The sequence below is a fragment of the Pteropus medius genome, unplaced genomic scaffold (assembly GCF_902729225.1).
Source record: "Pteropus medius unplaced genomic scaffold, Ma_sr-lr_union100, whole genome shotgun sequence".
NCBI lineage: Eukaryota > Metazoa > Chordata > Mammalia > Chiroptera > Pteropodidae > Pteropus > Pteropus medius.
Window position 1 is genome coordinate 497 of NW_024354061.1, and position 72,089 is coordinate 72,585.

General features: G+C 40.0%; 4 protein-coding genes across 4 annotated transcripts; all 4 read right to left on the reverse strand.

Moving 5' to 3' along the window:
- Positions 1-12,670: 12,670 nt before the first annotated feature.
- On the reverse strand, positions 12,671-15,066 carry LOC120594060 (ferritin heavy chain-like). The gene has a single exon (XM_039852092.1). The coding sequence runs from the start codon at positions 13,648-13,650 to the stop codon at positions 13,069-13,071; it is 582 nt and encodes a 193-aa protein (XP_039708026.1). The 5' UTR covers positions 13,651-15,066; the 3' UTR covers positions 12,671-13,068.
- Positions 15,067-22,743: 7,677 nt separating this feature from the next.
- LOC120594056 (ferritin heavy chain-like) lies at positions 22,744-24,195 on the reverse strand. The gene has a single exon (XM_039852088.1). It carries the CDS (start codon positions 23,951-23,953, stop codon positions 23,372-23,374), a length of 582 nt encoding a protein of 193 aa, XP_039708022.1. The 5' UTR covers positions 23,954-24,195; the 3' UTR covers positions 22,744-23,371.
- An 8,754-nt stretch (positions 24,196-32,949) lies between these two features.
- On the reverse strand, positions 32,950-34,813 carry LOC120594059 (ferritin heavy chain-like). The gene has a single exon (XM_039852091.1). It carries the CDS (start codon positions 34,277-34,279, stop codon positions 33,698-33,700), a length of 582 nt encoding a protein of 193 aa, XP_039708025.1. The 5' UTR covers positions 34,280-34,813; the 3' UTR covers positions 32,950-33,697.
- Positions 34,814-59,481: 24,668 nt separating this feature from the next.
- LOC120594057 (ferritin heavy chain-like) lies at positions 59,482-60,676 on the reverse strand. Its single transcript, XM_039852089.1, has one exon. The coding sequence runs from the start codon at positions 60,031-60,033 to the stop codon at positions 59,482-59,484; it is 552 nt and encodes a 183-aa protein (XP_039708023.1). The 5' UTR covers positions 60,034-60,676.
- Between the last annotated feature and the right edge of the window lie 11,413 nt (positions 60,677-72,089).

Here is a 72,089-nt window from a genome sequence, read left to right on the forward strand (position 1 = left end):
GGGCTATGGTCTCACAACCTCAATGGCCACAATAATATTGGTTTAGCTTATGGCAAGTGCTTTGGCCTTCTCTGGGACACATATATAACTGTACTTGTTGAATACCTCTTTCTTTGTCCTCCCTGCCACTACCATACCAGGGGCCAGATAAAAAATTAGCTTCACTTATAAAATTAAATTCCTTTCCTAATATATCACACAAATCCACATGAAATGTACGCTGGTACATAGTCTGGTTTACTAATATGGGGATGCCTGTTTCTGATTTAATTAATTCCCATTTAGCCTGTTGAGGTTGATGAGGGTTCCCTTTTACATTATTGATAACAATTAACCCAATTATAATTATTCCCACGAGAGTCTTATCTTGAGTGGATCCTCTGTGGGTGTTGCCTTCCATTTCTCTGTCTCCGGGGGAGGTTGAGCTGTCTTAAGGCGGGTATGATGAATCCAATGTCTTTTTCCTGCAACTTTGACAGCCGTTGGTGTGGTCAGGATTACTGGAAATGGACCATCCCACTGGGGCTCTAGGCTAGCAGGCTGGATCTTCTTTATTCACACCCAATCGCCTGGATGATGTGGGTGAGGTTGTGATGTCCCCGGAGTCGGTCTAGCAGCTTTAATTAAGCCCTTGACTTGATTTTGGGTTTGTTGCAAGGCCTGTAGAGACTTAAGGAGACTTGTATTATTACTCATTGTAACCTTTTCAATTCCAATTTTAGGGAGTAAAGAGGGAGGTCTCCCAAACACTATTTCATAAGGGGAAATTCCCATAATATATGGAGTACACCAGGCCCGTAACAAAGCAAAAGGCAGAAGGCTCACCCAATTCTCCCCAGTTTCCAGCTTAAATTTAGTTAAAGTTTCCTTAAGTGTTCTATTCATCCTTTCTACTTGTCCTGAACTCTGAGGTCTGTAAATACAATGTAATTTCCAATTGATCCCTAATACCTTAGCTAACATTTGACTTGTTTGGGCAATGAATGCCGGGCCATTGTCGGACCCCAATGATAAGGGCAAGCCAAATCGAGGCACTATTTCTGTAATTAATTTCTTAGCTACTACTTGTGCAGTTTCCTTTTTTTGTGGGGAAGGCCTCAGTCCATCCAGAATAGGTGTCAATGAATACCAGAAGATATTTAAATCCAAAAGTGCCAGGAGCAACTTCTGTAAAGTCCACTTCCCAATGCTCTCCAGGAGCTTGTCCTCTTAATCGAGTGCCGATATTTTCCTTTGGGATGGGGCGAGAGTTGACCTGTGCACATATTGGGCATCGTGCACTTACATCCCGAGCCTTTGAGGTTAGTCCAGGAATATAATAGTCTCTTTTTAGCAGTTCAATTAACTTAGTTCCTCCAAGATGGGTAGCATTATGCATCTGGCTAATTAAGGTGTTACCGAGCGCAGCAGGGAGGACCGGCCTTCCATCTGGAATCCAAAGCCACCCATGTTTAAACTTCCCGTGCAGTTGCTTCCCCAACTCTATATCTTGGGGGCTATAGTCTAGAGCCTGTGCCAAGGGGGGCACAAGAAGGGGACCAATTATGGCGTTAGTCCCCACAGGTTTTCTGGCTATTTCCTTTGCTGTTTTATCTGCCAAGCGGTTTCCTTTTTTTGCCGCTCCTTCCCCTTTTTGATGGCCAGGGCAATGGATAATAGCCACTTTCTTAGGTAGCCAGATAGCCTCCAAAAGAGCAAAAATCTGCTCCTTGTTCTTAATTTTCTTTCCCCCTGATGTCAATAGTCCTCTTTCCTTGTACAGGGCTCCATGTACATGTGCCGTTGCAAAGGCATATCTACTGTCAGTATAGATGTTTACAGTTTTATCCTTTCCCCACCGTAAAGCTTGTGTTAGAGCTATAAGTTCAGCCCTCTGTGCCGATGTCCCATGGCTTAGGGTCTGTGCCCATATCACATCCCTGACTGTTACTACGGCTGCCCCGGCATACCTTACTCCGTCGGATACAAAACTGCTTCCATTGGTAAATAATACCGCATCCGGATTAGGCCACAGCTCATCCTTCAAGTCTGGCCGTAGTCCAGTTACCTGTTCAAGGTGCTGAACACAGTGATGCAATGGAGCCTGCGGGTCATCATCCGGGAGCAGTGTGGCAGGGTTCAGGGCTGCAGTTTTCAAAAACTGGGTCTGTGGGTGGTTAAGCAACAGTACCTGGTACTGAGTAATCCGGGCATTGGAAATCCATCTTTCAGGAGGGCTGCGCAGCATGGCTTCAACTGCATGTGGAGCCACAATTTCAATATTTTGGCCCAAGGTCAATTTAAAGCATCTTTGGTCAATATAGCAGTAGCAGCTAGTGCTCTCAGGCAACTAGGCCTTCCTCCAGCCACCGGATCTAGTCTCTTTGAGAGATATGCCACTGGTCACTTAAATAGTGGCTTTTAATTTCTGGAGCCAATCTCTTCCAAGCAAAGGAAAAGGACATTCAGGCATAACTAAAAACGAATGCGTGATGGTTCCCTTTCCCAAGTCAGTAATTTTTGCCTGTGTCCATGGGTATGCCTTCCCTTTCCCAGTGGCTCCTTGAATTGCAGTCTTTTCTTTGGATAACAGACCAGCAGTTTCTGTTAAAACTGAGTAAGTTGCACCAGTATCAGCTAAAAAGTTCACAGGTTTGCCCCCTACTTGTAAAGTTACCTTGGGCTCTCGGGGGCTCATTAGATAAGAGCCCTGACGCCCCTATTCATCTTCCAAAAGAATGAGGGGCCTTTTTTCTTCTCACCTCTTGGTTGTTCCTTTTCAGGGCACTCATTCTTCCAATGTCCTTTTTTTTTGCAAATAGCACATTGGTCTCTTCCTAGCCTAGGTTTTCTATTTTGGCCTTCTTCGTCGTTAGGTCCCCCTCTATGGTTAGGGTTTTTTTTTTTCCAAGGAGGTCGGTTTCCTTGTTGTCCCACAAACATGACTTTTTGCACACCGTCCCTATTGTTAAAGACCTTCTGAGCTATTTCTAATAATTTGGATAAATTTTTTCCCTCAAAACCTTCCAATCTCTGTAACTTCTTTCTAATGTCAGGGGCCGACTGGCTAATAAAGGCCAAATTAATGGCTCTTCTATTGTTGGGGTCCTCCGGGTCAATAGGTGTATATAGGCGGTAAGACTCTAATAGTCTTTCCAAGAATGCTGCAGGTGACTCGTCCTTAGTCTGAATTACTTCACTTACCTTGGACAGATTTATTGGTCTACGTGCAGCAGCCCGGAGTCCCTGTAGCAGAAACTGGCGATACCTTAGGAGAGCCTCCTTACCTTGATCTGTATTTGGATCCCACTGGGGACGTTGAGTCGGAAACACAGCCTGTAACCTGGTTAAGTCTGCTGTGGGCTGCCTATTTGGGTCTGTTACTCCTCTAGCCGCCTCCCACAAAATTTTTTCCTTTTCTCCGGTAGTGAATAAGACCTGTAAGAGCTGTTGGCAATCATCCCAAGTGGGCTGATGGGTAAAGAAATAGACTCTAAAAGGGAGGTTAGTCCTTATGGTTTCTCTGAAAAGGATGGCGTTTGCAATTTCCAATTATATAAATCACTAGTACTGAATGGCGAGTAGATGACAGTAGGCTCACCGCCACCTCCTGGAATCACCTTCAATGGGGCTTGAACAGATACTGGTTCTTTTCAGGGAGGTTGAATCAGGGGAAGGTGGCCTATGACCCCTAGACCGGGTTACAGGAGGTCCCGGTCCCTCCGGAGGAGGACGGCTACCCCCATTTCCATTATAGGGTGGCGGATACCAGTCATCCTCTGAGGGAGGTCCCTGCAACACCGGTGGGGGCTTCTTAAAACCCTGGGGTATGGCTGCCATTACAGTAACGGGTGCACGACTGCAATTCTGTAAGTATTTAGGGGCATCAGAAATTACATCAATCCAAACATCAATATAAGGAATTTGGTCAGGATGCCCAGGGTTTCTATAAATCACACCTCGAACCCGGAATGCAGTCTGCATGTTAAATGATCCCTCGGAGGGCCATCCTACTCCAAAGGTCGGCCAATCTAATTGACAAAAGCGCTGCAAATCAAAAGGGGTTACTGAAGCACCATAGGCCCTTGCCCTACGACGAAAATCTTTAAAGTTGTTAAGCATGCACTGTAACAGAGTTAGTTTGCCCTGTGATTGTCCCATAGTTCCACAATAAAGCACACGAAGCAAAACAAAACAAGACAGACACAGACTAACAAACCAGAACAGGACTGAGAAAACTGTCGTCAAAGTCTCAGTCGACCGCCGACTTACTTGTCGCGTCCGACGTCCGCACGGTCCCTGGGCCCCCTACCAGAAACTGCCTCAGCACTCCCAGGATCGTGCTCCGCAAAGCGAGAAACCACAGGCGGCGGGCTAGGGCAAGTGCCCTAGAGGCCTCCCCAACCGCAAATGGTCCAACGCCCCGGTGCACTGATCAATTTTCCCACAACGAGAAGATCTCGCTGGGGCCTCCAAATGTTGTGTCCAGAATAACCAGACCCAACTTGAGTGCTCTTAACCAGGAGACAGTTTATTAGCCGGCGGCTGTCCTTGCAAAGGAGCAGGCACGAAATGCTAAGATACAAGGTTTTTAAGCCCCAAATCCCATTCCTCATTCTGTCTTAAACACAAAGGTCCATCTTTCTCCTATTCACTACCTGTCAACCCACTGGCCAGGTGTGCAAGCGGGAAGTACAGAAGCAGAAAGCTTGTGTCAGAATGTTATGTTCCTATGGGTGACCGCCTATGTTCCCATGGGCGATGGCCAAATAGTAATTTTCAGCTTATATACAATTGATTATTTTTCATGCCACGCAAGCAAGCAGGGTTACACAGGCTAAAATTGGCAGTTAGCATATGAGCTCATTGTTACAAGTTTTATGATTAACAGAGTGTGGTTAGGGGTTCCAGAAACTAGGCCTAAGTTATGGACTTCCTTTGTCCAGTTTCAGGTTTTAATTATTCTTTAACCCTTTCACATTTCAGCAGGCCATTACAATACCATGAAAGGTACGTTCTCCGATGACAGTGAAATTGGATGAGAAATCATTAACATAAAGATATCGGTAGAAACACCCAAATATTTGGAAGCTAATGATACATTTTCAAACAACGGAAGGCTCGAAGAAGATATCAAAGGGAAAGTAGAAATTATTTAGAATTGAATGAAAGCGAAAACACAGCTTAACATTTGTGAGTTGTAAAGTAGTACTTGCGTGTTGATTCATAACTTTAAATTCCTGTATGAGAACAGAAGAAATGTCTCGCATCCATTATCTAAGCTTTTACCTCTTAAAAGTAGAAAAAGAAGACTAAAATACACCCAATTCAAGCAGAAGGAAGGAAATTATAAAGATATGAGCAGAAAACAGTGAAATAGAAAGCAAAGAAAACAATAGATTAAGTCAATGACATCAAAGTAGGTACTTTGAGAAAATCAAACAAACAAAAAGGTAAATCTTTAGGTAGGCCAATCACTGTGGGTGTGTGGGGGGGAGGCGGGGTGTGGGGCGGGTGGTGAGGAGGGAGAGAGAGAGAGAAGACACAATTACCAGTTTCAGGAATGAGAGAGAAAACATCACTACGGATCCCACATTCAAAGGATGATAAGGGAATATAACTGTGATATGGGCTTATAAAGAAATATCCATTTTAGTTTTCATGCCCAGCTCCCGGCCAGAGGTCCTAAAACCCTTGTGATGTTCTAAGTGATAAGAGTAACAGAAGCATGTTTGGTTGTAATACTTGGTTTTTGTCCCCAGTTCCTGAAAGCTCTGGAGCGGTAAAGGTGAAAGGAGCATCTTTTGTTATTTGTAACAAACTCCTTTCAGCCACCCCTGAGTGTATGATAATGATCCGACATTTGGGAAGCCCCTAAAGATGGAGGGCTGGTTGCCAGGGGAACCAATCATGAGATTAGAGAGTTGGAGCTTTCAGTCCTTCATCCTGACTTTTGGAAGGGAGGGGAGCTGGAGGCTGAGTTAATCACAGATGGCCAGTGATTTTATTAATCACGCCGATTGTAATGTGGCCTCCATTAAAACCCTAATCAAAAGGGTTCAGAAAGCTTCTGGGTTGGTGAACATGGGGAGGTGCTGGGAGGGTGGATGCAACCAGGGAGGGCATGGATCCTCAATGCCCCTTGTCCCTAGACCTTGCCCTGAGCAACTCTTCCATGCGGCTGATCCTGAGTTGTATCCTGTTACAATAAACTAGTAAACTAGTAAGTAAACTGTTTTCCTGAGTTCTGTGAGCCTTTCTAGAAATTTATCATACCTGAGGAGGTTAGAGGAACTTCCAGTCTATAGCCTCTCGGTCAGAAGATAGACAGGTGAGAACCTAGACCTGCAATCGGTGCCTGAATTGGGGGGTCGGGGGCAACTGTATGGGACTGAGTCCTTCACCTGTGGGATCTGTGCAAAGTCTAGGCAGGTGGTGCCGTAGCTGAAGTTTCGGACTCCCCGTTGGTATCTAGAAAGATGGAGAATCAGTCGGTGTGAGCAGAAAAAAAAATACACATTTGTTGTCAGAAGTGTTTTCTTCGGTGATAAACAACTGTATGCCAATAAACGCAACAACATAGGTGAAGTTAAACTGCGGGTTAAGCTAACATATGAACTTAGATAACAAAAAAATTCTAACTAAAAGTGGTACTAAAAGAAATCGACATTGCTAAGTTGCGTACACACAGGTACCAAGAAGAAAAATATACCGTGAATGGCCCTGTATCTATCGCGTACCCTGCATTTTTACTTACTCGCCCCACAAAGAAACCTCCGGGCCCACATGGCTTTACCGAGGAACTCTGCTAAACATTTAAGTAATAAATAAGCAAAGTATACAAACTCTTTTAGAAAACTGAAGAGGAAGGAATATTTCCCAGCATATCCTATGAGGTCAGCATTACTCTCATACCAAAACCGGGCAAAACGTACAAGAAAACTGCAAACCGGTATTCTTCATAAACATAGGTACAGGTAATCTTAACAATGTTTTAGGAAATTGAGTCCAATAATGTACGCGAGAATAATATAGTATGATGAAGTGGGGTTCATCCCAGGAAAGCAAGGCTGGTTCAACATTCGAAAGTCAGTGAGCGTAATTCATCATATTAACGGGCTAAAGAAAAACGTAATGTAAGCATCTCTATACATTCATAAAAAAAAAAATAGACAAATTCAATTACCCATGCCTGGTTTTTAAAAACATCTTAGCAAACTAAGAATAGGAGAGAACATTCCCAACCTCATATAGGGCTTCTGTTGAAAACCTACACCCAGCATCATGCTTACTTGTAGAAGGTTGAATGATTTCCACCCTGTGATCAGCAACAAGGCAAGGATATCCACTCTTGCCACTCCTAATCAACATTGAACTGGAGGTCTTAGTGTGTGAAATTAGGCAAGACAAAGGAATAAGAGGCACGCAGATTGGAAATGAAGAAATAAAACGGTCTCTAGTGCAGGCAACATCATTGTCTACATAGAAAATCTTGAAGTGTGTATAAGGAAGCTGCCGGAAAAAACAAATGAGTTTAATAAGATCTTAGTATATAAAGCCTACACACACACGCACACACACACACACACACACACACACACACATCCTATATATATTATATATATACATATATATATATATATATATATATTTAAACCCCTCTTATTTCTGTATATTAGCAATATCTAAGTGAAAAAGGAAAATACATAGCATTTAGAAGGGCACCCAGAAAAGCCCACATGAAATACTTAGCTGTAAATCTTATGAAGTGTGTGAAGTTACGTACATTGAAAAGTACAAAGTACTGATGAAAAACACTAAAGACCACCTCAACCAAAGGAGAGGTGTACTGTGTTCATGGATTAGAGTGCTCAACATTGTTATGTCAATTTCCACCCAAACTGATCCACATCTTCCGCACAATTCCAATGAAAATCCTAGCAGGACATTTTGTAGAAACAGGTAAGCTGACTATTAAATTAATGTGGAGTGGCGATAAAAGTAGAACTGCTAAAACAAATTTTGAAAAGAACAAAGTTGGTAGACTCACGCGGTCTGCTTTCAAGCCTTATTATACAACTACCATAATCAGACCAGCGTGGTACCGACAAAAATGTATATAGAGGTGAATGGAACAGGCATGAACCCACATCCGAACGGTCAATTAATTTCTGACAAAGGTGAAAAGGCGATTCAGTAAAGAAAGACATTCTTTTCAGCAAATGGTGTTGAACCAAGTCGACATCCCTATGCAAAATATAAACAAGCCAAATTCATCTCATCCAACACATAAAAATTAACTCGGGGTGGGCCATGCACCTAAATGTAAAACATGAAACCGTAAAACTTCTTGAGAAAGCGTAGGAGGCAATCTCTGAGATCTTGGGTGAGACAAATATGTATTAGACACTGCGCCAAAGCATGACCCATAAAAGAAGAAAATGATAAATTGGACTTCCTCAAAATTAAGAACTTATGATCTCAGAAAGGCACCATTAAGAGAATGAAAGGACGATGCACGGACCAGGAGAAAATATGTGTAAATCACATCTCTGATAAGGAACTTTTATCCAGAATATGTAAAGAATTCTCGATAATAAGGAAAAAAAATGGGGGAAAACACGGGAGTGCAAGACGTGAACGCACATTTCGCAAAATATATGGACGACAGCTAAGCGTATGGAACGATGCTCAGAATCGTTAGTCACTAGAGAATTTCAAACCAAACCGCAATGAGATATCACTACACAATTATTAGCATGTCTAAACTTGAAACACTTAAAATAAGGATGCAGAACACCTGGAACTTCCGTATGTTGCTGGCGAGATTTAAAAACTGGGACAGCCACATTGGAATATGGTTTGGCAGTTTCTTATACAGTTCAACATACATTTACCATAGTACTCGTCGATCCTAGTCCCAGGTATTTATTTAACTGAAACGAAAACCTACATGCACACCAAAACCTCTATGTGGGTGTTTACGCCTGCTTTTTTGTAATTGCCACAGCCTGTATAAAGCAAATATCCTTCAACTGATGAATAGGATAAACCAACCATGTTATATCCATATAATGGAATTCCACTCCACAATCAAAAGGAATGAATTACTAACCCATGCAACGGCATAGATGAATCGCTACCGGATTAGGTCAAGTGAAAGAAGGCAGACTCAAAAGGATACACGCTGTGCGTTTTCATGTATACGACATTCTGGAAAAGGCAAAAGTATAGACACAGAAAGCAGATAAGTTTTCCGGATGTGGGAGGAGAGATTCACTGTCCGGGCACACAAGATGGGGGGCTTCTGGGAGTGACGGATCTGTTCTATATCTTGATCGTTGTGGTCGTTACACAACTGTGTGCTTTTGTCAAAACTCTCAGAACTGGACATTGAAAAATGTGAATGCCATCGAATGTAAATTTTACCTTGATTGGAAAACCAACTAAATCATAGCGACAAAAGAGAAGAAACTAGGCTTTTAGCCAGGGAAACACATACACACGCGCACACTCACATGTATAACCTAAGAGCACGTAGAGGACATATTCAAATAAGTATACCTTCATGTACGATAATATGAATGGCATCCATAGACGCCCTAGGAAGACATTAAACCCATGATAAACATTTGTAATGAAAATCGTGCCTGTGCTGAAAACTTTCGGTAGTCTGGGTTAATTGTTCCTCATTTTCTAGATAAAAGTGTCATGTGATACAGACCGAAAAGCGCCTAACATATTCCATCCACATCGAAATATGGATAAAGAATACTTTCACGGTGGACTTGTACCTTTTAAAATAATGTTGACCGCTTGAAATTTAGTGACATATAAAAAGCATTAATTTCGGTTTTAGACAAATGAAACAGTGACTGATGCACGTTTTGCAGTTTGATGACTTTTGTGTAGTCTTTTTGGCCTCATCTTCATCGTAAGTGGGGATTAATAGGCGGATTTGACGATCGTGTTTTGTTTTGATTTTGTTTGTTTGTTTTTTCTTTTCTGTTTATGTTTTGCCCTGCTTTTGTAGAGAAAATTAATCAATATTTCTTCTGGATAGGGGAAAAATCTGGAGCAGAAACTCAAACCTGCAGATAATTAAATCAGTGGCGCCTGTAGCATTTTGTAAAATTCGGGGTTAGCATATGGGCTAAACACGAATTAACTTAAAGGAAATCCTCGATCGTGCAAATTATTTTCATTTGCATGTGACTCCCGAATATAGAGTACTCTTCATAGAAGATCGTTTTCATGGGGGAACTGCAGAGCATTTTAGACAATAGCCTTGTGCAAAGAACACCAGATCGGAGACAAGGAGCTACACAAGATTAATAGAGAAATCAAGCCCCAAGGAGACATAAGATTTGAAAAGTCCATTTGATAACTCTATACAGACTAAGGATGAGAAGAGCTAATGAGGACCTATCTACCGTTTGGCAGGCACTGAGCTGTGAACAAACTCTGTCTCTCTTGAACTTCAGAATAGCAAATCTATAAAAGGGGACCGTTTATATAAGTAAAATTGACAAGCATTATTGGTCCCATTTTACACATTGGGAAACCAAGATCCAACGGGGTAACTAAATCGCCTAAAGCCGTATAGCTAGTGGCAGAGCTAGAAGTAACTTCCAGTCTCCCTAATGCAAAATGACATTGGCCCTTAAAGATACAATTTTTTTTTTAAATCTCCATGACTATTTTATAACTACCAATGTGTACTTCTTAATCCCGCCCCCTTTTGGCCCGAGCCCCCAAACCCTCTCCCATCTGGTAACTCTCAAAATGTTCTCTGTATCTATGAGTTTGTTTCTGTTTTCTTTATTTTGTTTTTTAGATTCCAGACGTAAGTGAAGTCACGTGGCATTTGTCTTTGTCTGACTGACTCCACTCAGCACGATACCCTCCGTGTCTACGCATGTTGTCGCGGATGTAACGATTTCATTCTTTTCTTTATTATTTATTTATTTTAGATGGCTGAACAATATTCCATTGTGTATATGTAGCACCTCTTCTTTATCCATGCGCCTACTGATGGACACCCAGGTCGCCTCCATATATTGGCTATTGTAAATATTTACATGTGTTGTAAACAATGCTGCAATAAACGTATGGATTCACATGTCCCTTCAGAGTAGTTTTCTGGGTTTCCTTGGATAAATAACCGGAAGTGGGATGACTGGGTCCTTCTTTGTCTAGCGTCATAGCTTTTGTTTTAAAGTCTATTTGGTCTGGTATAAGTATTGCTACCCCGGCTTTCTTGTTGTCGTTGTCTCCATTTTCACGAGATATCTTTTTCCATCCCTTTACTTGACAGCCTGGGCGTGTCTTTCGATACGAAGCGAAAGAAAAAGAAAGAACAACCTAGAGAAGCAGGTCTATCATTTCCTTGGGAAATCTTTTTACTGAGAAATAATTTCTTTCTACCCATAGCCACGAAGACAAGGTAATGAGCTACCTCTTCTCCACATCGTGCAAGGAGAAACCGGAGGGCACGCTGAGGTTAGGGACAGGCTGGTCTTGAGGTAAACTCTGAGCAGACACAGGTGGTCACATTGTGGAATGAGGCCACGGCCCAGGTGGGGCCAGCAGCTCCCTGCTGTTCCAACACCTCGACCCATCCTCTAACATTAGCTGCCCTGGGCTCGGGGCTGGCTGGGCCATGCTCTCTCTACGCTCTCATTCTGGTGAGCTCATCCGGTCCCATGACCTCAACGCCCTCTATAGTTGATGTCTCCCCTACGAGTATGGATTTCCAGACCCGAGATCCCACCTGAGCGCCAGATTCATTCTTCTGGCTACCTGCATGACGTTTGCACTTGGACGTCTAACGGGCATCTCAGATTTTACAGGACGTGCCTTACCCACCCATCTACCCAGCCGTACCCTCTGCAAACATCCCCAGATTGATAAATAGCACTACCACCAACCCGGTGTTGGAGACCGAACACTAGATCCTAGATCGATTTCCCCGTTTCCCAATCCTCACCTCTGGTCCATAAGGAAATCTTGTCAACTCGTCCAATCCATCTGGAATTGGTCTACAGCTCTCGATTTCCTCAGTCCGGCCACCATCGCCTCTCACCTGGACCAGCTATACTATCTCCTAACTGGTTTCCCACCTTCAACTCTCCCCCACCCTCTACATTGTGCAAAGCCGTGAGTCACTGTCTTAACGCTGGGCTTGGTGGTGGTGGTGGTGGAGGAGTTATTCTACTTAATATTCAATATCAGAAATTTGAACTTCAGACTTGACCTTATCTTTTTTCAACCCTTCTAATGAGGTATTTTGTGTGCTTGTGCTACCGTGTTACCATGGTGGGAAAGAAAAAAACAGAGAGAGAGAGAGAGTACAATTGAAGGGAAAACAAAAAGAAAAACAAAAACAAAAACCCGTATTTGGATGTTTTGTCAGGGCGATGAGCATGTCCGGCATGGCGACCTAGGAAGTCACTCCCATGTCTACGGGAAAGTCCACCTGACGCTCATTGCCCATTATTGCTGTTGCCCAGGACGGGCTTATCAAAGAGGCCCTCTACTATTCAGACTTCCAAAGCCTTCATGTCGCTACCCAGCAGCGACAAACTAACATTTGCATCATTACGTGAGCTAAAATATTTCAGGCAAAGTCGGAAGACACCTTTTATTTTAATCCTGTCCAATCCCACTCTTCACTTCTTCCTTAGGGGCAACCGGTATCATGAATTCGATACCGCGTTCTTACACTTTAACTATGCACGAGCGCCCACATTCCCCAGGGCCTCAGACCACCTACCTCACCGCACCCCGATCTACCACATTGTTTGTAGGGGGACGATTGATTTTGTGTTTTCCAGGGTCCCACGGAATACCTTCTCCCTCCGTCCATGGAGATCCCGAGTCGGAGCAGAGACTCCTGGATACCAGCTTAAACCTTCGAAGGTGAGGGTTCCGCACACACCAATCAAGCAGAGACCTTTATTTATTTAGGAAGCAGTAACTTTATTGGAAGAAAACAACTTGTGAACATTTCGCAAGGGCAATACCGCAAGATGAATGCTCGGCTTGGTCACCACCGGAAGTCGTGGCTGTGGGAAAGGCAGTCCAGGCTCAGTTCTTCTTGCCGCTGTCGCCCAGGGTGAGCTTGTCAAAGAGGTAGTCCGCCAGGCCAGCTTCCGGGGACCCCATCTTGCGCAGGTTGGTGATATGGTCCCCCAACTCTTTGATGAACTTCACCTTCTCGTGCAGGTAGTGACGCGTCAGGAAGTCGCACAGGTGGGCGTCGTTCTTGTCGGTGGCCAGCCGGTGCAGATCAAGCAGGCTCTGGTTCACGCGCTTCTCCAGGCTCAAGGCGCACTCCATGGCCCCCAGGCCGTTCTCCCATTCCTGTGGCTCAGGTTTCCTGATGTTGCGCAGGCGGATGCGGCCTCCACGCTGGTTCTGCAGCCACAGCAGCTTCTCCGCGGACTCCCTCTCCTTGCTCGACTGCTGCAGGAAGAACTGGCCGAAGTGCTTCAGGGCCACGTCCTCGCGGTCGAAGTGGAAGGCCATGGACTCGTACACGTAGGAGGCGTAGAGCTCCAGGTTGACCTGGTTGTTGATGGCGGCCTCACAGTCGGGGTGGTAGTTCTGGCGCACACACGGCGACGGCGATGGCGACGGCGGTGGCGGCGGCGGCGGCGGGGTCGTCATGGTTGGCGGCGCTGGCGCGGGGGGCACGAAGGCCGAGGCAGCCGGGAAGCAGGAGCTGCCGGGTGGGCGGCAGCGGAGGCGGGGCCTCTGGGCGTCCCAGGGGTGGGCGACCAGGGCGGCCAGAGAAGACCTGCTGAGGTATTAGGCCGCGCTGGCCGTTAGCTCTGAAACGGGCCGGAAGAGGAAAACCGTTACTCCAGCGTCGCGGGGGCAGGGGGAGGAGGGGGCTCTGAGCGGGCCGCGTGTCATCGACGTGTTCCGGGTTCCATCGGAGCCTGGGTGGGGCAGGGAGAGTCTGCCCTGAGCGCCTGACATCTAATGAGTTTTCAGTTTTTCGATAATATTTCTGTTTCGCTAGAACTTTATCTGTCCTCTAATTGTCTCTGTCTATAGAAAACGTTTAATATTTTATAAATCCATTTTCTTCCCTTAAAATCGTGAGAATGTGAATTTCGATTTTTGACAAACTTCCCTCCCGTTTCCTGTATCGTGTCTGGGTTTCCCACACACTTCGCCCCCGAAATCGTTCTGGATTGTTTTTTCATTATTATTAATCTTTTCTTTTCTTTTCTTTCTTTTCTCTTTTTTCTTTTTTTTTCTTTTTCCATCGTCACCTTAGATTTTACTTTCCCCATATATCGGGCAAAACTTTGTTCATTTATATTTGTGGATAAAGGACTCGCTCGATCAGCCTAGGTAATTAGTACGATCTGACCTAGAGCTGTGACGTCGCTTTCACTAGTAGGCATCTGCTTAAAGCGGGAGGGCAGAAAGTGTCCGTTATTTAGGGGCATTCTCCTTTGGGGGTACGCGGCATGGAGCCTACAGGTAAGACAGGGACGCTTCCTGTCGCCAAAATAAATATGATATTTCTGACATTGGGAGACTAGTGTTTTTCCCTTCTACGTAGATGTGTCCTATTGCTTCCCTTCTGTGCAGGTCTGCAGTCGTCTTAAAGTCATCCGCTGTCTTTGGGGTGTACTTTGGGGAGATTAAAGGGGTCAAATGCCACAAGCGCTTAGGGGTGGGGGAGGGTCAGAGCAGGGTAGGGTAAAACAGATCTGCTGTTCACAGAGTAGCTCTTTAATCTCACAGTCGAGCAAGGACCCTCCACAGTGTCGCAATTTTCATTTACTCTGTTCTTAGAGTTTCTCTGAACGTGATCAGGTTTTCCATGGCAGATGTTTCAAATTCTCTGAATTAACCAGTTTGCTAGCCTCCTCTTTTCCTACCTTTCAACAACTCCTCTCCATTTCCGGTCTCGCGATGGCACTCTTTCGTGTGTGCGCGCGCATGCACAGATAGTTTTTGTGTTCGGTTTACCAACATGATTCAATTGTTTTTTTTAAAATAAAAATGAAAACGCCCACTTTCTGAATAGGCAATACATTTACACAGTTCGAAATCCACGGTGGTCTCCGCCGTCAACCATTGGATATTGTTTCTTATAACCAGGAGGAGAAACAGGATGAAAAAGAGGAAATCATATGTTAAGAAAAAAGCTAGAGTCAGAATGAAGAAACTTTAGAGACATATTCTTTAGTTGCACGTTTTTTTCCTAGTGCACATAGAGCATTTACCAAGATAGACCATATTCTAGGCCACAACACAAGGTTCCGTAAATAGTAGTACATTATTCATACCATGAAAGGTACGTTCTCCGATGACAGTGAAATTGGATGAGAAATCATTAACATAAAGATATCGGTAGAAACACCCAAATATTTGGAAGCTAATGATACATTTTCAAACAACGGAAGGCTCGAAGAAGATATCAAAGGGAAAGTAGAAAGTATTTAGAATTGAATGAAAGCGAAAACACAGCTTAACATTTGTGAGTTGTAAAGTAGTACTTGCGTGTTGATTCATAACATTAAATTCCTGTATGAGAACAGAAGAAATGTCTCGCATCCATTATCTAAGCTTTTACCTCTTAAAAGTAGAAAAAGAAGACTAAAATACACCCAATTCAAGCAGAAGGAAGGAAATTATAAAGATATGAGCAGAAAACAGTGAAATAGAAAGCAAAGAAAACAATAGATTAAGTCAATGACATCAAAGTAGGTACTTTGAGAAAATCAAACAAACAAAAAGGTAAATCTTTAGGTAGGCCAATCACTGTGGGTGTGGGGGGGGAGGCGGGGTGTGGGGCGGGTGGTGAGGAGGGAGAGAGAGAGAGAAGACACAATTACCAGTTTCAGGAATGAGAGAGAAAACATCACTACGGATCCCACATTCAAAGGATGATAAGGGAATATAACTGTGATATGGGCTTATAAAGAAATATCCATTTTAGTTTTCATGCCCAGCTCCCGGCCAGAGGTCCTAAAACCCTTGTGATGTTCTAAGTGATAAGAGTAACAGAAGCATGTTTGGTTGTAATACTTGGTTTTTGTCCCCAGTTCCTGAAAGCTCTGGAGCGGTAAAGGTGAAAGGAGCATCTTTTGTTATTTGTAACAAACTCCTTTCAGCCACCCCTGAGTGCATGATAATGAGGCGACTTTTGGGAAGCCCCTAAAGATGGAGGGCTGGTTGCCAGGGGAACCAATCATGAGATTAGAGAGTTGGAGCTTTCAGTCCTTCATCCTGACTTTTGGAAGGGAGGGGAGCTGGAGGCTGAGTTAATCACAGATGGCCAGTGATTTTATTAATCACGCCGATTGTAATGTGGCCTCCATTAAAACCCTAATCAAAAGGGTTCAGAAAGCTTCTGGGTTGGTGAACATGGGGAGGTGCTGGGAGGGTGGATGCAACCAGGGAGGGCATGGATCCTCAATGCCCCTTGTCCCTAGACCTTGCCCTGAGCAACTCTTCCATGCGGCTGATCCTGAGTTGTATCCTGTTACAATAAACTAGTAAACTAGTAAGTAAACTGTTTTCCTGAGTTCTGTGAGCCTTTCTAGAAATTTATCATACCTGAGGAGGTTAGAGGAACTTCCAGTCTATAGCCTCTCGGTCAGAAGATAGACAGGTGAGAACCTAGACCTGCAATCGGTGCCTGAATTGGGGGGTCGGGGGCAACTGTATGGGACTGAGTCCTTCACCTGTGGGATCTGTGCAAAGTCTAGGCAGGTGGTGCCGTAGCTGAAGTTTCGGACTCCCCGTTGGTATCTAGAAAGATGGAGAATCAGTCGGTGTGAGCAGAAAAAAAAATACACATTTGTTGTCAGAAGTGTTTTCTTCGGTGATAAACAACTGTATGCCAATAAACGCAACAACATAGGTGAAGTTAAACTGCGGGTTAAGCTAACATATGAACTTAGATAACAAAAAAATTCTAACTAAAAGTGGTACTAAAAGAAATCGACATTGCTAAGTTGCGTACACACAGGTACCAAGAAGAAAAATATACCGTGAATGGCCCTGTATCTATCGCGTACCCTGCATTTTTACTTACTCGCCCCACAAAGAAACCTCCGGGCCCACATGGCTTTACCGAGGAACTCTGCTAAACATTTAAGCAATAAATAAGCAAAGTATACAAACTCTTTTAGAAAACTGAAGAGGAAGGAATATTTCCCAGCATATCCTATGAGGTCAGCATTACTCTCATACCAAAACCGGGCAAAACGTACAAGACAACTGCAAACCGGTATTCTTCATAAACATAGGTACAGGTAATCTTAACAATGTTTTAGGAAATTGAGTCCAATAATGTACGCGAGAATAATATAGTATGATGAAGTGGGGTTCATCCCAGGAAAGCAAGGCTGGTTCAACATTCGAAAGTCAGTCAGCGTAATTCATCATATTAACGGGCTAAAGAAAAACGTAATGTAAGCATCTCGATACATTCATAAAAAAAAAAATAGACAAATTCAATTACCCATGCCTGGTTTTTAAAAACATCTTAGCAAACTAAGAATAGGAGAGAACATTCCCAACCTCATATAGGGCTTCTGTTGAAAACCTACACCCAGCATCATGCTTACTTGTAGAAGGTTGAATGATTTCCACCCTGTGATCAGCAACAAGGCAAGGATATCCACTCTTGCCACTCCTAATCAACATTGAACTGGAGGTCTTAGTGTGTGAAATTAGGCAAGACAAAGGAATAAGAGGCACGCAGATTGGAAATGAAGAAATAAAACGGTCTCTAGTGCAGGCAACATCATTGTCTACATAGAAAATCTTGAAGTGTGTATAAGGAAGCTGCCGGAAAAAACAAATGAGTTTAATAAGATCTTAGTATATAAAGCCTACACACACACGCACACACACACACACACACACACATCTATATATATTATATATATACATATATATATATATATATATATATTTAAACCCCTCTTATTTCTGTATATTAGCAATATCTAAGTGAAAAAGGAAAATACATAGCATTTAGAAGGGCACCCAGAAAAGCCCACATGAAATACTTAGCTGTAAATCTTATGAAGTGTGTGAAGTTACGTACATTGAAAAGTACAAAGTACTGATGAAAAACACTAAAGACCACCTCAACCAAAGGAGAGGTGTACTGTGTTCATGGATTAGAGTGCTCAACATTGTTATGTCAATTTCCACCCAAACTGATCCACATCTTCCGCACAATTCCAATGAAAATCCTAGCAGGACATTTTGTAGAAACAGGTAAGCTGACTATTAAATTAATGTGGAGTGGCGATAAAAGTAGAACTGCTAAAACAAATTTTGAAAAGAACAAAGTTGGTAGACTCACGCGGTCTGCTTTCAAGCCTTATTATACAACTACCATAATCAGACCAGCGTGGTACCGACAAAAATGTATATAGAGGTGAATGGAACAGGCATGAACCCACATCCGAACGGTCAATTAATTTCTGACAAAGGTGAAAAGGCGATTCAGTAAAGAAAGACATTCTTTTCAGCAAATGGTGTTGAACCAAGTCGACATCCCTATGCAAAATATAAACAAGCCAAATTCATCTCATCCAACACATAAAAATTAACTCGGGGTGGGCCATGCACCTAAATGTAAAACATGAAACCGTAAAACTTCTTGAGAAAGCGTAGGAGGCAATCTCTGAGATCTTGGGTGAGACAAATATGTATTAGACACTGCGCCAAAGCATGACCCATAAAAGAAGAAAATGATAAATTGGACTTCCTCAAAATTAAGAACTTATGATCTCAGAAAGGCACCATTAAGAGAATGAAAGGACGATGCACGGACCAGGAGAAAATATGTGTAAATCACATCTCTGATAAGGAACTTTTATCCAGAATATGTAAAGAATTCTCGATAATAAGGAAAAAAAAATGGGGGAAAACACGGGAGTGCAAGACGTGAACGCACATTTCGCAAAATATATGGACGACAACTAAGCGTATGGAACGATGCTCAGAATCGTTAGTCACTAGAGAATTTCAAACCAAACCGCAATGAGATATCACTACACAATTATTAGCATGTCTAAACTTGAAACACTTAAAATAAGGATGCAGAACACCTGGAACTTCCGTATGTTGCTGGCGAGATTTAAAAACTGGGACAGCCACATTGGAATATGGTTTGGCAGTTTCTTATACAGTTCAACATACATTTACCATAGTACTCGTCGATCCTAGTCCCAGGTATTTATTTAACTGAAACGAAAACCTACATGCACACCAAAACCTCTATGTGGGTGTTTACGCCTGCTTTTTTGTAATTGCCACAGCCTGTATAAAGCAAATATCCTTCAACTGATGAATAGGATAAACCAACCATGTTATATCCATATAATGGAATTCCACTCCACAATCAAAAGGAATGAATTACTAACCCATGCAACGGCATAGATGAATCGCTACCGGATTAGGTCAAGTGAAAGAAGGCAGACTCAAAAGGATACACGCTGTGCGTTTTCATGTATACGACATTCTGGAAAAGGCAAAAGTATAGACACAGAAAGCAGATAAGTTTTCCGGATGTGGGAGGAGAGATTCACTGTCCGGGCACACAAGATGGGGGGCTTCTGGGAGTGACGGATCTGTTCTATATCTTGATCGTTGTGGTCGTTACACAACTGTGTGCTTTTGTCAAAACTCTCAGAACTGGACATTGAAAAATGTGAATGCCATCGAATGTAAATTTTACCTTGATTGGAAAACCAACTAAATCATAGCGACAAAAGAGAAGAAACTAGGCTTTTAGCCAGGGAAACACATACACACGCGCACACTCACATGTATAACCTAAGAGCACGTAGAGGACATATTCAAATAAGTATACCTTCATGTACGATAATATGAATGGCATCCATAGACGCCCTAGGAAGACATTAAACCCATGATAAACATTTGTAATGAAAATCGTGCCTGTGCTGAAAACTTTCGGTAGTCTGGGTTAATTGTTCCTCATTTTCTAGATAAAAGTGTCATGTGATACAGACCGAAAAGCGCCTAACATATTCCATCCACATCGAAATATGGATAAAGAATACTTTCACGGTGGACTTGTACCTTTTAAAATAATGTTGACCGCTTGAAATTTAGTGACATATAAAAAGCATTAATTTCGGTTTTAGACAAATGAAACAGTGACTGATGCACGTTTTGCAGTTTGATGACTTTTGTGTAGTCTTTTTGGCCTCATCTTCATCGTAAGTGGGGATTAATAGGCGGATTTGACGATCGTGTTTTGTTTTGATTTTGTTTGTTTGTTTTTTCTTTTCTGTTTATGTTTTGCCCTGCTTTTGTAGAGAAAATTAATCAATATTTCTTCTGGATAGGGGAAAAATCTGGAGCAGAAACTCAAACCTGCAGATAATTAAATCAGTGGCGCCTGTAGCATTTTGTAAAATTCGGGGTTAGCATATGGGCTAAACACGAATTAACTTAAAGGAAATCCTCGATCGTGCAAATTATTTTCATTTGCATGTGACTCCCGAATATAGAGTACTCTTCATAGAAGATCGTTTTCATGGGGGAACTGCAGAGCATTTTAGACAATAGCCTTGTGCAAAGAACACCAGATCGGAGACAAGGAGCTACACAAGATTAATAGAGAAATCAAGCCCCAAGGAGACATAAGATTTGAAAAGTCCATTTGATAACTCTATACAGACTAAGGATGAGAAGAGCTAATGAGGACCTATCTACCGTTTGGCAGGCACTGAGCTGTGAACAAACTCTGTCTCTCTTGAACTTCAGAATAGCAAATCTATAAAAGGGGACCGTTTATATAAGTAAAATTGACAAGCATTATTGGTCCCATTTTACACATTGGGAAACCAAGATCCAACGGGGTAACTAAATCGCCTAAAGCCGTATAGCTAGTGGCAGAGCTAGAAGTAACTTCCAGTCTCCCTAATGCAAAATGACATTGGCCCTTAAAGATACAATTTTTTTTTTAAATCTCCATGACTATTTTATAACTACCAATGTGTACTTCTTAATCCCGCCCCCTTTTGGCCCGAGCCCCCAAACCCTCTCCCATCTGGTAACTCTCAAAATGTTCTCTGTATCTATGAGTTTGTTTCTGTTTTCTTTATTTTGTTTTTTAGATTCCAGACGTAAGTGAAGTCACGTGGCATTTGTCTTTGTCTGACTGACTCCACTCAGCACGATACCCTCCGTGTCTACGCATGTTGTCGCGGATGTAACGATTTCATTCTTTTCTTTATTATTTATTTATTTTAGATGGCTGAACAATATTCCATTGTGTATATGTAGCACCTCTTCTTTATCCATGCGCCTACTGATGGACACCCAGGTCGCCTCCATATATTGGCTATTGTAAATATTTACATGTGTTGTAAACAATGCTGCAATAAACGTATGGATTCACATGTCCCTTCAGAGTAGTTTTCTGGGTTTCCTTGGATAAATAACCGGAAGTGGGATGACTGGGTCCTTCTTTGTCTAGCGTCATAGCTTTTGTTTTAAAGTCTATTTGGTCTGGTATAAGTATTGCTACCCCGGCTTTCTTGTTGTCGTTGTCTCCATTTTCACGAGATATCTTTTTCCATCCCTTTACTTGACAGCCTGGGCGTGTCTTTCGATACGAAGCGAAAGAAAAAGAAAGAACAACCTAGAGAAGCAGGTCTATCATTTCCTTGGGAAATCTTTTTACTGAGAAATAATTTCTTTCTACCCATAGCCACGAAGACAAGGTAATGAGCTACCTCTTCTCCACATCGTGCAAGGAGAAACCGGAGGGCACGCTGAGGTTAGGGACAGGCTGGTCTTGAGGTAAACTCTGAGCAGACACAGGTGGTCACATTGTGGAATGAGGCCACGGCCCAGGTGGGGCCAGCAGCTCCCTGCTGTTCCAACACCTCGACCCATCCTCTAACATTAGCTGCCCTGGGCTCGGGGCTGGCTGGGCCATGCTCTCTCTACGCTCTCATTCTGGTGAGCTCATCCGGTCCCATGACCTCAACGCCCTCTATAGTTGATGTCTCCCCTACGAGTATGGATTTCCAGACCCGAGATCCCACCTGAGCGCCAGATTCATTCTTCTGGCTACCTGCATGACGTTTGCACTTGGACGTCTAACGGGCATCTCAGATTTTACAGGACGTGCCTTACCCACCCATCTACCCAGCCGTACCCTCTGCAAACATCCCCAGATTGATAAATAGCACTACCACCAACCCGGTGTTGGAGACCGAACACTAGATCCTAGATCGATTTCCCCGTTTCCCAATCCTCACCTCTGGTCCATAAGGAAATCTTGTCAACTCGTCCAATCCATCTGGAATTGGTCTACAGCTCTCGATTTCCTCAGTCCGGCCACCATCGCCTCTCACCTGGACCAGCTATACTATCTCCTAACTGGTTTCCCACCTTCAACTCTCCCCCACCCTCTACATTGTGCAAAGCCGTGAGTCACTGTCTTAACGCTGGGCTTGGTGGTGGTGGTGGTGGAGGAGTTATTCTACTTAATATTCAATATCAGAAATTTGAACTTCAGACTTGACCTTATCTTTTTTCAACCCTTCTAATGAGGTATTTTGTGTGCTTGTGCTACCGTGTTACCATGGTGGGAAAGAAAAAAACAGAGAGAGAGAGAGAGTACAATTGAAGGGAAAACAAAAAGAAAAACAAAAACAAAAACCCGTATTTGGATGTTTTGTCAGGGCGATGAGCATGTCCGGCATGGCGTCCTAGGAAGTCACTCCCATGTCTACGGGAAAGTCCACCTGACGCTCATTGCCCATTATTGCTGTTGCCCAGGACGGGCTTATCAAAGAGGCCCTCTACTATTCAGACTTCCAAAGCCTTCATGTCGCTACCCAGCAGCGACAAACTAACATTTGCATCATTACGTGAGCTAAAATATTTCAGGCAAAGTCGGAAGACACCTTTTATTTTAATCCTGTCCAATCCCATTCTTCACTTCTTCCTTAGGGGCAACCGGTATCATGAATTCGATACCGCGTTCTTACACTTTAACTATGCACGAGCGCCCACATTCCCCAGGGCCTCAGACCACCTACCTCACCGCACCCCGATCTACCACATTGTTTGTAGGGGGACGATTGATTTTGTGTTTTCCAGGGTCCCACGGAATACCTTCTCCCTCCGTCCATGGAGATCCCGAGTCGGAGCAGAGACTCCTGGATACCAGCTTAAACCTTCGAAGGTGAGGGTTCCGCACACACCAATCAAGCAGAGACCTTTATTTATTTAGGAAGCAGTAACTTTATTGGAAGAAAACAACTTGTGAACATTTCGCAAGGGCAATACCGCAAGATGAATGCTCGGCTTGGTCACCACCGGAAGTCGTGGCTGTGGGAAAGGCAGTCCAGGCTCAGTTCTTCTTGCCGCTGTCGCCCAGGGTGAGCTTGTCAAAGAGGTAGTCCGCCAGGCCAGCTTCCGGGGACCCCATCTTGCGCAGGTTGGTGATATGGTCCCCCAACTCTTTGATGAACTTCACCTTCTCGTGCAGGTAGTGACGCGTCAGGAAGTCGCACAGGTGGGCGTCGTTCTTGTCGGTGGCCAGCCGGTGCAGATCAAGCAGGCTCTGGTTCACGCGCTTCTCCAGGCTCAAGGCGCACTCCATGGCCCCCAGGCCGTTCTCCCATTCCTGTGGCTCAGGTTTCCTGATGTTGCGCAGGCGGATGCGGCCTCCACGCTGGTTCTGCAGCCACAGCAGCTTCTCCGCGGACTCCCTCTCCTTGCTCGACTGCTGCAGGAAGAACTGGCCGAAGTGCTTCAGGGCCACGTCCTCGCGGTCGAAGTGGAAGGCCATGGACTCGTACACGTAGGAGGCGTAGAGCTCCAGGTTGACCTGGTTGTTGATGGCGGCCTCACAGTCGGGGTGGTAGTTCTGGCGCACACACGGCGACGGCGATGGCGACGGCGGTGGCGGCGGCGGCGGCGGGGTCGTCATGGTTGGCGGCGCTGGCGCGGGGGGCACGAAGGCCGAGGCAGCCGGGAAGCAGGAGCTGCCGGGTGGGCGGCAGCGGAGGCGGGGCCTCTGGGCGTCCCAGGGGTGGGCGACCAGGGCGGCCAGAGAAGACCTGCTGAGGTATTAGGCCGCGCTGGCCGTTAGCTCTGAAACGGGCCGGAAGAGGAAAACCGTTACTCCAGCGTCGCGGGGGCAGGGGGAGGAGGGGGCTCTGAGCGGGCCGCGTGTCATCGACGTGTTCCGGGTTCCATGGGAGCCTGGGTGGGGCAGGGAGAGTCTGCCCTGAGCGCCTGACATCTAATGAGTTTTCAGTTTTTCGATAATATTTCTGTTTCGCTAGAACTTTATCTGTCCTCTAATTGTCTCTGTCTATAGAAAACGTTTAATATTTTATAAATCCATTTTCTTCCCTTAAAATCGTGAGAATGTGAATTTCGATTTTTGACAAACTTCCCTCCCGTTTCCTGTATCGTGTCTGGGTTTCCCACACACTTCGCCCCCGAAATCGTTCTGGATTGTTTTTTCATTATTATTAATCTTTTCTTTTCTTTTCTTTCTTTTCTCTTTTTTCTTTTTTTTTCTTTTTCCATCGTCACCTTAGATTTTACTTTCCCCATATATCGGGCAAAACTTTGTTCATTTATATTTGTGGATAAAGGACTCGCTCGATCAGCCTAGGTAATTAGTACGGTCTGACCTAGAGCTGTGACGTCGCTTTCACTAGTAGGCATCTGCTTAAAGCGGGAGGGCAGAAAGTGTCCGTTATTTAGGGGCATTCTCCTTTGGGGGTACGCGGCATGGAGCCTACAGGTAAGACAGGGACGCTTCCTGTCGCCAAAATAAATATGATATTTCTGACATTGGGAGACTAGTGTTTTTCCCTTCTACGTAGATGTGTCCTATTGCTTCCCTTCTGTGCAGGTCTGCAGTCGTCTTAAAGTCATCCGCTGTCTTTGGGGTGTACTTTGGGGAGATTAAAGGGGTCAAATGCCACAAGCGCTTAGGGGTGGGGGAGGGTCAGAGCAGGGTAGGGTAAAACAGATCTGCTGTTCACAGAGTAGCTCTTTAATCTCACAGTCGAGCAAGGACCCTCCACAGTGTCGCAATTTTCATTTACTCTGTTCTTAGAGTTTCTCTGAACGTGATCAGGTTTTCCATGGCAGATGTTTCAAATTCTCTGAATTAACCAGTTTGCTAGCCTCCTCTTTTCCTACCTTTCAACAACTCCTCTCCATTTCCGGTCTCGCGATGGCACTCTTTCGTGTGTGCGCGCGCATGCACAGATAGTTTTTGTGTTCGGTTTACCAACATGATTCAATTGTTTTTTTTAAAATAAAAATGAAAACGCCCACTTTCTGAATAGGCAATACATTTACACAGTTCGAAATCCACGGTGGTCTCCGCCGTCAACCATTGGATATTGTTTCTTATAACCAGGAGGAGAAACAGGATGAAAAAGAGGAAATCATGCTCATGTTAAGAAAAAAGCATAGAGTCAGAATGAAGAAACTTTAGAGACATATTCTTTAGTTGCACGTTCTTTTTCCTAGTGCACATAGAGCATTTACCAAGATAGACCATATTCTAGGCCACAACACAAGGTTCCGTAAATAGTAGTACATTATTCATACCATGAAAGGTACGTTCTCCGATGACAGTGAAATTGGATGAGAAATCATTAACATAAAGATATCGGTAGAAACACCCAAATATTTGGAAGCTAATGATACATTTTCAAACAACGGAAGGCTCGAAGAAGATATCAAAGGGAAAGTAGAAATTATTTAGAATTGAATGAAAGCGAAAACACAGCTTAACATTTGTGAGTTGTAAAGTAGTACTTGCGTGTTGATTCATAACATTAAATTCCTGTATGAGAACAGAAGAAATGTCTCGCATCCATTATCTAAGCTTTTACCTCTTAAAAGTAGAAAAAGAAGACTAAAATACACCCAATTCAAGCAGAAGGAAGGAAATTATAAAGATATGAGCAGAAAACAGTGAAATAGAAAGCAAAGAAAACAATAGATTAAGTCAATGACATCAAAGTAGGTACTTTGAGAAAATCAAACAAACAAAAAGGTAAATCTTTAGGTAGGCCAATCACTGTGGGTGTGGGGGGGGAGGCGGGGTGTGGGGCGGGTGGTGAGGAGGGAGAGAGAGAGAGAAGACACAATTACCAGTTTCAGGAATGAGAGAGAAAACATCACTACGGATCCCACATTCAAAGGATGATAAGGGAATATAACTGTGATATGGGCTTATAAAGAAATATCCATTTTAGTTTTCATGCCCAGCTCCCGGCCAGAGGTCCTAAAACCCTTGTGATGTTCTAAGTGATAAGAGTAACAGAAGCATGTTTGGTTGTAATACTTGGTTTTTGTCCCCAGTTCCTGAAAGCTCTGGAGCGGTAAAGGTGAAAGGAGCATCTTTTGTTATTTGTAACAAACTCCTTTCAGCCACCCCTGAGTGTATGATAATGATCCGACATTTGGGAAGCCCCTAAAGATGGAGGGCTGGTTGCCAGGGGAACCAATCATGAGATTAGAGAGTTGGAGCTTTCAGTCCTTCATCCTGACTTTTGGAAGGGAGGGGAGCTGGAGGCTGAGTTAATCACAGATGGCCAGTGATTTTATTAATCACGCCGATTGTAATGTGGCCTCCATTAAAACCCTAATCAAAAGGGTTCAGAAAGCTTCTGGGTTGGTGAACATGGGGAGGTGCTGGGAGGGTGGATGCAACCAGGGAGGGCATGGATCCTCAATGCCCCTTGTCCCTAGACCTTGCCCTGAGCAACTCTTCCATGCGGCTGATCCTGAGTTGTATCCTGTTACAATAAACTAGTAAACTAGTAAGTAAACTGTTTTCCTGAGTTCTGTGAGCCTTTCTAGAAATTTATCATACCTGAGGAGGTTAGAGGAACTTCCAGTCTATAGCCTCTCGGTCAGAAGATAGACAGGTGAGAACCTAGACCTGCAATCGGTGCCTGAATTGGGGGGTCGGGGGCAACTGTATGGGACTGAGTCCTTCACCTGTGGGATCTGTGCAAAGTCTAGGTAGGTGGTGCCGTAGCTGAAGTTTCGGACTCCCCGTTGGTATCTAGAAAGATGGGGAATCAGTCGGTGTGAGGAGAAAAAAAAATACACATTTGTTGTCAGATGTGTTTTCTTCGGTGATAAACAACTGTATGCCAATAAACGCAACAACATAGGTGAAGTTAAACTGCGGGTTAAGCTAACATATGAACTTAGATAACAAAAAAATTCTAACTAAAAGTGGTACTAAAAGAAATCGACATTGCTAAGTTGCGTACACACAGGTACCAAGAAGAAAAATATACCGTGAATGGCCCTGTATCTATCGCGTACCCTGCATTTTTACTTACTCGCCCCACAAAGAAAACTCCGGGCCCACATGGCTTTACCGAGGAACTCTGCTAAACATTTAAGCAATAAATAAGCAAAGTATACAAACTCTTTTAGAAAACTGAAGAGGAAGGAATATTTCCCAGCATATCCTATGAGGTCAGCATTACTCTCATACCAAAACCGGGCAAAACGTACAAGAAAACTGCAAACCGGTATTCTTCATAAACATAGGTACAGGTAATCTTAACAATGTTTTAGGAAATTGAGTCCAATAATGTACGCGAGAATAATATAGTATGATGAAGTGGGGTTCATCCCAGGAAAGCAAGGCTGGTTCAACATTCGAAAGTCAGTGAGCGTAATTCATCATATTAACGGGCTAAAGAAAAACGTAATGTAAGCATCTCTATACATTCATAAAAAAAAAAATAGACAAATTCAATTACCCATGCCTGGTTTTTAAAAACATCTTAGCAAACTAAGAATAGGAGAGAACATTCCCAACCTCATATAGGGCTTCTGTTGAAAACCTACACCCAGCATCATGCTTACTTGTAGAAGGTTGAATGATTTCCACCCTGTGATCAGCAACAAGGCAAGGATATCCACTCTTGCCACTCCTAATCAACATTGAACTGGAGGTCTTAGTGTGTGAAATTAGGCAAGACAAAGGAATAAGAGGCACGCAGATTGGAAATGAAGAAATAAAATGGTCTCTAGTGCAGGCAACATCATTGTCTACATAGAAAATCTTGAAGTGTGTATAAGGAAGCTGCCGGAAAAAACAAATGAGTTTAATAAGATCTTAGTATATAAAGCCTACACACACACGCACACACACACACACACACACACACACACACACACACACACACATCTATATTATATATATATATATATATATATATATATATATATTTAAACCCCTCTTATTTCTGTATATTAGCAATATCTAAGTGAAAAAGGAAAATACATAGCATTTAGAAGGGCACCCAGAAAAGCCCACATGAAATACTTAGCTGTAAATCTTATGAAGTGTGTGAAGTTACGTACATTGAAAAGTACAAAGTACTGATGAAAAACACTAAAGACCACCTCAACCAAAGGAGAGGTGTACTGTGTTCATGGATTAGAGTGCTCAACATTGTTATGTCAATTTCCACCCAAACTGATCCACATCTTCCGCACAATTCCAATGAAAATCCTAGCAGGACATTTTGTAGAAACAGGTAAGCTGACTATTAAATTAATGTGGAGTGGCGATAAAAGTAGAACTGCTAAAACAAATTTTGAAAAGAACAAAGTTGGTAGACTCACGCGGTCTGCTTTCAAGCCTTATTATACAACTACCATAATCAGACCAGCGTGGTACCGACAAAAATGTATATAGAGGTGAATGGAACAGGCATGAACCCACATCCGAACGGTCAATTAATTTCTGACAAAGGTGAAAAGGCGATTCAGTAAAGAAAGACATTCTTTTCAGCAAATGGTGTTGAACCAAGTCGACATCCCTATGCAAAATATAAACAAGCCAAATTCATCTCATCCAACACATAAAAATTAACTCGGGGTGGGCCATGCACCTAAATGTAAAACATGAAACCGTAAAACTTCTTGAGAAAGCGTAGGAGGCAATCTCTGAGATCTTGGGTGAGACAAATATGTATTAGACACTGCGCCAAAGCATGACCCATAAAAGAAGAAAATGATAAATTGGACTTCCTCAAAATTAAGAACTTATGATCTCAGAAAGGCACCATTAAGAGAATGAAAGGACGATGCACGGACCAGGAGAAAATATGTGTAAATCACATCTCTGATAAGGAACTTTTATCCAGAATATGTAAAGAATTCTCGATAATAAGGAAAAAAAAAATGGGGGAAAACACGGGAGTGCAAGACGTGAACGCACATTTCGCAAAATATATGGACGACAACTAAGCGTATGGAACGATGCTCAGAATCGTTAGTCACTAGAGAATTTCAAACCAAACCGCAATGAGATATCACTACACAATTATTAGCATGTCTAAACTTGAAACACTTAAAATAAGGATGCAGAACACCTGGAACTTCCGTATGTTGCTGGCGAGATTTAAAAACTGGGACAGCCACATTGGAATATGGTTTGGCAGTTTCTTATACAGTTCAACATACATTTACCATAGTACTCGTCGCTCCTAGTCCCAGGTATTTATTTAACTGAAACGAAAACCTACATGCACACCAAAACCTCTATGTGGGTGTTTACGCCTGCTTTTTTGTAATTGCCACAGCCTGTATAAAGCAAATATCCTTCAACTGATGAATAGGATAAACCAACCATGTTATATCCATATAATGGAATTCCACTCCACAATCAAAAGGAATGAATTACTAACCCATGCAACGGCATAGATGAATCGCTACCGGATTAGGTCAAGTGAAAGAAGGCAGACTCAAAAGGATACACGCTGTGCGTTTTCATGTATACGACATTCTGGAAAAGGCAAAAGTATAGACACAGAAAGCAGATAAGTTTTCCGGATGTGGGAGGAGAGATTCACTGTCCGGGCACACAAGATGGGGGGCTTCTGGGAGTGACGGATCTGTTCTATATCTTGATCGTTGTGGTCGTTACACAACTGTGTGCTTTTGTCAAAACTCTCAGAACTGGACATTGAAAAATGTGAATGCCATCGAATGTAAATTTTACCTTGATTGGAAAACCAACTAAATCATAGCGACAAAAGAGAAGAAACTAGGCTTTTAGCCAGGGAAACACATACACACGCGCACACTCACATGTATAACCTAAGAGCACGTAGAGGACATATTCAAATAAGTATACCTTCATGTACGATAATATGAATGGCATCCATAGACGCCCTAGGAAGACATTAAACCCATGATAAACATTTGTAATGAAAATCGTACCTGTGCTGAAAACTTTCGGTAGTCTGGGTTAATTGTTCCTCATTTTCTAGATAAAAGTGTCATGTGATACAGACCGAAAAGCGCCTAACATATTCCATCCACATCGAAATATGGATAAAGAATACTTTCACGGTGGACTTGTACCTTTTAAAATAATGTTGACCGCTTGAAATTTAGTGACATATAAAAAGCATTAATTTCGGTTTTAGACAAATGAAACAGTGACTGATGCACGTTTTGCAGTTTGATGACTTTTGTGTAGTCTTTTTGGCCTCATCTTCATCGTAAGTGGGGATTAATAGGCGGATTTGACGATCGTGTTTTGTTTTGATTTTGTTTGTTTGTTTTTTCTTTTCTGTTTATGTTTTGCCCTGCTTTTCTAGAGAAAATTAATCAATATTTCTTCTGGATAGGGGAAAAATCTGGAGCAGAAACTCAAACCTGCAGATAATTAAATCAGTGGCGCCTGTAGCATTTTGTAAAATTCGGGGTTAGCATATGGGCTAAACACGAATTAACTTAAAGGAAATCCTCGATCGTGCAAATTATTTTCATTTGCATGTGACTCCCGAATATAGAGTACTCTTCATAGAAGATCGTTTTCATGGGGGAACTGCAGAGCATTTTAGACAATAGCCTTGTGCAAAGAACACCAGATCGGAGACAAGGAGCTACACAAGATTAATAGAGAAATCAAGCCCCAAGGAGACATAAGATTTGAAAAGTCCATTTGATAACTCTATACAGACTAAGGATGAGAAGAGCTAATGAGGACCTATCTACCGTTTGGCAGGCACTGAGCTGTGAACAAACTCTGTCTCTCTTGAACTTCAGAATAGCAAATCTATAAAAGGGGACCGTTTATATAAGTAAAATTGACAAGCATTATTGGTCCCATTTTACACATTGGGAAACCAAGATCCAACGGGGTAACTAAATCGCCTAAAGCCGTATAGCTAGTGGCAGAGCTAGAAGTAACTTCCAGTCTCCCTAATGCAAAATGACATTGGCCCTTAAAGATACAATTTTTTTTTTAAATCTCCATGACTATTTTATAACTACCAATGTGTACTTCTTAATCCCGCCCCCTTTTGGCCCGAGCCCCCAAACCCTCTCCCATCTGGTAACTCTCAAAATGTTCTCTGTATCTATGAGTTTGTTTCTGTTTTCTTTATTTTGTTTTTTAGATTCCAGACGTAAGTGAAGTCACGTGGCATTTGTCTTTGTCTGACTGACTCCACTCAGCACGATACCCTCCGTGTCTACGCATGTTGTCGCGGATGTAACGATTGCATTCTTTTCTTTATTATTTATTTATTTTAGATGGCTGAACAATATTCCATTGTGTATATGTAGCACCTCTTCTTTATCCATGCGCCTACTGATGGACACCCAGGTCGCCTCCATATATTGGCTATTGTAAATATTTACATGTGTTGTAAACAATGCTGCAATAAACGTATGGATTCACATGTCCCTTCAGAGTAGTTTTCTGGGTTTCCTTGGATAAATAACCGGAAGTGGGATGACTGGGTCCTTCTTTGTCTAGCGTCATAGCTTTTGTTTTAAAGTCTATTTGGTCTGGTATAAGTATTGCTACCCCGGCTTTCTTGTTGTCGTTGTCTCCATTTTCACGAGATATCTTTTTCCATCCCTTTACTTGACAGCCTGGGCGTGTCTTTCGATACGAAGCGAAAGAAAAAGAAAGAACAACCTAGAGAAGCAGGTCTATCATTTCCTTGGGAAATCTTTTTACTGAGAAATAATTTCTTTCTACCCATAGCCACGAAGACAAGGTAATGAGCTACCTCTTCTCCACATCGTGCAAGGAGAAACCGGAGGGCACGCTGAGGTTAGGGACAGGCTGGTCTTGAGGTAAACTCTGAGCAGACACAGGTGGTCACATTGTGGAATGAGGCCACGGCCCAGGTGGGGCCAGCAGCTCCCTGCTGTTCCAACACCTCGACCCATCCTCTAACATTAGCTGCCCTGGGCTCGGGGCTGGCTGGGCCATGCTCTCTCTACGCTCTCATTCTGGTGAGCTCATCCGGTCCCATGACCTCAACGCCCTCTATAGTTGATGTCTCCCCTACGAGTATGGATTTCCAGACCCGAGATCCCACCTGAGCGCCAGATTCATTCTTCTGGCTACCTGCATGACGTTTGCACTTGGACGTCTAACGGGCATCTCAGATTTTACAGGACGTGCCTTACCCACCCATCTACCCAGCCGTACCCTCTGCAAACATCCCCAGATTGATAAATAGCACTACCACCAACCCGGTGTTGGAGACCGAACACTAGATCCGAGATCGATTTCCCCGTTTCCCAATCCTCACCTCTGGTCCATAAGGAAATCTTGTCAACTCGTCCAATCCATCTGGAATTGGTCTACAGCTCTCGATTTCCTCAGTCCGGCCACCATCGCCTCTCACCTGGACCAGCTATACTATCTCCTAACTGGTTTCCCACCTTCAACTCTCCCCCACCCTCTACATTGTGCAAAGCCGTGAGTCACTGTCTTAACGCTGGGCTTGGTGGTGGTGGTGGTGGAGGAGTTATTCTACTTAATATTCAATATCAGAAATTTGAACTTCAGACTTGACCTTATCTTTTTTCAACCCTTCTAATGAGGTATTTTGTGTGCTTGTGCTACCGTGTTACCATGGTGGGAAAGAAAAAAACAGAGAGAGAGAGAGAGTACAATTGAAGGGAAAACAAAAAGAAAAACAAAAACAAAAACCCGTATTTGGATGTTTTGTCAGGGCGATGAGCATGTCCGGCATGGCGACCTAGGAAGTCACTCCCATGTCTACGGGAAAGTCCACCTGACGCTCATTGCCCATTATTGCTGTTGCCCAGGACGGGCTTATCAAAGAGGCCCTCTACTATTCAGACTTCCAAAGCCTTCATGTCGCTACCCAGCAGCGACAAACTAACATTTGCATCATTACGTGAGCTAAAATATTTCAGGCAAAGTCGGAAGACACCTTTTATTTTAATCCTGTCCAATCCCATTCTTCACTTCTTCCTTAGGGGCAACCGGTATCATGAATTCGATACCGCGTTCTTACACTTTAACTATGCACGAGCGCCCACATTCCCCAGGGCCTCAGACCACCTACCTCACCGCACCCCGATCTACCACATTGTTTGTAGGGGGACGATTGATTTTGTGTTTTCCAGGGTCCCACGGAATACCTTCTCCCTCCGTCCATGGAGATCCCGAGTCGGAGCAGAGACTCCTGGATACCAGCTTAAACCTTCGAAGGTGAGGGTTCCGCACACACCAATCAAGCAGAGACCTTTATTTATTTAGGAAGCAGTAACTTTATTGGAAGAAAACAACTTGTGAACATTTCGCAAGGGCAATACCGCAAGATGAATGCTCGGCTTGGTCACCACCGGAAGTCGTGGCTGTGGGAAAGGCAGTCCAGGCTCAGTTCTTCTTGCCGCTGTCGCCCAGGGTGAGCTTGTCAAAGAGGTAGTCCGCCAGGCCAGCTTCCGGGGACCCCATCTTGCGCAGGTTGGTGATATGGTCCCCCAACTCTTTGATGAACTTCACCTTCTCGTGCAGGTAGTGACGCGTCAGGAAGTCGCACAGGTGGGCGTCGTTCTTGTCGGTGGCCAGCCGGTGCAGATCAAGCAGGCTCTGGTTCACGCGCTTCTCCAGGCTCAAGGCGCACTCCATGGCCCCCAGGCCGTTCTCCCATTCCTGTGGCTCAGGTTTCCTGATGTTGCGCAGGCGGATGCGGCCTCCACGCTGGTTCTGCAGCCACAGCAGCTTCTCCGCGGACTCCCTCTCCTTGCTCGACTGCTGCAGGAAGAACTGGCCGAAGTGCTTCAGGGCCACGTCCTCGCGGTCGAAGTGGAAGGCCATGGACTCGTACACGTAGGAGGCGTAGAGCTCCAGGTTGACCTGGTTGTTGATGGCGGCCTCACAGTCGGGGTGGTAGTTCTGGCGCACACACGGCGACGGCGATGGCGACGGCGGTGGCGGCGGCGGCGGCGGGGTCGTCATGGTTGGCGGCGCTGGCGCGGGGGGCACGAAGGCCGAGGCAGCCGGGAAGCAGGAGCTGCCGGGTGGGCGGCAGCGGAGGCGGGGCCTCTGGGCGTCCCAGGGGTGGGCGACCAGGGCGGCCAGAGAAGACCTGCTGAGGTATTAGGCCGCGCTGGCCGTTAGCTCTGAAACGGGCCGGAAGAGGAAAACCGTTACTCCAGCGTCGCGGGGGCAGGGGGAGGAGGGGGCTCTGAGCGGGCCGCGTGTCATCGACGTGTTCCGGGTTCCATCGGAGCCTGGGTGGGGCAGGGAGAGTCTGCCCTGAGCGCCTGACATCTAATGAGTTTTCAGTTTTTCGATAATATTTCTGTTTCGCTAGAACTTTATCTGTCCTCTAATTGTCTCTGTCTATAGAAAACGTTTAATATTTTATAAATCCATTTTCTTCCCTTAAAATCGTGAGAATGTGAATTTCGATTTTTGACAAACTTCCCTCCCGTTTCCTGTATCGTGTCTGGGTTTCCCACACACTTCGCCCCCGAAATCGTTCTGGATTGTTTTTTTCCCTTTTTTTTCTTTTTTTTTCGATCGTCACCTTAGATTTTACTTTCCCTATTTATCGGGCAAATCTTTGTTCATTTATATTTGTGAATAAAGTACTTGCTTGCTCATCCTAGGTAGTTAGTACGATCTCATCTAGCGGTGTTATATCCATATCAGATTTAGGACGTGCCTTACCCTTCTATCTACCCATTTTTATACTTTTAAACATTCTCAGATTTTCTTGACTATGTTTTTTTCCAGAAGTTTTGTAGCAGTTGGTCTTACATTTAATTTTTTAATGTATTTAGAGTTTATTTTCATATAAGCTATAAGAATTTGGTTTCCTTCGATTTTTTTTTTTTAGCATGGATTTGTTCTGTTAATAACACCATTTATTGAAGCGACTCTCTTTACCCCATTGTATATTCTTTCATCCTTTTTCATCGTTTAAATGACTATAAGAGTGGATTTATCCGGGCTCTGTGTTCTTTTCCATTCATGTACATTTCTGTTTTTATGCCGGTAACATGCTCTTTTGATTGCTATGACATTGTAGTATATTTTGATATCAGATAGCGTTTTGCCTCCAACTTTGTTTTTCTTTTTCATGATTCTCCTGGCTATTCAGGGTCTTTCATGGTTCCATATAAATTTTAGGATTATTTGTTCCAATTCTGTGAAAAATTCCATTTTTATTTTAATAGGGATTACTTTCAATCTATAGATTGCTTCGGGTTTATGGGCATTTTAATTATGTTGATTCTTCCTACCCATTAGTATGGTGTACTTCCTTTTTTTTTTTGTATCTTGTTCGATTTCTTTTTTTCAGTGACTAATAATTTCGAAGTAAGGTCTTTTACTTCCTTGGTTAAGTTTATTCCTAGGTATTTCATTGCGTTTGATGAATTGTAAATGGGTTTGTTTTCTTAATTTCTCTTTCTGATATTTCATCATCGGTGTATAGAAGTATAACCAATTTCTGATATTAATTTTGCATTTGCTACTTTACTGAATTCATTTATCAGTTCTAACAGTTTTTAGGTGGAACAGTTTTTAGGTTCTCTTTATGTAGTATCATGTTATTTGCAAATAATGACAATTTTACTTCCTCCTTTCCAATTTGGATGCCTTTTATTTCTTCTTCATATCTGATTGTGTGGCTAGGACTTCCAGTACTACATTGAATAAAAGTCGTAAAAGTGGACATCCTTTTCTTGTCCTGGTCTTAAGGAAAATGTGGGGAGTCACTTATGGACGTGTGAAATCGTATAACAAGGAACAAGGATATTTGTGCATTTGGCAACAATGTAAGAAGTTGAGATTGTAAAGCGCTGGGAAAAACCGGGAGGTAACTGTTCACATAGCAATCACTGCAAATTCCTTGCTACAGTTTAGCAGAGAGTTCTGAGTTGTGAGAATCTCATTGTTCTACTAGATAAGTAATCTGGCTAACCTTGGTTCTTGACTACTGTCTTTCTTATTGTAATGTTATAAATAGTGTGTTCTAAATAAACTTGGGGACACAGCTTGAATCTGTGCTCCCTCCTGCAATTCTGTCTGTCTTCTTTCTTTTCCTCAGTCCATGCTCCCCCTTTCAGGTACCCTCAATTACTTCGTCTGCTGGCTCCAACAGGAAAACAGTTTAACTTTCCCCACTGAATATGATGTTAGCTGTAGGTTTGTCATATATGGCCTTTATTATGTTAACGTATGTTCCCTTCCTCTATTCCCACTTTGCTGAGAGTTTTAATCATAAATGGATGCTGGATTTTGTTAAATGCTTTTTCTGCATCTTTTGATATGATCATATGATTTTTATCTTTCAATTTGTTAAAGTGCTGTATCACATTAATTTATTTGCAGATATCAAACCAACATTGCATCCAGGAGTAAATCCAGCTTGGTCATGGTATATGATCTTTTAAATATATTGCTGAATTCGGTTCGCTAATATTTTGTTGAGAATGTTTGTATAATTGTTCATCAGGGATATTGGCCTATAATTTTCTTTTATTGTAATGCTTTTGTCTGGTTTTGTAATCAGGGTAATGGAGGCCTCATAAAATGAACTTAGGAGCCTTCTCTCTTGAATTTTTTGGAATAGTTTGAGAAGAATAGATGTTATTATTATTTTTTTTTTTTTTTTTTTTGCTAAATTTTGGTAAAATTCACCTGTGAAGCCATCCAGTCCAGGACTTTTGTTTTTTGGGTTTTTTGATTACTGATTCAATTTTGTTAGTAGTAATCATTCAGTTCAGATTTTCTGTTTTTTCTTGACTCAGTCTTGGAAGATTGTATGTTTTTAGTAATGTATCCATTTCTTCCAGATTGTCTAAATTGTTAGCATATAATTGCTCATATTATTTTCATATATATATATATATATATATACACACACACACACACACACACACATATGTATATATACACACACACATATATATATACACACACATATATATATACACACACACACACACATAAATATATATATATATATACACAAATATATATGTATTTGTATTTCTATGGAGTCAGTTGTCACTTCTCTTTCATTTCTGATTTTGTTTATTTGGGTCCTTTCTCTTTTTATCTTGATGCCTCTGGTTAAAGGTTTATCAATTTTGTTTATCCTTTAGAATAACCAGCTCCTGGTTTCATTGATCTTTTGAATTGTTTTTCTAGACTCGATTTCACTTATTTCTGCTCTGATCTTTTATTAATTCCTTCCTTCTACTCACTTTGGGTTTTGTTTGCTGTTCTTTTTCTAGTTTTTAAAAGTACATCTAGATTGTTTATTTGAGCTTTTCCTTATTTCTTGAGATGGGCCTGTGTTGCTATGAATTTCCCTCTTAGGACAGCTGTTTCTATGTCCCGTAGATTTTGAGTCGTGTTTTCATTTTCGTTTGTTTCTAGGTATCTTTTGATTTCTTCCTTGATCTCATTGTTAACCCATTCATCGTTTAATAACATGTTGTTTAGCCTCCATGTGTTCGTATATTTTCCAGTTTTTTTTTCTTGTAATTGATTTCTAGTTTCATACATTCGTGATCAAAGAAGACACTTGATGTGATTTCGGTCTTCTTAAATTTACTGAGACTTGTTTTGTAGCCTAATATGTGGTCTCTCTTGGAAAATGTTCCATGTGCACTTAGAAGAATGTATATTCTACTGCTATGGGGTGAAATGTTCTAAAAATAATGATTAAAACTATCTGGTCTAGTGTGTCATTTAGGGCCTCTGTTTCCCTGTTGATTTTCCATCTGAAAGATCTGTCCATTGGTGTCAATGGGGTGTTAAAATCCCCTACTATGACTGTATTGCTGCTGATCTTTCCCATTATGGCAGTCAGTGTTTGCTTTGTATATTTAGGTGCTCTGATGTTAGGTGCATAAGCGTTTATTAGGGTTCTATCCTCTTGTTGGATTGATCCCTTTACATTTATGTAATGACCTTCTTTGTCTCTTATTACAGCTTTTGTTTTAAAGTCTATTTTGTCTGATATAAGTATTGCTACCCCAGCCTTTTTTTCATTTCCATTTGCATGAAATATCTTTCACCATTCCTTTATTTTCATTCCGTGCATGTCTTTCAAGGTAAAATGGGTCTCTTTTAGACAGCATATGCATGAGTCTTGTTTTCTTATCCATTCGGCTATGCTACCTCTTTTGGTTGGAACATTTAATCCATTTACATTTAAAATGATTATTGATAGGTGCATAGTTATTGTTATTTTGTTATTCATGTTTATATTCTTTTATTTTCTTCCTTTTTCTCTTAAAGAGGCCCCTTCAACATTTCTTGTAACACGGGCATGGTGGTGGTGAATTCCTATATCTTTTTCCTGACTGGAATGCTCTTTATCCCACCTTCAATTTTAATTGGTAGCCTTTCTATGTAGAGTAGTCTTGATTGTGGGTTCTTATTTTTCAACACTTCGAATATTTCATGCCAATCCCTTCTGACCTACAAAGTTTCTGTTGGAAATCAGTTGACAGTCTTATGAGAGTATCCTTGTAAGTAACTAGCTGCTTTTCTCTTGCTGATTTTTGGATTCTCTCTTTGTTTTTAACCTTTGGCATTTTAATTATGGTGTATCTTGGTGTGGATCTGTTTGAGTTCCTCTTGTTTGGGACTCTTTGCCCTTCCTGGGCTTGCATATCTATTTCCTTCTCCAGGTTAAGGTTGTTTTTAGTTATTATTTCTTCAAATAGAGTCTCAATCATTTGCTATCTCTTCTCCTTCTGGTACCCCTATGATGTGAATGTTGGTACACTTGATGTGGTCCCAGAGGTCTTTTAAAGTATCCTCCTTGTTTTGATTTTTTTTTTTTTTTTTTTTTTTTTTTTTGCTGTTCTGATTAGGTGTTTTCTGCTACTTTGTCTTCCAAATGACTGATTCAATCCTCTGCTTCATCTAATCTATTGTTGATTCCTTCTGGTGTATTCTATATTTCAGTTATTATAGTCTTCATTTCTGACTGGTTCTTTTTATGCTTTCTATATCTTTTTTTTAGTGCTTACTATCTCTTTGTTGACGTCTCAGTGAGATCATCAGTTCTTCCCCTAAGTTCATTGAGCATCCTTATAACCAGTGTTTTTCAAACTCTGTAGGTTGCTTGCCTTCATTTCATGTAGTTTTTTTTTTTCTGGAGTTTTCTTCTGTTCTTTTATTTTAGACATGTTTCATTGTTTTCTCATTTTGGCTGCCTCTCTGTGTTCGTTTCTATGTATTAGGTAAATATTCTATGTTTCCCAGTCTTAGCCAGGTGGACTTATGTAGTAGGCATCCTGTGTGGCCCAGTGGTGCAGTTTCCCTGATCACCTGCACTGGGTCCTCCTGGAGTGACCCTTTTGTGGGTTGTGTGTGCCCTCCTGTTGTAGTTGAGCCTTGATTGCTGTTGCACATCAGTGGGTAAGATTGACCCTCAGTTTGACCAGCTATGAAGATTGCCCACACCCACAGCATAAAGCTATCTGTGTTTGGTCACTGCCTGAGCTGGACCCGGAAGCATGTTGCAGAGGCCACACAGTGAACCGAGGCTAGATGCCACCAGTACGGGGCCTGGACAGCTCAGCAAATGGCCAAGGTCACCCCCAGGCCTGAGGCTTCCCATAAGGCTCAGCAGCTGAATGATCCTCAGTAGTATCAGAGTTGGGTGAGGTAAGGTCTCAGAGAGTCACCAGGGTGGGGCAATTGGTGTTCCCCAGATTAGTGCAGATTCAGATTTGTTGCCATTGCTGTGCCTCTAGCCACTTGCAAAAGTCTCAGCTCACACTGAGGCCAGCTGCTGCCTACCTCTGGCCCATAGACCTTTAAGATTTCTTCAAGAAATACTGCAGTTAGGACTGGGGCTGGTTGCCTGCCACTGAAAGTGTCTCCTAAGGTCTGGAGGCTGAGGCCAGTTGATTGCTGCCAAAGGAACCTGTGTGGGGTGTGGCTGGTTTTTCAGTAATGAAATTTCCTGGGGAAATTTGCTAGTTGGTTGGAGAGGGGTCTCAGAGAGTCACTGGAGTGGAGAGAGGAGATCTCACTAGGCCAGTGCTGATTCAGTTTTGGCCGTGTGGAGGGAGATCTCAACACGGGCAAGATGGGGCCCACCTGTAGTCTGCACAGGAAGAGGGATCAACAAAGGAACAATGGTGCCTATCCTTGTAGCCCTTGCCCTGAAGCTACACAACTTAGTCTTTTCCTGTTTGTCTCTGGCACCTTCCAAGCTGCTGTCTCTCTGCCAGAGCCCAGGATGAGTGCCTGCAAGTGACTGAGTCTGCGTGCAGGCCCTTTAAGGGGACATCTGGTTCCTTCCATCTTTCCTGGACAGCTGGACTCTGCACTGGTTTTCACAGCCAAGTTTTGTGGGGACTCCTCCTCCCAGCACTGAAATCCTGGGCTAGAGAGCCTGGATGTGGGGCTGAGGCCCCTAGCTCTTCTGGAGAATCTCTGCATTTGAGATATTCCTTCTGAAGCTCAATCACCACATGGGTGTGGGAGCAGGCTGTTTCACATCTCTGCCCATCCTACCAGTCTCGATGTGGTCTCTTCTTTATATACCATTGTAGGAGTTCTGTTCAGCTAGCCTTCAGATTGTTCTCCAGGTTGACTGTTTCATAATTTAGTTGCAATTTTAATTTGGTCATGGGAGGAGGCATGCACAGAGTTTACCTACCCTGCCATCTGGACTGGAACTCAGTAAGTCAATTTTCAAATGAGAAAAGAATTTGAACAGACATTTGTACAAAGATATACAAATGGCCAATAACTACATAAAAGAATGCTCAGCATCATTAGTCATTAGAGAAATGAAAATCAGAATTACAATGACATACAACTTTACACACACTAAGATGATTATAATAGAAAAGGCAGACAATAAAATGTGTGAGTGAAAATGGAGAATAATTGGAACTCTTGTACATTGCTGGTGGGAATATAAAAGAGTGTAGCCACTTTGGAAAACATTTTGACAGTTTCTCAAAATGTTAAACATACAGTTTATATATTAATCAGCAATTCCGCTCCTAAGTATCTACCCAAGAGAAATGAAAACATATGTCCGCACAAAAATCATAGACGAATGTTTATAGCAGCATTGCTCATAATAAAAAAATTTGAAAGAAACCAAGCGCACATCAACTGGTGAATACATGATCAGAATATGGCTTATCCATACAATAGAAAACTATTTGACAATAAAAAGGAATGGATTACCAATACAACATGAAACATGAATGAATCTTGAAAAATTATGCAAAGGTAAGGGAAGCCAATCTAAAGTAACCATATTGTATAGATTGCAATAGAATAAAATTTCTACAGTAGGGAAATTTACAGAGACAGAATGTAAATTAGTAGTTGCCTACTGCTGGGGTCAGGGAGAATGGGGAGTGATTGCTAATGAGCACAGGGTTATTTTTTTGGATTGATGAAAATATTTTAAAGTTAGATTTTGGTGATGGTTTCATAATTCTGCGAATGTACTAAAAATCACTGATTTTTTTTTCACTTTAGATGGGTACATATCTCAATAAGGATTTTAAAAAATAAAAAGATATGTAATTCCTCTCTAATGTTATTGAAAAATAAATTCCTAATGCGACACTTTGGCTACTGCTAGTCTTTTGGTATGTTTGGAGGTATGATTTTTATTAGGTGAATTGAAGCTGCTGTGCATTCTTTGCTGACCATCTCTAGCTAAAAGAAGCCTTTGAAATACATATTTTTTCAGTCTTTTAACCTACAAAAGCCTGTTACTCATTACATATATATTTTACATACGGATATTATTGTATCGGGCTCATTCTACTAATGGGTAGATGATAAATGCCCCTTTGGGTAAATTACACCTACTGTGTGTAAAAGAATTAACATAACAGGACTGAAACTTCTATTTTTAGAAAGGCCTTATTGTGAGGTTGGACCTTGGGCCTGGTATCTGGGAACTTCGATTTTTAGGAATGTTCTCACCCTCCCCTAACTGATAAAAATGTCTTATTGTGCCTGGAGTGTGCAAACAATATAGTTTATGTTGAATACGTTTCCTTTCTGTGCATATGGAGTCTTGGTACTTGCTAATTAGAGGGTGTCTACATACTCAGCCCCCAATATAAACTGTGAGCACTGAGCCTATAAAGAGCTTATCTGGGAAAGGACATTTCACTTGTGTTGTTTCAACTCGTTGCTGAAGGAATTAAGAATGATCTGTAGGAATCCACTGGGAGAAGACTTTTGTAAGCTTCTACCCAGTTTCCTCTTAGCTTTGTCCCATGTATCTTTTCCTCTTGCTGATTTTGCTTTGTAGCCTTTTCCTGTAGTAAATAATAGCCTTAAGTACAACTATGTACTATGTTCTGTGAGTTCTCCTTGTGAGTCATCAATCCTGGATATGGTCCTGGAGACCCCTCAACACAGTGGTAGCAGCAATAATATTTGCTGGAATGACCTGACTCATTGAAATATGGAGAAAGCATAGTTTGGGAGATGGAAGATGAAGGGTTTGGAGATGATGACCCTTTGGTGCCTGGGTGGCTATGGACTTATCCATGGTATAAAACAACAGCTGGACTGCTCTCTGTTGTAGGTGGCAAAAGTTAACTGTAGAATTTGAAAATGCTATATTCGAAATCAGGAGAGTCGGCTTGCTGAATCCCGCGATTGCTTTGACCAGTCTAACAGGAAAAATGTATAAATAACCTTTGTTTTTTATATTTCCTCCAGGCTGCAGGAGAAAGGGCCCCCAAATTTCCAGAGGTAAGCCTGGAGGCAGGCCAAAAATGTTAAAAGTTAGCATCATTCTTTCCTCCAAGTGGGAGGAAAATGGTTAAATTTAGTTCCCAGGACTGGAGCAAAGCTTTAGATAAACCAAAGGGTAGAAAAAGGGGGGAGAGGAACACTAGCCATTTCTTTGATTCAGCAGCCAATGCAACAGTACTTCCCCTCCTCCCATTGCCCCTCCCCCTCACACACAACCTCATTCCAGTCTGTATCTCAGCAATTTGTAATGTTAAACCTGTAAATCTGAATTTCTTGTTTGAATGAATTTGTGATAAGAAAGATAATTTAAAAAAACAAGTTTGTAACTTGTGGCTATTGCATCTGGGTGCATGATAAAATTGATGTAAAAAATTATATGCTTGTAATTATATAAATGCTACAGGGATCATCCCAATCAAGGAAAGCTGGCAGGGGGGATCGTTAGTGAAACAACTTTCTCGCTTTTTTCCACTGTTGGTCTGATGGAATTTGAAGTCTTTGAATATTAAAAGTAATAAATCTTCATAAGTGATGATTTTTGCCTATCAGGGTCTCTGGAAAAAGAGACAAATGAAAGTGAAGCAATCTCTAGATGGAGATACACTTTTATGGTTTTAAAAAGCAGTTTTTAGTCATTAGTGAGCTTTTATGAAATCAGATGTCTGACCGTTATAAGCTGACTATTTTCCAGCCTGATCTGCATATTTTTTAGTGGGTCAATTTTAACTCTAAGACTGACAAGGCAAAATGGACTTAGGAAAGCCTTACTTGTCACTTGGGTTTGCAACAAGGCTAACAGTCTGGTCCTGCAACATCTAAGCCTTTTTTAGAATCCTGAATTCACAGATCCTAATTGCCTGGACCTGAATCTAAGCTGAAACCAAATACTGTCTACGATAAGCTATTTCAGCCTCCACACTAGCTGTGTGGAACTAAAATCTGACAAATTTATTCCACTCAGTGAACAGAAGCCAGAATCTGGGACTTTATTGCAGATTTAGGACACTCCTCTGTGGGGCCCTAAACTAGAAAAACCTCATGGATGCTGCTGGACTGTCCGGGTGACATACAAATGCGTACAGAAGGCTTGTTCTCTGATGGTACCATTTGAAATCGAGGTGCTGACCAGCTCTGTATTCCTGATACAGAGACTATTGCATTCCTGATTTGTGATTCCTACTGAAAGCTACAAGTTGAAAGAAGACATATATTAGGTTCTGTGACCTCTCTGCTCATTTTTGACAGAATTAACACTTGACCTTGCTCAGGGATGTCTCACAGTTATTGACTTTTTTTGTGTTTGGTGTTCCTGATTAGTTACAGTTTGCAACAATGAATGAACAATCTGAGTCTATGTCCCTCACCTTTTTCCTGGTACACACACCTTGGAAAAGCAATTTGATTATTAAATGCAATAAGTGTCTTCAGAAAAAGATTACTCTTCTCTAGGCTACTCACAGGATAAATTATCTGGACAAAAGAGTTAGAAGGTTACTTAAGCTCATTCTGAATTTTTAAAAAAAAAAGATCAGAATTTCATCCTGACGAATTCCTGAACACAATGTGCCTTTCTGGTTAAATTGTATAAAAACTTTTTAATGGAAATGCTTTTCTCTCCTTTGCACACAACCATTCTAGTCAGAAAGTCTGGGTAAAATTAGAGGGTAGCTTTAAAAAATGTAAAGTTATAATTGTTGAACTAGACACATTGAATTTGTAATAATGGAGAAAAACAAAACCCTGACACCTGAGGTCTAGGATTAATGATCTCTGTTTTTCTAACTATTCTTGGAAGCTTCTCTTTTGGAAGGAAATCTCCCCATGCCACCTTTCTAACTTCTGCAAGATCTTTGAATTCAAACTGACAGTCAAGCTTAAATCACAGCTGACAGCATTGACCATGAAACAGCTCCTGCATTTTTCCATATAGAACATCTCCAGATGTTGTCCATAATCATAAAGAAGATAAAAAGATGTTATGGATAAGCAAAACTATTTGGAAGTATATTAGTTTGTTAGAACTGCCGTGACAAAATATCACAGGCTGGATAGCTTAAAAAACAGAAATTTGTTTTCTCACAGTTCTGTGTTTTCTCACAGTTCTGGAGGCTGGAAGGTCTTGGCAGGGATGGTTTCTTTTGAGGCTTCTCTCCTTGGATGGCTGACTTCTTGCTGTGTCCCCACATGGTGCTTCCTCTATGCACACCTATCCCTGGTGTCTCTGTGTGTCCAAATTTCCTCTTCTTATAAGGAGACCAATCAGAATGGATTATGGCCCGCTATAACATCCTCATTTTAACTTAATCACCTCTTGAATTGAAATGACTTGTATATGTTGAACTGTCCTTCCATTTCAGGGGAAAATCCCACTTGGTCCTGGTATATGATCCTTTTAATGTATTGTTGAATTCAGTTTAATAATATTTTGTTCATGATTTTTATATCTTTATTCATCAGAGATATTGATCTGTAGTTTCTTTTCTTCTGGTGTATTTTCTGGATTTGATATCAGGGTAGTGCTGGCCTCATGAAGTGAGTTTGGAAGTGTTCTGTCATCTCCGATTCACTGGAAGCAATTAATAAGAATTGGTTTTATATCTTCATGGAATGTTTGGTAGAATTCACCAGCAATACCCTCTCCTGGGCTTTTCTTTCTTTGATTACTGTTTCATTCTCTCTACCAGTTATGGGTCTGTTCAGATTTTCTATTTCCAAAACTGTAAAACTCCTAGAAGAAAAGATAAGATAAAGCTTCATAACATTGCTCATGGCAATGAATTCATGGATGTGATAACAAAAGCATAGGCAACAAAAGCAAAAATAAACAAATGAGACTATATCAAACTAAAAAACTTCTGCACAGCAAAGAAAAAATTCAACAGAATGAATAGACTATCTGCAGAACAGGAGAAAACATTTACAAACCATATATCAGATAAGGGATTAATTTCTAAAATATGGACAGAACTCATAATTCATAGCAAAAATAAACAAAAAAAAACAACTAACAACCAGATTTTAAAATGGGCAAAAGGTTTGAATAAACATTTCTCCAAAGAATATAAACAAATAGCCACTAGGCACATGAAAAGATGCTCAAGGGAGGAGGGCTCAACACAGGGACAATGGTGGCCTTTCCTCATTCCTCGCTCTGCAGCCATACAACTCAGTCTCTTCCTGTATGTGTCTGGTGCCTCCCTATTCATAGTCCCTCTGCTGGACCCTAGGCCTATGAAGTTGAAACAGGGAAAGTGTACCAGGTATACTCAAAAGAGCACATCCTGCCTTTCATAGAAAACATGGGCCAATTTATTATACAAGCTAAAATTGAACAAGAGGCAGAGGAAAACTGTCAGAGACTCGTAAATGCTTTTTGGAGACTATAGCCTATTTCTTCATGAAACCAAAAATTAAAGAGAAGGAGGTGCCTAAATTTTTTTCAGTATCTGGCATGAATTCAGCTCTGACTTTAAAGACTTTTGGAAGAAAGAGAACAAACTTATTCTACAAGAGATAGTAAAAGAAGCTGAAGAGGTATGTAGACAAAAAAAGGAAAATCACTTTATAAAATAAAACTAAGACATGACTTTGGAATTAAAGCAAAGATAAGCATGAAAATCTGAACAAAGGAAAGTAGAATGAAAATGAGTCACTCTAACCACTTCCACAACATTCAGTTGACCTGAAGGCAGGAAGGAAACTACATCATTTTGATTATTTTTCTTCCTGACCTCTTGCATAATCTTTTGTTTTCTAGACAGTTCACTGACAGCTGAATTTTACTATACATTCATATAAAAATACAAAAGCAGTAGACCAGTAGAGAATTTGACACTTTTTTTTGTAAACGTTTATGACATTATAGCGATAGACTGAAACAGCATATATGAGGCAGTATCTGTATTAATTCTTAACATTCTGAACATTAATCTAAAACTTACTTTTGTGAGAATATTCCTTATCACAGCAAAACACTTTTCTTTCTACTGATATCCAGAACTACACATCACTGCATTTAGATTTATTATTAAAAATTATTTCTAGTAAATTATTGTATCAGGTTCACATCTACATTTTCTATTCTAAAATTTAAATACCATTTATATATTATAATTAAGGCTTTCCCAACTGTGAAAGAATATAATAATTTTTTCACTTGTTAAGTAATGAATAGAAAAAAATATAGCAAAAGGAAATCCCTTTCTTATAAATCATTTAATATAGGCAGGAATCAGAGTTTAATGAGGGCTTTTATTAGACTATGTCATTTGACCCTACATAAAGTTAAACTGCAGCAGAAGTAAATAAAACTAAAGGTGTGCCTCTTTATAACTTTTGCCATTGCCTTTTACAAAGAAAATATGACTCGATATTTTGAAGGACTTTAAATAAATGATGCTCATAAAATTGGCAAACATGAGTAATTGTTGGCCAAAAAATGTAAGTTTTTGGATGAATTGGCATTTACCTAGAACCTGTTAATTAAACATACCTACCTGAGTATTTTGACATGATTGGGTTGTCTTTATCTGTTATAACAGGTGGTTAAAAGCTGTAAAATGAGTATATAATGATTTATTATCTCAAGGAGCCTAGGAAAAGATTTTATTTTATGTTGAGGGGAAAAAAGTAAATTTACTTTTCTGAAAGTACTTTAAAGTCAGCTCATCATGCATTGTGATGATTTTATCTAACATTAATAGATGTGGTTTTAAAAAATTATTTCAGTGGCATTTGTTGGAGGTTATGGTTGTGTATAAAATGGAGAATTTATTGCTATTACAAACCAATTATGGAAAGCAACTTAAAAAGAAAAAATTCTGAATCATAACTATGTTTGTATTTATGCAAAGTATAGTCTCTTACCTTCTAGTTTGTACTTTAAATGCAAAGAAACAGAAGTGTTTTTTTGGTTGTAGTTTTGTAGTCTTCCTGTCCCTTTCACTCCCTCAAATGTGTATATTAACATTCTTCAATGAATAATAAGGCATTTAACAAAGATTGCTATGTGAAATACTGTATTTAGTGTTTCTATTTCAATTTTTTAGGATGTTAATGTGTATGAAAATAAGGTAAATAATAAAAGTAAAGATACAGAATGTCCCTAATCATCAGAGAAATGTAAATCAAAACCACAATGAGATATCACCTCACATCCATTGGGTGACTATAATTTTTTTTTTAAAAAGACAAGTGTTTTGACAAGGATGTAGACAAACTGCAGCCCTTGTATACTGTTGATGGGAATAGAAAATGGTACAGCCACTAAGGAAAACAATATGAAGGTTCCTCAAAACATTAAAAGTAGAATTGCCATATGATCCAGCAATCCTAATTCTGGGTACTTATTCAAAATAATTGAAATCAAGATCTGGAGGATATATTAACACTCCTATGTTCATTGCAGCACTATTCTCAATAGTAAAAATGTGGAAACAACATAGCTTTCCATGCACAGATAAATTTATTTTTAAATGTGTTATATACATACAATGAAATACTATTCAGCCTTAGAAAGAAGGAAATCCAGCAATATGGGAAAGGTGGGTAAACCTTGAGGATATTATGCTAAGTGAAAAAATCTAGACACAGAAAGACAAGTGCTGTATTATTTCATTCATATAAGGTATCTAAAGTAGTCAAACTTATAGAATCAAAGAGTAGAATGGCGGTTCCCAAGAGCTAGGAGGAGGGGCAAATGGGGAGTTTCTAATTAACGAGTATAAAATTTCAGTTTTGCAAGATGAATACTTTCTAGAGATCTGTACAACTTTGTGTTTATAGATGATGATACCGTGTTGTACACTTAAAAATCTGTTAAGAGGGTAGGTCTCATGTTAAGTATTTATATGACAATAAAATAAAATAAGGAAGTTTCTTTTATGCAAGTTATGTTCGAGATGTCTGTTAACAGGTGGGAAGGCAGAATATATGGGTCAAATGCTGGTAGGTGGGTAGATGAGGAGGTGAAATCTGTGAAAACCTCTTCTGATTGCAACGACCGTCTCGGTCCAGTAGGAAGCAGGTCACTAGCTGAGAGTGAGGGTCGGGGAGGAAGTATTAGAAGTTGAAGAGAGATAATAGGGTGTAAAAAGGTCATGTAGGACCTTGCTACTCAAGAGTCGCCAGTGACATATTTTGCCTGGGAGCTTGTTAGAAACACAGGCTCTCATACTACCTGGCAAAGAAAGTGTACAAACATGCCCAGGTAATATATAGCACACTGCAGTTTGAGATACAATTTAGGAAGAGTGACTAGATTACGGAAGAATGGTCTGATGGCCCAGCTACATTAAAAGCCCACATGAAGATTACAGCATGAATTTGAAGAGAGAACCATCTGCACATTTGCGGGTTTTACTCCTGCCACATACAATAGCCAGGCACAGCTGCAGAGTAGTCAGAGAGCTAATGTAACTAGGCTATTAGTTGTTTCAAGAAAGTAAGTTTGAATGAGAATGAGTCCAGAGAGTCAAGGATATATGTAAATAAATGCATGGAGGAGACACAACTAATTTTTTGTACTGCTAAAACTCAATAAATTTTTTGCATCATACAAAAAGTTTAGAAAACCCTGACTTACATAGTATTAACTAAAGCATTACTTCCTCCACGCATATATTTTTTTTTAGTAGGGCTCTTGTCAATATATTTTCAAGATGCAGGAAAGTGAATGTTTAATACTATAATGTGAGGAGTTCTGGTCTGATGGGACTAAGGAACTTCCTGGTGTTCACTGAAATCACATCTAAAAATTAATAGGTTTACATACTGAGGTAGTGCATTGATGTTTGTCACATAAACCTTAACGATTAATGTTAGAGATGGAAATTTCAAGCATGAATGTTGCCAAAGAAAAGGTTGCATCTCCCAATTTAGGGACTGCTTACAGAGGAAGTGTTATAAAATAAGCCCCCAGTGCTTGCGAGCATTCCCATAGTTCCTGCTATAATGTTCAGAAAAACATTCAGAGACAAAGATCACTCTTGCTTTTACTTTGGCTTTCCATTCAGCAGTGTCTAAGCCATAGGCACAATGGAAAATGTCTAAATTAATGGAACCACGGGGTCAAGAATTTTAGAGTACAAAGAGACTCTATAGATCTTCGGGTTCAATGTCTCATCCAGTCTAGAGATACATGTTCATCCAGCTGTGTGAATACTTCCATTGATGGGGAACACATTCCTGTCCAAGTCAGCTAACTCCGCCCTTGGCCTGTTCTAACTCCTTTCTTCATTGCATCTGCATCCGCCTCCCTAAAGGTGCCACCACTGCTCTCTATTCTGCCAAATGGAACAAAGGAGAATAACCATGACTCATCTCAAAATGTTCAAAACCTCATTTCAAAAATAAGACTGCTCGCCTATCAGCATCACTCTAACGACTCACACTACCCACTGCACTTATCTTATTTATTCATATCTGTATTAGAACCAGGACCTTAGAAAGGCATACATTTTCCAGATGATGTTTGATCATTTGAGAACCCTATGGGAGTTCTGTGTCCATTGATCTGGACATGACACTCCATTAATTTAGAGTAAGATTCCATCAGTTTATCCAATGGCCGAGTTAACACTGTTAATTCATATTGAGCAGCATCTCCCTCCACCCACCCCCGGGGTGTTTCTCTCATTAATTGCTGTCAAGCTGGGTCTCCTCTGTCCAGTGCTAGTAATTGATCTTCTGGACTTCAATTCCAGGCTCTTGTTTTTCCTTAATAGGCTTTACCTTGTTGGCTTCACCTCATCATTCTGTCCCATCAGGTTCTTTAATACCGCTGATTGCATCATCTGAGGCCTTAGCCAACTGTCCTCTGCAGAAAAGGGTTAACATTACGGGCCCGAGACTGGTATTCTTAGAAAGACCTGCTTCCAAACTTCGCCCTTGGCTGGTGTCTGGGAGCTTGGAGTTCCTTTTTCTTCTTTTTTTCTTTTTTAGGTAATGAGATTATAGTAATTAAGACAGTGTGGTACTGGTGTTGGGATCGAATGCTCTGGTGGGAAAAGGAATGACTTTTAGGATAATAAATGATGCTGGGATAATCGGTTATTCAAATGCAAATAAAGGGATTGCCTCTCTACATTGCTCCATACATAAACAAAGATTCTGTGTAGATTAAAGACTGAACTGTGAAAGGTAAACCATTTAAACTTTTGGAAGACAATATAGGCCGCTATCTTTACTAATGTGGAGTAGGAAAAAAAGGACTTATAAAACAAGGCCCATGAAGCACAAACCATAAAGAAAAAATCGATAAATTCAACTATATTAAAAATAATGGCTGTTTATCAAAAGATGCCTTAAAAAAATAATGACCAGATAAGCCACGAATGAGGAGAAAACGTTTTGCAAACACATCGTCTAGGAAGGATTGGTTTACAGAATAGATAAAGAATCTCAAAACACAATATGATAGAGTTACAAACACCCTGACAGAAAATTTGGCACAAGATAGGACATGTAAGTATTTCTTAAGGAGGTGCTTTGACCCTTGAGTCCCTGTAAGCTGATTTCTGTCGGAAGCCAGCCGACAAAGTAATTGAGGGTACCTGAAAAGGGGAGCATGGACTGAGGAAAAGAAGGAAGACAGACAGAATTGCAGGAGGGAGCACAGATTCAAGCTGTGTCCCCGAGTTATTTAGAACACACTATTTATAACATTACAATAAGAAAGACAGTAATCAAGAACCAAGGTTAGCCAGATTACTTATCTAGTAGAACAATGAGATTCTCACAACTCAGAACTCTCTGCTAAACTGTAGCAAGGAATTTGCAGTGATTGCTATGTGAACAGTTACCTCCCGGTTTTTCCCAGCGCTTTACAATCTCAACTTCTTACATTGTTGCCAAGTACACAAATATCCTTGTTCCTTGTTATACGATTTCACATGTCCATAAGTGACTCCCCACAGATTTCTCTGTCCTTTTGCTATATATTCATCGTTCTTTGACTACATCTTTATCAATGTTATCGTGAGATGTTCCAAGGTCATTTGCACTCTCTTTCTCAGCCCTAGAATCAGTCATTTCTCCAAGGAATTCTGATTCCTTTTAAAGAGAAACAGTATTTAGAAAGCAAGATACATGTGCTAGGTGCAATTATTACTACTGAGGTGTCACTGCTCCCATCCGATTTCTGTGGACAGAGGTAGGGAATGTTTGTACATATACACACACGTATGTATGCATACACGTTTACAATTATGTTTATTTCCATGTATATTTGCAATCCTGAAAACCATTACATTCACAACAACACCTCCAATTGTAATCTGTTACCACGAAGTTCAGTCTCATTTTCTCCCTGGATCCCATGATCTTTAATACATTCACTCATTTGATCAATTCCCTTACATACACCAATCTCCCTTTGTCACCACCATTACCGCCCTCACAACAATGATTTCCTTATCCCACTTAGACTACAAGACTGCTGTAGCTGGAAGCCACCACATAGACTTTCTCTTCATCCTACCCAGTCTCTGACACCCTGCGCCAGGCTACCTGCATTCATAGGCACCCTGTTCACCCTGTTCAGGATCCAACACCCTTGCTAGCCCTTCCTCCTATGCAGATGCTCATCCTACCTCACTCTGAGCCACCAAAGGTTTCCCTGTCCTGGTGCAAGTGCCTATCCTGCTTATCTCTATACTGTTCTTCTTATGTGACAATATGGCTTTATGACTGAGTCGTTCTGGAAAAAAAGGGCAGTGGAAGAGGAAAAGAGGAGCTACCTCCAGATCTTTATGGTTTCATTTTTTATGATTATCTCTTTAATCCATGGGAATATGGTATAATTTAAAGATAACTTTGACTTGTATAAAACCATGATTTACTAAACAATTTTTAGATTCCCATATAAATATCTTTCTGATTGGTACATTATACGATATTGAAAGAAATGACACATTTTATTTTTCAAGAAAGGGGTAGAAAGACAACCCCGGGAGCAAAAAAGCTAAGTTGTTTGAGATTTCATCTACATCTGACAGAAGAAAAATAAAGTTGAATTTTAATAAGGCTGAAATTTCCTTTTAAGAAGACAGTATGTAAAGTTTGGAAAGTTTTAAAATTAAATAATTCTGATATCTTTCATCCCATAAAAATGAAAAATGAAAAAAAAATGGCCCCAAGGTCAAGTATTTTGGGGAATTCTCCATGAAACAGACTCCACTTAGACATTCACAGCACCCCATAGCATGGTCCGTAACTGACACACTCCCCGAGTAAAAGACATGTAGCTTCTCTTTTCTTTCTATGCATTATTTCAGATGTACAAAAGAAATGTAGAGAATAATACAAAACTCACCCACCTATCCCCTACCCAGATGCATTCAAGGCTAACCTTTTGTCACACTTGCTTCAGTTCATTGTCTTTGTTAAAGGAATTAGACATTTTGGGGTTAGAGGCTACTTTTGTATGCTGCCTCAATGGCATTCTCCCAAGCCCCTTCCTCCCAAGAGGTAACCAACCATTACCTTGGACTGTAGCTTATGTTTCCTGTCCATATTTCCACACTTTTTCCATCCGTGGAGCTGGTGTTGTTTTGGGTGTGCTTAATATTTATAAAAGTGGCCGTGGTCTTATATTTTATGCAGCTTGCTTTTTGGGGGTACAAAATTTGCCCACGTAGACGTATATAGCCCTTATTTAAATATCTTGACTCATTTATGCTGAGTAATTTTATGCCTGCTTCACCATCTATTTCTTTATGGATTTCTAACATTTCGTTTGTTGTTGTTCTCATTATATTTTGCAATTACACAAAATATTTGCCATGTATGTCCTTGTAGGAAGTTCCTTGTGTCCTTGTGCATTTGAGAGTTTCTCTGAGACAGATACCTACCAGTTTGAATTGCTATGTTGTGGAGTGTGCACGTCTTCTGACATATAATGACAAATTAATCCCCAAACTCTTATAAAACATTATATTCCCAGGAGCAGTGTCCCTGGCCGCTTTGATCCAAATCTTTGCCAATATTTGTTATTATCAAATTTGTTTTGCATTTATTACTTCTATTTTTGTTGCTGTTGTTGATTCTTGAGGATTCTTTTTATGTAACATTGTGTCATCAGTGAATAGAGATAGTTTTGCTTTGCTCCTTTCATTCCAATTAGGATGTCTTTTATTTCTTTTCGTTACTAAATGCTGTGGCTAGAACGTCCAGTAAAATGTAGAATGGAAATGGCAAAATTAGGCATCCTTTTCTTTTTCCCGACCTAAGGGGGAAAGCTTTTAGTGTTTCACCATTGAGTGTGATGTTAGCTTTGGGTTTTTCATAAATTCCCTTTATCGTGTTGAACAAGTTCCCTTCTATTTGTAGTCTTTTGAGTGTTTTAATAACGAAAGGCATTGGATTTTGTCAAATGCTTCTTCTGTGTCAACTAAGATGACTGTGTGATTTTTTTTCCCCCCAAAATCATTGTGTTAATATAATTCATTGATTTTTATATGTTGAGACAACCTGGCATTCTTAGGAAGAATTCTACTTGATCATGGTGTATAATCCTTTTGATATGCTGCTGGACTCAGTTTGCTTGTATTTTGTTAAGGGTTTTACATCTATATTCATAAGAGATATTCTACCATAATTTTCTTGTTATGTCATCGTCTGGTTTTGGTATCAGGTAACACTAGCCTCGTGTAATGAGTTAAGAAGTGTTCCGTCTTCTATTTTTTTTGGAAGAGTTTAGCAATGATTGGTGTTAATTCTTCTTTAAATGTTTGGTAGAATTCATCTGGCCTTGGATTTTCTTTGTGAGAAGTTATTTATTATTGATTCAATCTCTTTACTTATAGGTCGATTCAGGTTCTATTTCTTCTTAATTATTTTGGTAGTTTGTTTCTAGGAATTTGTTTTATCTAGGTTATCAAATTTGTTGACATAATTGTTCACTGCATACTTTTAAAACACTTTATATTTCTGTAAAGTCAGTAGTAATGTCTCCATATTCTTTCTTTCCAGATTTTAGTTATTTCTTCCTTTTTTTTTTTTCTTAGTCAAGACTAATGGCTGTTACTTTTGTCGATCTTTTAAAGAAAGAACTTTTGGGTTCACTGTGGGATCAAAGTGGCCAGGGACACCGCTCCCGGGAATATAATATTTTATAAAACAGAGATTTTTCGCTTTGTTTTTCTATTCTCTGTTCTCTAGTTTATGTATCTACCCACTAATATTTATTATTTCCTTCCTTGTGCTAGCTATGTTCCCTCCCCTGGGGGGTGGGTAATTTTCTTCTCCTAGGTTGTTAAGGTGTAAAGTAAGATTTGAGATCTTTCTTTTTTCTTTTTTTAATTGAGGCACTTAACAGCTGTAAATTTCCCTCTAAGTCTGCTTTATCTGCATCCCATACATTTAAAGTGATTATTGATAAAGGAAGATTTAGTTCTGCTATTTTTCAATTTGTTTTCTGTTCCTCGATTCCTCCATTAAGTTTTTATGTTATTTGTTTTTTGTATTTTACATATAAAATATATTTAGATATGTATTTTGTTCCTCGATTTCTCCGTTGCTAACTTATTTTATGTTTAGTTGATTTTTTGTAGTGAATAATTCTGATAAACTCTCATTTATTTTCCTGCATATATTTTTATTTATTTTCATAATGATTATCCTGCAGATTACAGTTAATACCGTCAACTTCGAACAATCTCTTTTGAATTAATAGCTACTTAGCTTTAATAGTATACAAAATCTGCAACTATACAGCTCCATATTCTCCCCTTCGTGTTATTATTGTCAGAAATTACATATTATATATATTGTGTGCCTGTTAATATACTCTTATAATTATTTTTATGCATTTTTAAATCCTATAGTATAAGAGGAGTTATAGACTAAACATGCAATAATACTATCTTTTATATTTACTTATGTAGTTACTTTTACCACCGCTATTAATTTCTTCATATGATTTCTAGTTACTGTCTATAAACAAACACATGAAAATATCCTCAACTCCATTAATGATTAGGGAAATTCAAATCAAAATCACAATGAGATACCACTTCCCATCCACTAGGATGGCTATCGTTAAAAATAAAAAGGCAATTTCATGTTTTGCCAAAGATGTAGAGAAATTGGACTCTCACACATTGCTGACGGAAATGTAAAATGATGCAGACACTTTGGAAAACGTGTTAGCAGTTACTTATAGAGTTAAATGTATGCTTACTACATGCCACAGCATGATCACTCCTAAAGTATCTATCCAGGATAAATAAAAAGTCTTTTAAATTTGTCTGTGAATGTTCATACCGGCAATGTTCACAACAGCCTAAAAGCAGAAACAACTCAAATATCTGTCAACTGGTGAATAGATAACAAAAGCGATATATCGGTACAGTAGAATATCATTCAGCAATAAAAAATACGAAGTACGAATATATGTTGCAACATGGATGAAGCTCAAAAACATCATGCCTAGTGAAAAAAACGAGACACCAAAGAATACACATCGTATGCTTCCGTTTATATTAAATGTCTAGAAATGGCAAAGGTACAAACAAAAGGTAGATCGATGTTTGCCAGGAGCTGGGGATGGTATTGCAGAGTGACTATAATTGAGCAGGCGGTATTATTTTGGGGGGAAGGGTGATGAAAATATTCTATATTAGGTTGTGATGATGGTCGCACAACTCTGTAAATATATTAAAATCATTGAATTGCGGGATGTTGGAGCCACTCGCAGAGTAGGGAACTCCAAGGGCCCATTTCTACGTAGGAACACCCATTGGGTGGAGGCCATTCAAGAGCCTGGGGCCAATGATAGAATGAATGATTCACTGTAAATCTTTTTATACGTTTTGATTTCTGAATCTCGTGGATGTAGTACGGCTTCTGAGACTTAATACAAAGAAATTCATTCTTTCAAGGAAGTAAAAAAGTACAGGCGACTCTTCAAGAAGTCTATGACCTAAAAGTAGAGAGAGCAGCCAGTTTGAGACACAGATGAGGATTAGGGATCTGTATGGTTAGTGACCACCGAGCACGAAATAGGTCATTCAGGGCTGGGTGCAAGAGAGAGCATGGACTCTGGGTCTGAACCCCTGGAAGGGACATGCAAACGCTACCCGCAAACCTAATTGCCATTTTAAAAATAAAACAGAGATAAAGAGACTTATCTCACAGGACTGTCGCCTAAACGAAATCACCTATGTAATGTGGATGACATAGTGCAAGGAATTGAGATGACAGCAGAACAGAAAATATGCAAAGAGTTTATCCCCTTCTGAAGCCAGATGATTCTAGCGCTATCACTTACCAGCTATGCTGCCTCAGGAAATGACACTACTCTGAACCATTTTCTCATATGTAAAATAGGGAAGATCCATACGTCACAAGATTGATATGACAACAACACAATATCTGGAAAGCACTTGAAATGGTACCTCACATGCACTTATTGGGTATTGAACAAAGGAGGAAAGACAAAGATGGATTTAACTCTGAGTGGGATTAAAAACTGCCTTCTCCTTGTAGTTCTCTTATATATGTTAGATCAGCCACGAGTAACAGAATATTAGCGTGTGTACGGGCAAGCGCGTGTGCGCGTACACATGCACGCACACACACACATGCACACACACACACACACACACACACACACCCCTATGCCTGTAAGGTCTGAGACAAATCAGAAAGAGGGGATGTCCTCAAAGCAGGCAGAGCAACCAATACAGTGAAAAGACTAAATTTAACTAAGATGAGTAAAGGATCAACAGCATTTTCTGGAAACTGACCTCAGAACCATAATCCTCATTCTAAGAAAGTGTTGAAGCACAGTATGGAGAAATGTGGAATGTAATTACTGCTTACCTAAAATAGTTTAAATTTCACTAAATGCTTCAAAGCCATCTGCTGGCTTTTAAAATTTATCCATGTGTCTTTGAACACAAGATCCAAAGTCTACAGTTTTTAACTTTTATCTTTGTAACCCACACATGACAGAAGAAACACAATGTTATTGAGTATTTTTCTCAAACATACATAGCACTAGAGATTATATGGGTGAAGATTTCGTCTAGTTAGAGAATGAACTGAGAAAAAGGCAGAGTTTTAAAAAGGGAACGTAAAAAAGAAAAACATACAAATATATGTCTATCATTTCCTTTGGAAATCTGCTTTTTTACTGGGAAATAATTTCTTTCTATACTTAGCCATGAGGATAAGAAAAAGGGCTAAATCATCACATCCTAAAAGAAGAAACCAGAGGCCACAATGAAGTCAGGAACAGGCTGATTTGGGGATACACTGAAAGCCTACATAAAGTGGCCACAGTCTGGAATGAGGTCACCGTCCAGGTGGGGACAGCAGCTCTCTGGGTGTTCCAACACCTCAACCCATCCTCTAATGGGGATGGCCGTGCCATACTCTCTCTCTCTCTAATCTCTCTCTGGTAAGCCTACCAGTCACAATGCCTTCCTATGTGTATTTCTAAATCTGACATCCCACTTGAGCTTCAGATTCATTTTTTTTACAGCTCTCTGCATGATAGTTCCACTTGGCCATCTAATAGGCACCTCAGATTTTACCTGTCATGCCATTCCCACCCTTCTACCTCAGATATGCCCCTGGCCAAAAATCCCCAAATAAATAAATAGCACTACCATCAACCAAGGCGTTTAAGTCCAAACACCAGAACCTAGATTATTTTTCCTCATTTCTCATTCTTCACCTCTGGTCCATAAGCAAATCTCGTCAGCTCGTCCAATCCATCTGGAATTTGCCTATGTCTCTTCATTTCCTCAGTCACCACCACAGTTTAAGCCACCATTGTCTCTCACCTGGAACAACTACAAGATCTCTTAACTGGTCTCCCAGCTTCAACTCTCCCCCACCCTCTACATTATTCAAAGTAGTGAGTCACCGACAACATTCAGGGGAATTTGTTCAGTATCAGAAACTTGACCTTCAGCCTTGGCCTGAAATTTTTCAGTCCTTCTATTGAGGTAATTTGGGGTTGGGGTATCATGTTACCTTAATGGAAGAAAGAGCACAATTGAGGCCAAAAACTATATTTAGATGTTTTGCAAGGGCAACACGCATGTCCAGCATGGTGACCACCCACATCGCCCCACCCCCCATCCACCACACTGTTTATAAGGGGAAGATTAATTTTGTGTTTTCCAGGGTCCCACGCAATTCCTTCTCCCTCCGTCCATGGAGATCCCGAGCTGCATGGGGATGGGGCATGGGTGGCTGGAGAGACTCCTTGATATCTGTTTTAAAGCCGAAAAGGTGAGGGTTCTGCACACACCAACCCACCAGAGACCTTTATTTATTAAGGAATCAATAACTTTATTGGAAGAAATGGCAAAACTTGAAGACTTAATTGAACATTTCGCAAGGGCAATATTGCAATATAAAGGCTCGGCACGGTGACCAGGGAGTCACCCCATGACCATGGGGAAGGTAGTCCAGGCTCAGTTCTTCTTGTCGCTGTCACGCAGGGTGAGCTTGTCAAAGAGGTACTCGGCCAGGCCGGATTCCGGGGCTCCCATCTTGCGCAGGTTGGTGATATGGTCTCCCAATTCTTTGATGAACTTCACCTGCTCATCCAGGTAGTGACGCTTCAGGAAGTCGCACAGGTGGGCATCCTTCTTCTCGGTGGCCAGACAGTGCAGATTGAGCAGGCTCTGGTTCGCATCCATCGCCAGGTGCAAGGCGCACTCCATGGCCCTCAGGCCGTTCTCCCAGCGGTTGCGGTCAGGCGCGTTGACGTCGCGCAGACGCAGGCGGCCCCCACGCTGGTTCTGCAGCTGCATGAGCCTCTGGGCGTTCCCCCTCTCCTTGCTGGACTGCTGCCGGAAGAACTGGACGAAGTGCTTCAGGGCCACGTCCTCGCGGTCGAAGTAGAAGGCCATGGACTCGTACACGTAGGAGGCGTAGAGCTCCAGGTTGATCTGGTTGTTGATGGCGGCCTCACAGTCGGGGTGGTAGTTCTGGCGCACACACGTCGGTGGCAGGGTCGTCATGGTTGGCAGTGCGGGCGAGGCGGACACCACGGCCCAGGCAGTGAGGAAGCGAGGGCTGTAGGGCGGGCTGCGGCAGCGGGGCCTCGGGGCGTCCCAGGAGTAGGCGACCAGGGCGGCCGGACGACGTCAGGCTCCGCCGCCAGTCCGCGGGCTCTGAGGTAAACCGGAAGTGACGGTTACTTACCCAGCAGGGTTTGCGCGAGGCGGTAGGAGGGCAGGAGAGGGGTCCGAGGTGGGCGGCACCGTCCGCGTCTTCCAGGTTCCGTCCGAGCCTGGGCGAACAGCGGGGCTCGGTGCTAAGCGTCTGGCATATATAATATTTTTAAATGTTATTCATGAATATAGGTGCAACTGCTTTGATTTAATCACCTGCATGATTTCTTTGAGGAACTTATTTAAATATTGTCCTAACGTGGTTGTTTCGTTACACATAGTGCTTTTGTGGTATCACTGGTTATATTTTACTATCACAAAGCTTTATTGGAATGACTTCAACGTCCAGACCAGTGACAGTTCTGATGACCTCCTCACTCAGTTCCTAGACCTTATTAACTCCAGAGATCTCCGCTTTTCTCCTTCTATTCCTGATCAAGTTCACACTTCTCTGACAGCAGAGCCTCACCTCCAAAGTCTCAGTGACTCTTTCCACCTCTCCATCTTTCACAGACCAAAACAAAAGCAAATAGGAAACTTCCATCTTTCCCCGCTTACTGTCCCAAGCAAATAAATACAAAATATTGCATACATATATATGGAAATTAAAAAGAAAAAAATATTTCTTACAATTCAAGGATATTATAGTGGAAGAGATAAGACCAATCTAGGTATTTATAATGAATTCACGTGTGCATCAATTCAACAACCATTTATATACTCCAGATATATGTCCGACCCTGTGTTTGACTCTGGAGAAACACAGAAGAATCAAATGTGGTCTCTGTTCTCAAGGTACAAAATGGAGTGGCAGAGGTAAGTTTCTGGTCAAGATGACGGGTCCTGAGGGAATGAGCAGAAAAGAAGGGGTTATTTAAGATGTAAAAAAGAACTTCTGGAGGAGCTCTGTCACCTTCATCAAGTCAAATTAAGACTGATGGCGGACAGGACGGGTTCACAAAGGGAGCTGCACCTGTGACTTTCAAGGGGGAAATGTGTTGACAAAGTTGGGACTCACTCACTCAGGATCATTTATAAACAGCTCTGCCAGGAAGAAGAGCAGTGAACCAAGCCATCTATCCTTCAAGACCCACCAGAAGAAGAGAGTGCTACTGCCAGATGGTGTTATGGCGCGAACGATTCTAAGACCCACGGAGCCAATTGAGATTAATTATGAGCTTTTATTAGCCGGCCGGCCGGCGACTGACTCTCTACCACGCAGGGTTAGAGGAAATCAGCCCCGAGCTTCCAGAGGAGGCGGCTTATAAAGCCTCCTGCTACATCCTTGAATAAGCAGATTACAAGAAGCAGAAGTTAGCCGTTAATGTTTTGTACAAAGATAAATGTATCCGGGGAACTCTCAGATCAAACAGGGCCTAATAGACAGTTTTATCAACTTCACCTTGGAATGTTGCGCTTCTCCTGGGGCTGGCGCCTGGAGATATCACCTCCCTGAAACTGAGTTACTGCTCTCCCTGGGGGCTGGCGCCTGGAGATACCACCTCCCTGAAACTGAAGAATTTCCACTTTTACAATGGGAAAGAGGGAAACAGTGGAAGTGCATTAAGGAGGAGGACACGCACAAGTCTAACCTAGAGACTACATCCCGGAATTCGGAAACGAGAAGCTTCAAGACTAAATGGAAGGGGCGCTCTCAGAGGGCCAGCTGCAGCAGAGAAAATTTTTGCTTTGCCCAGCTTAAAGGTCTTTGCAAGGGGCCAGAGAACCTTGAAAATGTATCAGTCCTAGTAGAAAAAAGAAAATTCAACCCCTGAGTCTATTTTATGAAAAAAGCTAATGGATGCTTTCGAATAAAAGTCAGACATATATACATATATACTTTTCAAAGAAAAAAAAAAAAGGAGTGACAGAATATTGTAAGTGCTCTCAGGTGTTTTTAAAGTTATAGATAAAATGCCTACTTTTCCTTAAAATTTTATTCCCATGGCTTTGATTAATGTACCTTGTTTTTGAGTCAATTCCTCTTTGGAAGTTTATATTATTTTATAATCAGTGTTTATGAAGAAAGTAAAGGATCAAATCACAATATAAACTTATCTAAAGAGTTTAGAGGCATTAATTGATTCTTTGAAGAAATAGAATAATAACAATGTCTATTAAGTTTGTTTTAATGATAGCATCACACACTGGAGATGGAAAAGAATGACATGATCCATTTCTTTTTTTTTTTTTAATCTGAGCATATTTTATTAATGAAGTAATTATTTTAGCCAGACATAAGATAGACAATGTACTGGACGTCTTATAAAAAGAAAACTTAGAAAGGCCCATTTACATAGGAGGCTCTGCTTTCTAGCATGGAATTTGAACCAATTCTCAATAATTTGGTTTTGACATACTCCCTTTTTGCCTATCCTACATATTCTTCAAATCTTGGAGACAAAGTCCACTAGGGTATTCCTACTACCCTAAACTCACTGTTGTAATACTCTCTTTAGTCTACTCTTCATCTCCAATTGCTCAGAATTCTTTCCATTTTTTTCCCTTTCCTTCTTATCAAATTCCACTCTTTTAGTGTAAGTCATCACCTAAGCTAGGCTTTTGTGAAAGTCATTTAGAACAAATTCACACTCATGTGTAAATGACTGATAGGCCACAATCCTTCTAGAAGGATCTATGGTCTCAAAGTAATATCTTTGTTAACCAAATAATCTTATTGGTAGAATTCCAGTCAATATGTCAAAGAGAAGTGAAATAAGTCGGGGCGGGGGGTTAAGATATTTTAAATCTTGTTCAAGATTCCATCTCCTAATCTGAGAGGAGGGGCCTCAGTCACAATGTCTATAGAGTCTGTATGTACCAAAGATCAGTACACGTGTTCTTTCAAGGACATTTTTTTCTGGGTTGTGAGTTTATTCATATGAAAAATCATAGAATGATGTTATTCAATTATAGTTAGTCACATATCTAACCAATAATATTCATTAAATTTGCTAATTAAAAAGTAAGATTACATAAAATTTTAAGCATCAAACATTTAATTTTTTTTCTGACTCATCTCCTCCCACACTATCAAAAAGATCATAGAACACTATTGTGGTCTGAAATGGGAGATTTGTCACCAAACAACACTCAACCATATGAAAGTCTGAAGAGAAAAAGATTCTTTCCCTTCAACTTTAACCTCATTTGGCTGGGATTTTCTCACCAGAGTCTTCCTATTTTCATGATCAGTTTCTCAATGAGATAATATTGTTTTCCATGTTTGCTTAACACCAGTGTTTAGTCTCAATATAATTCTAGACTTTCAAATTTTCCTTGGGAAATTCCATTGTAGATTTCACTGTAAAAAAATCTATTTAAATAAAAGAGGTCTTGATTTTGTAGAATGTTTTCTTGTTATATTACTAAGATTATTTGATAATTAATTTATTCCTATAATTTTACTCTACAAATATTTAAAATAATAATGCTGAATGCTTATACATGAACTAAAGGTGAGGATAGTGTTTCTTAGATATTTCATCCCTCATTATCACCTCCTAGGAAAATATATAATGGTATAATATATATTATAACTAAGATAAACCTAAGACTTAAATCCAACTTTTCTAAGTGAAAACCAACAAACAAGCATGAGCTGGGAAATATACATATATATAAACACTAGCATTCTTTCCAGTTTTTCAAGAATGAGGAATATAAAACTAAATACAAACACAGAATGAGAAAACTTCAGAGCAGATCATGTTTTTAAAAATATAAGTATAGGACCATAAAATTATCTGTGGTCAGTATTTGTATTAGTCATGGTTCTCCAGAGAAACAGAACCAATAGGAGATACGTAGCTATAGCTGTAGGTACAGATATGAAGAGATTTATTATAAGAAATTAGATCATGCAATTATGGAGGCTGACAAGGCTCAAAGATCTGCAAACTGGAGCCCCAGGAGAGTTGATAATGATGTAGGTCCAGTTCAAAGGCCAACGGGCTTGAGAACCAGGAAGAGCTGATATCTCAGTTTAAGTATGAAAGCAAAGCAAAACAAAACAAAACAAGCCAATGTTCCAGATGGAAGGCAGTCAGGCAAGAGGAATTTCCTTTTACTCAAGGGAAGTCAGCCTTTTTGTTCTGTTCGGGTCTTCAAGTGATTAGATGAGACTCACCCACAGTATGGAGAGCAATCTGCCTTAACCAACACAATATTTTTAAAGCAAGATTTTTTTCCAGTTTTGAGATATAATTGGTATATAACATTGTATTAGTCCAAGGTTTACAACATAACGATTTGATATATGTATAATGAAATAATCTCCATAATCAGTTTAGTGAACATTAATTATCTCGACATAGTTACAAAATTTGTACTCTTGTGATGAGAACTTTTAAAATCTGTTCTCTTAGTAACTTCCAAATATATATTATTGTTAACATAGTCACCATGTTATACATTACATTCCCAGAACTTATTTGTCTTATAACTGGACATTTTTACCTCTTGACCCCCTTCACCCATTTCCCCCACTCCTCACCCCATTTCTAGCAACCACCAATCTGTTCTCTGTAACTATGACTTCAGTTTTTTTAAGATTCCACATTTAAGGGAAATCATACAGTATTTGTATCTCTTTGTGTGACAGTTCACTTAGCATAATGCCCTCAAGGTCCATCCACGTTCCCACAATTGGCAGGATTTTATTCTTTTTTATGGCTGAATAATATTTCATTGTAATATATTTACAACTTATTCTTTATCCATTCATCCATTGATTGACACTTGTTTTCATGCCTTGGCTATTGTAAATAATGCTGCAGTGCACATGACAGTGCAGCTATCTTTTTAAGATAGTTATTTCATTTCTGTTGGATATATACCCAGAAGTGGAATGCTGGAATCCACTTCTGGTAGTTCTATTTGTATGAATAAATAGTTCATAGTATATTTGGTAGTTCATAGTAGTATTTATATGAATATATGGTAATTGTATTTATTCTTTTCGAGGAACCTCCACACTGTTTTCCATAGTGGCTGCACCAATTACATTCCCACCCACAGTGCACAAGAGTTCTCTTTTCTTCACATCCTCACCATCACTTGTTATTTCTTGTCTTTTTGATGATAGCCATTCTAACTATGTGAGATGATGTCTCATTGTAGTTTTGATTTACATTTCCTTGATGAATAGTTATGTTGAACATCTTTTCTTGTACCTGTTGGCCATTTGGATGTCTTTTTTGTAGCGATATCTATTCAGTTCCTCTATCCACTTTTTAACTGGATTGTTTTTGTTTGTTTGCTGTTTAGTTGTATGAGTTCTTTATTTATTTTGGATATTAACCCCTTATCTGATATATGATTTACAAATATTTTCTCCCATTCTGTAGGTCACCTTTTCATTTTGTTGATGGTTTCCTTTGCTGTGTGGAAGCTTTTTAGTTTGATATAGTCCCACTTTTTATTTATTTATTTTTTTTATTTTGTTGTCTTTGCTTTTGGTGTCAAATCCAAAAAATCATCACCAAGATCATTGTCAAAGAGTTTACTGTCTGTTATCTTCTAGGAATTTTATGATTTCAGGTCTTATGTTCAAGTTTTTAATTCAATTTGAGTTGATTTTCATATATGATGTAAGATAGAGGTCCAATTTCATTCTTTTCCATATGAATGTCAGTTTTGCCAGCACCATTTATTGAAGAGACTTTCCTTTCTCCATTTCATAGTTTTACTTCTTTTGTCATAAATTGATTGACCATATATGCATTGGGTTGTTTCTGGGCTCTCTGTTCTGTTCCATTGATCTATGTGTCTGTTTTTATGCCAGCTTTGTAATACAGTTTGAAATCAGAAATTGTGGTACCTCCAGCTTTGTTTTCCTTTCTCAAAATTGCTTTGGCCAGTTGAGTTCTTTTGTGGTTCCATATAAATTATAGGATTGCTTTTCCTATTTCTGTGAAAGATGCCATTGGAATTTTGATAGGGATTGCACTGAAGTTGTATGTGGTTTGGGGTAATATGGACATTTTATCAATATTAATTATTTCAATCCATGAGCATAGAATATCTATACATTTGTTTGTCATCTTCAATTTCTTTCGTCAATGTTTTATAATTTCAATGTACAGATCTTTCACATCCCTGGTTAAATTTATTCCTATGTATGTCATTATTTTACTTCTAATTGTAAATGGAATTTTTTAAAAATTTCTCTTTCTGATAGTTTGTTGTCAGTACATAGAAATGCAACTGATTATTGATTATTTTGTATCCTGCAACTTTACCGAATTTGTTTATTACTTCTAATAGTTTTGGGGTGGAGTCTTTAGGGTTTTCTACATACAATATTATGTCATGTACAAATAGAGTGTTACTTCTTCCTTTCCAATTTGGATGCCTTTTATTTATTTTTCTTGAGTAATTGCTTTGGCTAAGATTCCCAGTACTTTGTTGAATAAAATTGGAGAGAGTGGACATCCTTGTACAATTCAAATATTAATCTCATCCAACATATCCTTATAGACACACCCAGAATAGTGTTTGATCATATATCTGGGCACCCCATGGACCAGCCTAGTTGACACATAAAATTAACCATAACAATATTATTCATAATAAATGCAGAGTCAGAAAACACAAATATTAGTGTTGTAATCTGTGAAAACTCTCTTTTGACTCTTAATTCCCTTCATCACGTAAATATATTATAAAACTAATAGCCATACAACTGATATTCAACAATAAATTCTTACTCTGTGTTAGTAATTCACTTTCATTCATTCACTCTTTCATTCAATATATTTCTATTGAGCACTTTTCTTTATGCCAGATAGTTTTATAGGTACTAATACAAAAACTTGTTCTATAAACTCCTCATATTTGTATTGTTTTGCAGCTAAGTCTGATTTGGGTGTTCCATATAATCTCTTCTTTAAAAATTAATACATATGGTAGGCTCAATGATATAGTCATAAGGAAGCAGACAATAAGTAGCAGCAGTTAGTGGCTTATCTCACTCTCCTTATACATCTCCACACATATATGTACATATATGTGTATTGTGTGTATATGCACATATATATGTCTATATGTGTATGTGCATGCATATGTATGAACAAATCATTTAATAAGGAGTAGGGAAAAGTGATGTATCAATCCAAAATCAATATTATCTGTTTCTGGGCTGTTCATTCTACAGTATCTCATTATTATAGATATACTCTGAGTTAATTTTTATGATCACCCATATTTTACAGATAAAGAAATTATGAATTAGAGAGTATATAACATGTTCAAGCAAGCACACATCTTATAAATAGCAGAGAATGACACTCTGAACTGGATTCCTCTCTAAGTAGTTTAGAAAGTTTGGCTGGACCATGAGCTCCTTTAGAACAAAGACTGTTTAACTTGTTTGATGCTAAATTTCACATAGTAGTGGCTCAAAAACCTTAATTAAAGTACTGAGTGCCCAATTAAAATTTTAGTTTTATTATTTCCCCAAATTAAAACAGAGTGGGAGTGGATGTTGAATATGTATTTAAACTATGTCTCTTTTGGAAGCAAAAAAATCAAAGACACCCAATGGTGACAAATTATTCTTATAATTTTATTTTAATATGTACAAACATAAAACTGGGTATAAAAATATCTATGCTTTGATTTCACATACATGCGGAATCTAAAGAATAAAATAAACAACAATGATAACAAAAGTGGAAATAAACTCATAGATACAGAGAATATTTTGAGGGCTACTAGATGGGAGGGTTGGGGGACAGCAAAAAAGCAAAGGGATTAAGAGGTACAAATTGATAGTTGCAGAATACACATGGAGATGTAGAGTGTAGCATGGAGAAGATGGTTAACAATGTAATAAACATGTAAGGGGGAGGAGGGGTACTAGATTTAGTGGGGTGATCACTTGGTGAGTTATGTGGATCTCTGATCACTATGCTATACAACTGAAACTGGTATATTATTGTATGTCAACTATAATTGAAAAAAACTCATTGAATTGTACAGTGTAAATACAAGCAACTAATTGTCTATTATATTTCAATAAAGCCAGAAAAAAAAAAATAGAACTGAAGCAAGAAGACAAAAGAAATGGTACAGATTTTTAAAAAAAATCTATGCTTAAAGGTACATTTTTATAACTGTAAAACTAACAACTTATAAATATATGCAAATAAAACTATAAAAATAAAATTAAAGTTAAGAAATTTCAATTATGTTTCAGATTATGCTTTTTCTCTTAAACATAATTACTTCTCACTGAGACTAGATCTATGACTTCTTTTCCCTATGCTGAGATTCAAATTCTCTTTGTGCATGCCTTTATACCCTGATATATGAGGACCATCTCAGGTCTTGACCACTCTTCCTTACTGAAACGATTGACATATTTTAGTTCATAGGATGATTCATAAAGTAAATTTGCTTTCAGTTAGTGGAAGTCATCATTTAAATATTGTCTGTCCATGTTATTTTTTATTAACTTGTGAGAAGTAAAGCGATGCTTTATTCTAATGTAGTTTGTTTTCATGACATACCATTGAAAATCTCACTAACTGAAATTTTATTCTATTTTTCATTTGCAAGTCATCACTTTAAAAGGAAATTTTAGTCTTTGAAGCTAGTATAATAGTAAATGTGACTATTAGGGTGGACAAGGGACAATCGTCCTTTTTACACTAGAACATGCCAATCTAGGAACAATCACACTCAACATGGTTCAAAACACACATGCAAATATGAACACCATATCTGTGTGTCTGTATAAAGAGATCGAGATAATCTTGAAAATACTTCCAGTAATCGTTCATTTAGATGTAAACATAAGAATAGATTCATGGAGTTCACAAATACAGATAGAGAACACTGAGTTGGAATGGCATGAACACACCACATATCTAATCAGTAACTATTTAGGACCTCATCATGTATGTCCAGCTTTGTGCTGAATGATTATAACAGACATTGACTTTAATCTAATGAGTCCAAAAATCTTTTTTAGTTCACTTTGTTTATCAACTTTGTATATATGACCAATGTATAAATTAGTTACTAATGAGTCGATAATAGAATATGTATTAATGTATTTACTTTGAAATATTCATATGTATTTAATAATTTTTTATTTAAAATCTTTACTTCTATCGTCGCAGATACCAAAGTTGCTACAGAAGTTCTAATACCTTTTCCTACATAGCAATTATATTTAGGGAAAATATATTTGGTACAATTATGTTAGTTGACCTAAAGATCCAGAATGTCTTGGTTGAAGCTGTAGATATTTTGTTTTACTAAAATCAAGTGTAAGTTTTTTTCCAAACAAGTTAGGAAAAAAGCGTAATTCATAAAAAATTTTCCTATGATTCCATACCTTACTATAATATTAACCCAGAGTGTCAATAGAATAAACTTATATTTACTGTGATCAACCTTCTTTATAATTTGACATGAATAATGTGCTCTCATTTTTAATTTTCTAAATTTTTCTCCCATAATCTCAATGGCCTGTTTGCTGATTTCCTCATTCATAAAAATATAATTACCTCAACCAGTCATGTTAAAACTCAGGAAAAAACACAACTTATAAAAGTTTTGTGTAGTGTTTCCTATGTGTTATTCACATTTATTACCTTCTCTCTGAGCTTTTCATTCTTCAATTCTCGCTCGTATATGAAAAATAAACAATGTCTTTTTGACTTATTTTTGGAAGGCTTTTGTCATTTTCCAAATACGTCTCTGAATAGTTAAAGTCAGTTAAATCTATTTAGAGAGTTTCAAATTTCTAAGAAATATCTGATATTTAGTAGCTTCCTGCCAAAATTAATGGATTGGAATATATTCATTAGATAGAAAGATGATCTATATTTCACTTTTGCTAATGCAGATGGTGCTCTTAAGTTCTGATTTCTTACATGACAAACAACCCGTGAAGAAAGGCTCATTAATAATCTGGCAAATACTGTCAGTTGTATGACTCGATTTTCCATTAGTAATGTTATCCCTTAATTTTCTCCTGCCAGAAGAGTGCTGATTCTCCTAAGCAATTGACAGTAATACATCTATCTATCTATCTATCTATCATCTCTATCTCTATCTCTATCTCCATCTATCTATCTATCTATCTATCTATCTATCTATCTATCTATCATTTATCAATATACATGCACATACACACATATATGTATCTATACATACACATACACACATTATATACATACACATACACATATACATATATATACATATATATATCTACACACACATGTGTGTGTGTGTGTGTGTGTGTGTGTGTGTGTGTGTGTGTGTGTGTGATCAAAAGAGGGATTGAGTTTAAAGACAAAGCCTAGCATTCCTTGAAGGACATGAACTGAAGATGTGTTGTGGAATAACTAGTGGATTTGGTGAGGCCAGAGGCAGCATATTTGAAGGGAAGAGGCTGTTGAAACTGGATATTGATGGAAAGAGAACTAGTAAAAAGAATTTTTGAAGAATTCTCTTCCCTTTGACCATCTGTGAGGTAAAATCCCTGGCCTGGAGTAGAAGAGGGAAGCTCTGCTGAGAGCAGCTTCTGATGGCAGGGAATATTATTTTCTTATATATGCAGCTATTGAAACATAGTTTATCATTCCTCATCTTAACTGTCAAGGACTAAAATCAGTAATGATAACTGGAAATGTCAGTTTCATGTTCAAAATAATCTGTAATTGCTTCCCTATTTTACCAGGTCTCTTATCAATTATCATTGCTTTTATTTCCCCCCTAAATCATCACTTTGGTCCTTAATCAAACGTATCCCTCAATTATGCTGCAGAGAATCTAATTTTCCCTATGTGGCATTTCCGCTTGAGTCTTTTTTCTTTTCCACATTCACAATATCTAATTTTTAAAATTATTTTTTAATTAAAAATTATTGGTGTGACATTGATTAAAAAAATCAAATAAGTTTCAAGTGTACAATTCAACAGTTTGCTGTATAAATATTGCATTGTACGTTCACCACCTAAAGTTAGATTTCCTTCCGTGTCACTAAATATTTCACCCCTTTTACTCCAATCTACCTCCCACCTACACCCCTTCCCCTCTAGTAACCACTAATCCACTGTCCGTGTCTATGAGTTTTTGTTTGTTTGTCATGTTTGTTTGTTGCTTTCAGTTTTATATCCCATATATGAATGAAATTATATGGTTTTCACAATATCCAACTTTTAGAAAAAAGACAATAGCATATAAATGAATCAAGGTACAGAATTCCTCACATTATAAAAGTCAATTCCTGGGTCATTATCAATTGATAAATATATTGATCACATCAGTGTAAGTATTTAAGTTAATCATTTTGTCTACAGTGATTGCAGCTACAAGATGAAGAAAAAACTCAGTTTATCCAGTTGTTACAAATGTAGGAGGAAAATGAAAAAAGGAATAACAAGATTCTATGCAGAACCAAGAGTCCACTTCCTTTTTTTCCCATAGACACTGTTTTATAATCCATGGTGGTGATTTTTCTAGCCACACCATTAAATATATTTGGTTAGATTACATTCTAAATTCATTGGAGTAAATGTCTGTATGGGATACTTGGTTTTATAAAACTTTCATAGCTGGATGATATCGAGCATTTCCTATACTATCTTTTTGCAAAGGAGTGCTATTGAGTCAAATGAGCAAGAGAAAACATAATAATATAATATTATAACTATTTTTATAAAATAACAATTCAGTTCATATTTTGTGATATGTTCAAAAATATCTTAGAAAACCATGGTGTGTGTATGTGTGTATTGAACACATACATTTGTATGTTCACCTTAAGCTTTAGTAGCTAATGTTAACATTTGGACCTTAATGTGGAATGTGGATTCTAAATTATTCTAGAGATATGATTATTAATATAAAATAATAGCCTATATTTCATAACTAGTATTAAA

Excerpts from the sequence above, each read along its gene's own strand:
- LOC120594060 (XM_039852092.1), bottom strand. The coding sequence starts at position 13,650 with ATGACGACCCCGCCGCCGCCGCCGCCACCGCCGTCGCCATCGCCGTCG.
- LOC120594056 (XM_039852088.1), bottom strand. The coding sequence starts at position 23,953 with ATGACGACCCCGCCGCCGCCGCCGCCACCGCCGTCGCCATCGCCGTCG.
- LOC120594059 (XM_039852091.1), bottom strand. The coding sequence starts at position 34,279 with ATGACGACCCCGCCGCCGCCGCCGCCACCGCCGTCGCCATCGCCGTCG.
- LOC120594057 (XM_039852089.1), bottom strand. The coding sequence starts at position 60,033 with ATGACGACCCTGCCACCGACGTGTGTGCGCCAGAACTACCACCCCGAC.